Genomic DNA, 68449 nt, shown 5'->3' on the forward strand with positions numbered 1-68449 from the left:
CCATTTTATGGTATACTGGACTAATTTTTAGTGCGTAGACTTGGCTGTTATCCAGTCATTTTTTTTCCATTATGCCTCTTAAGAAAACTTGACATATGCGTACATCAACTTGCTGGCACTCTTTATATTATTACAATAAGGATTTTACTTGAGAAAAATTATGTAGGCAGGAATCTAGAGCAGATAGTGCACTCGAGAGTAAAATTGAGGTTCTCTCTTTATCAGAAACTACAAATTTTAGTCCAAATAATTGTTTCTAGTATAACCCAAGACGCTTGGTATAACCTAATAAATATGTCAAACCATCGGTTGTCGTGTGTTGGACAAACATACTGTAAACTAAAATATGTATGTATGTATGTCACAATGTACAGAATACAATGTAGGCTCCCATCGTGTGACGTCACATCTGTACAATTAATTCATGTGTTATTTGCGTAACTTCTGCTTGAATTTTTGTTGGCATTTGTATTTCACATTTCTCACTCACCAGTGTGACGTCACGCGCCTCTGACAGACACAATCTCGTATTCAATCAAGAATAATAGCAGTAGGGAACATCTAGATGTGTAAGTAACTATGTTTGCTTTTTAACATCCATATTTATGTACGTATGCGGCCGCCGAAGCCGAATGGCAAAACAACGGATGTAAGCGCCAATTATTATATACATATACATACATATATGTATGTATGTTGTAATAAAAATGAAGGCAGATTCACCGCTCAAGCCCGGCATGTTTTGTTAGAAATTTTAAACACAATTTTTCTGCTCTCGGTTTCTCACGTGCTGAACAAACTTTTTTTAGGTTCAATTTGATTTTGATTTCCTGTCTGAACAGCGTAATGATTCTTCTTCTTCTTAATTGGCGCAATAACCGCTTACGCGATTTTGGCCGAGTTTAACAAAACGCGCCAGTTGAGCCAAGTCCTTCTCCATCTGATCTTTCCAACACAGAGGAGGCCTTCCCCTTCCTCTGCTACCACCAGCTGGTACCGCATCGAATACTTTCAGACGTGATAAGGCGACGCATTCCAGGAAAGCTGGTTGTGCGCTAGGTTTGGGGCCCGCCACTTAAAAATCCCTCCCAATGAAACGATGTAAAAATGTGTAATGATTAGAATTGCCATTGTCTCTTTTCCCATGCGTTTAGTAGAAATTTAACAAAAATCATAATTTCGTATTTTGGCAGCAGTTTCAGTACCTGTTGGCTTCCGATGAAAATAAAATATGCCGTACTGAATGGATGGGGTTATTTTTTTGAAGTGAAAACTTCTTTACAATCGTTGGGAGTGATTTGAGTCTCGATGAAACGAAAAAGCGACACTCTTGGCTACGAAGCGTTGTATGTTGATATAAGTATATGTGTGTGGCTGCGTACTGCTGAGCCACGCTAGTATAGTGAGTATTGTAGTATGTATACTACACTGCCTATTACTTGCTTAGACCAAGCGTCCTACGAATGTTTGTGTGTATGTTAGTACGTCTGTGTAATATACGCGTTACGACGCTCATAATAGCAACCGCGTGTGCTGTATTGCGTCCGTATTTTTATATTCGTAAATATTTTCATTTTTAAATATTTACCGCAATTATGCCGAAAAATAATGCAGAAAGTGTCGTGAATATCGACAGAAAAAAAATCAATAAATAGCATCGCGGAATTCATTCACGAAAATTTAATAAAGTATACACCAGAAGTATCGCGGATACTTAGAAAAGATTACGATAAAGTTCCAGTGATTTTAAGTGGCGATTTTAACGTAAATTTTGCATTGGACACAGCGGTTCCTTTAACTGACGTTCTCAATACAACATTCAATTTAAAAATGTGTAACAATCGCACTGAATCGACAACACGATCAAAAACAACAATTGACGCGGTATTTCAAAGATATGTTGACAACATCGAAACCAAAGCATTTGTATCATATTTTAGCTATCATAAGCCACTCGTATCATTTGTTGAAATTTAAAACATTGAGGATGAATAATAATAAAATGAAGAAAATAAAATATGAACTTTATAGCAATATTATTGTATATTATAATGAACCTATAATTATCCCGCTCCTTATGCTGCTTTCGTCTCATTCTCTCTCAGTTTGTTTTACGGAAGGTTTCACTTCTATCGCGTCTAACCGTTAGACTGGTATTTTTTTTATTATGTTTAGATATTTATTAATTTCTGTATTAATTTCTTTCTTTATTTATTTTATCAAAAAAAAATTGGGCTGTGAGACTTTCTAGTCTTTTATAATAAATCAACTCATTGGAAGTTAGAAAATCAAAAATCAGTTATTCTTTGGTATAATGCAAACTTAAGATTAACAATTTAAGAAAAAATTGTTTTCCTTGTTCACTTCTCTCGGGAGCATAGGGCCTCGACAAGACATTTGTCTTGCGTTGGTTACGTTAATCTATTTGATTTATGACAGGGTAGGTGACTAGCCTGCCGCTATCAGTCCGAAAATTAGAAACAACGCTTACTTACTGCTTGGAGCGCCATCTGCGTTTTACATTTTTCTGCCAGAAGGATCGCACGGATGGTTGAGGACTTCGCTGAAATGGTGTGTCTACACTATTACCACGGTTGCCTGCTTCCTCTTGCTGACGCCACTGATGCAATGTGAAACTGTGTGTTTTTCTTTGTTTTTGCTTATTTTACCAGCCACAGCGCAAATAATGCGCTGACTACATATTGCGCGGGAGTGAGGATAGAAAGGATGAATTTGGGTTTGAGGAGTGAGCTGGAAAATATTTTTGGGAAGGAAAATTATTAGATAGAAAAATGGAAAATAGGTAAATTTGGAAAACTGCGTTGACCGTGCTTCACGTGGGATGGATAACCCTCAATAGAGGCGGTTAAGACAGACTACTATTCTAAGACTTACAAATATACTTATAATAAAAGTCAGACACATTAGGAACATACAAGATTGGGATTAATAGTAGAAATGAGAGAGACAGAGAAATCACAACAATTTAGCCATAGCCACATTTATTACATAGAATTAAAGTAATCGTAGTTACTCCTACAGATCACAGCCTTGACAGGTTCAGGAACTGAATTCCAGGGACTAACCGCATGAATGGAGAACAGCCTTGATGAAGATGAATCGGAGGTCATAGACGTAACGCGTAACATTGTTGTTCGAGATCAGAGTATGTGATATGTGCTACAGTAAGTATAAAAGCTAGCTTTCTTCGATTCTCTATTGGCGTAAAGCACTCTGAAATTCTTAAACTACGTAAAACAGGATGTTACTTACAACCAAATTTTTTACCTTGTTATTTAACATAAGGGCTATATTACCAATCAACAATTTTTGAATATCTTTACGTATGACTCGACCCCATTTAGGCTAAGACACATAGCTTATTTCGAAGATTTTGATGTCCCCCTACGTAATGTGTCTTTTATCTGCAAAACAACCAGGGATATAATAGGGGGTCCGGTGATAGTATTAAGAATTAAAAGCTAAGTTAAAAAAGAATTGCGTATGATAAAAATTTATTTCAATAAATTTTTGCAAAGAAGACCAGTGCAAATTTTATTTTTTAAAAATTACTTTCTCTACATGTTGCTCGTTACGTTAGATGTAGGTACTCCTGGAATCTGGCCTCCGTACTCCGTGCCACTCGCTCGAGAAGTGATGTCAGGACACCATCAACCTCGTGAACAATATTTTATTTTAGAGCTGAGAAGATCGCTAGGTTTGTTTCATAGAATTTACTTTTGAGGTAACCCACATAAAAAGCTTCATAGCGGTAAGATCGGCCGGCCTGGGTGGGCAGAATATGTACCGCAACGGCTTATCAGTTTGTTAGGGAGAAACAGTATCGCCATGATCTCTGGCCATGTATGGCGTGGTGCTATCTTGATGAAACCAAGTGCGTATACTGCGACTTTAACGTCAAATATTGTATCGGGAACAAAATCTACGACGAGCAGTTGCGCAGGAATTATTGGCCTTGAAACACGCTTCGATTGCGAACGAAACATCGTGACTAAATAATCCTTTTAATTTAAATCGAATTCCTTAAAAGAGCAACCGTATTGGTCTATGTACAACTTAAATTTGCACAGCAATTGAGACCGGCAATATAATTTTATTGGTCGTTGGCAGGATAAAATCTCTGCCACGAGCGTTGACCAGATCTTGCTAATGGTATTTATGTACATAAAGATGAAAGAATAAAAAATTGGGAACGAGGAGGAAATCGTTGAACCTGACCGCTATACCAACTACATTCAACCCAGATGATAAAAAATTATAATGTAGGGATTGGCGGAATGAATTTTCCCGCCAATGCTGTGACTTTTATGTGTTTACTTTTCAAATTCACCAATCATTATCGGGGGAAAACTTGACTGCTTCATTCATCGTTATTTTAAGAAAAATATTATCTATGAAAAAAGATTACTTATTATCTAATAATTAGAACGGATGAAGAAGACGATTTGAGCGATATTGATGATTCAACAGGATTATTAAAAAATTACACTGATCAACAAAAAAAAATTTTCGGAAAATATCTTGGAAACCAACATTTGTTTTAAGACAAGTAAGACATGCTGATTACAAATATAGAAACCGTTTGTCTCTATCACCCACCGTTGTTGAGATATCTGGCATTGACCATTTATATATGTTTAATATTGTATCAAAGCAAACAACTCGCAGGCAAGTCACAGTAGAGTATATATCGCTGAATAGAGTACTACTTAACATAAATACACATAGTTTAAGATATAATAGCCTTGTAAAATACATAGGTATAACGTAAAGTTCCTTAAATTAAAAGTTCTGCACGAGTTCTTTGTGTCTATGTCGAAATTGTGAAGTTCTTGTACCTGGTGATAGCAAATTAACCTAGCAGTTCAGCTTGACCTTTTGTTAGTGCCAGGTCCCGAACAAGGTCGCAAAGATCATCATTATTAATCAAATGAATTTCATCATCATCAGGATTGTAGTCAGAGTCTGCCATGTTGCTGAAAGACGAACTTTCTTCTTGTGTTGCATCATCGACTCTGTATTCTGTAGGTGATGTTGGTATTGGACAACTGACTGGATCATGTGGAATTGGTTTTGAAACCGAGTGAATATCTGGATACTTCACAGATGAACGAGTCTTGTATGAAAAACCTGTGACATTTGTCAAACAGAAATGACAGTCAGTGATGTGGTTGCTTGACTCACGCCATATCATAGGAACTCCAAATGCCAGATGGTTGTTATTTTTAGCCTTCCTTATCCAACCCCGTAAGTTGCATGCACATGTCAACCAAATGAACTGTGGTCCCCATAACTTGCCGCTGTCAACCTTTGAATCAAAGTATAGTTCATAAGCTTTTCTCAGAAATGGTGTAAATGTCTTTCGGTGTCTTTTGTCTGTGAGATAGCCGCACACATAACAAAACAAGTCTGGTGAATTGATGCAGCCTCTAGACGCCACTGTTTTCACTGAAAAAAAATAGCAAATATGTTATTAACTTAGTAAACTAAACTCTATTTTCTTATTCATTCGTAACAATAAGGGATTAAAAAATGTATGTTTATGTTAATATCTTAAAAACCTGACGTGATAGAGAAAAACGGTTTTCAGATTTGTAATCAGCATGAAAAACTGCTTTAGAAAATGTAATCATCAAACAAGATATTTTTGGGTTGTTATTCAGTGTTATTATCAAAAAAATATATACCGGTAATCAGGAGACAGCATCCTATTGCTGAAATCGCACATAATGGGGCATATGCTGGAAGTCTCTCGATATCATTCCGAAATTCCAAATCAAACGAATCAATTCATAGTGCGTTGAAATCACGCGAACTCAATGTGGTTCAAAATTATTTTGCGTTGAAATTAGCGATTTTATTATTATTATTATTTATTAGAATAATATCAAATATTACACTAACTTAAAAAAAAGAGCACACTAGCTGCTTGGGCCTTCGGTGCTAGCGATTTTATTATTTCTGCTTATATATCCAAAGAACTTGTAAAGCTATTAGAAAGTTGGGCGACACCTTTTGTCCTTTAGATATCCCAGAGCCTATACAAAGCTATCTCCTCACTGAAGAAGGATATCTTTCTGCAGCTTTGTTTCGTACTACTACCATATTGAACTAATAGTCGCGTTGAGATTTTATGATAAACAAGGATTCCAACGATCCATCGGAAAGGATTCAGATATTGAAATATGTAGGTCCATAGTCTCTTACATTTTTAAAGAAATGTTAAATATCTTATAGCAGACGCAATATCCATGTAATTTACATTTCTACAACAAATTTGGGATACCTGGATTGATTGGCTGAATCAACGGGACGCACATCAAATGAGTAAAACCTCGCGACAGTAAACATTAATCCTTACATGGGAAGGATTGTTTTAGGATCAATGCGATGATAAAAGATTAAAATGGCTTTTATATCAGTTATAGTATACCAAATTATGATTGGCATGTTTGCGGAAATGTGACTTTAAAATGGTTATAAAGGCTGTGGACCAAGCCGTGCTTCTTTTGTTTTCAATTTATCCAGTACATCCTAGTTAAGAAATCGGTGACCACAACCCCTCCTTGCTGGACGATTTCTTGTTATGCATTTCAATCATTTTTATTTCCACTTAATCCACGATCCAATTGATGAAAGATGGCAACATATTATTATTTTATACAATATAATAATAAGCCTCATCTTTTCGCCATGAGTTAGGAAGTGGCGAGTAGATGAAGCAACTAGTATAAATGAGCATATATTGGCAGAGTTGCCTAAAATTACATTTGTTTGTAAAATAGTGAGTGATACCAGTGGTGCGATTCACTAACATATTTTATCAATATTCGCTTTGTTATCTTTCCTTAACCACAATTTTTACGATTTTGCTATTCAGTAACCCATTTTATTACGAAAATCGACAAGGCAAAATCAGCTGATTGGTTACGATGTCGATTATCGCAATCTAAACGACAATAATTTTGGTGTTGTTAAATCAAACGATAAAGAAGAATTAGTAATTTTAATCAGAACTGTGAAATTTTATGATCAAAAACTTATTTAAAAAGTGCGAGTATGTCCTTTGAGTATTTGGCTAATGATTGGCGTTAGATTGTTGAATGTTTCCGCGGTAGCGCTTAAACCATTCCCCAATACGGCTATTGCCTCCGCCATCATTTTATTCGCCTGGGCACTTGCAGAGCTGCTTTCGGCTAAGATCTATTAAAAAATTGCAAGAACAATTAATAAAATGCCACTTTTTTGTGTTGAAAATAAATTACCTTTAAAGCATCTGCTTGTTGTTTCGCGACTTCTGCGGTTTCTACACTCGACTGGGCTAGCATCTATTAAAAAACAATCACCAATGGACAAATATAATAAAATTAGTTTACATAAAGTTCAACAGAAATTACCTTTAGTGCATCTGCCTGTTTTTCCGCTATTTCCAAAAATTTCTTCCGAGCATCACCGTCTTCTTCCATGCGCTTTCTTTTCAAGCACGCCCGTGGTGTTCTCCTGTCTGAGATGTGCGAATTACCTGACCTCAGCGTGAAATTTTCTGCAAGTGGCGTCCGTAAAGGCGATGGGGCTTCCGAAATCATGCTTTCATCTTTCACTTCGATACCCATTGAGATTACCTAACAATTTACACACCAGTAAGTTACACTTTAAAACATACACTTTATGCAATTTACCTCCTCTAGTGGAATATTTTCAGCTGTTGAATCGTGCCCATTCATATATTCTTCCCCTATAAGAGCAGACACCCGCCTCTCGAATTCCGTTAGGGGCTCCTCACTGATAGGCCTGTTTTCAGTTAAAGCTTGTTGCCTTCGCCGATTTCGTGCTTTGATGCGGGTGCGGCTTTTTAAGTTCCGCCATACCTTTTTAGGGAAATGATTAACATCTCTCTACTTTTAAGTAATAACACAATATTTTCTTACCGTGTGCCATTGATTGACTGTCTTCACTGCTCCACCCAGACTATTTAACTTTGTTGCTAGCTCGCTCCATTTTTTGTCGCATTCAAACTTACCATGGAGGCTTTAGAACCTAGATCCTGCTGGACCCGGGACTTCCATTAGGTAGTCAAGCATACGATTTAGCTGCTCGGGTGTGGCACGACTTCTTTTAGTAGCTGTCGATGTCATCCTAAAGCAATATACAAAAAGTATTAATAAAACAATAAATTCAAATAAACAGTTATATTATTGTACTTACTTTATGCAAATATAATTGGTAGAAAACACTTAAAATTGAATCTAACAGCTTGGCTAGTATGTTTCTTTGTTCTTTTTTTTTGTGTTAGTCGCTCATTTTGACATTTAATTTGACAAAGATGCCACTCTCTATCAGTTTGAATAAATAGAAGAAAACAGCTGTTCAGTGTTAGTTAACATAAGTTGGTGAATAGCGGTGAATCGACGGTGCAATCGACATATACTGTCGACAAAACAAACAATTTTCGAATCGACAAGAGTTAGTGAATCGCACTACAGTTTTATAAAGTATTACAATACTCGCGAATCGCGAATTGAAAAGGCGCCACCTATAATACTCAATTCGCCTAGGTAAACACTCCAGGCGAACTGAATACTGAAGGTGGCGTCTACCCAACATTTTAGTATAAACAGTTTCCTTATTTTTCGCGATTTTGACAAGTCTGACGTCAGGCTCCATTCCAATACAAAGCAAACAAAAGGAAGATAAATTTCATGTAATTTGTATGATGGTTTTGTATTATTAAGGTGCCTGACTTCATAGTAACAGAAACATGTTCAGCAATTATTTAGGCCTAAGCCATTTAATTTTATCCTATGCTCTGCTTTTTTGGATTTTACAATTAATTACAAATAACCTGGCTCGTTTTTCAGGCACTTGATGAACTGAACTTTTAACTGAAGCAACAAATGAAACAGTTGTTCTTTTTTTCAATGTAATGTTCGCGCACCACAGCACAAACGATGGATATGTTCGCGACCCGCTCGTTGAAAATCAAATTTTTTTATTTTTTTGCGAGCAGAGCACGGGTATGTTCGTCGTCTGTAGCCTACTTAAATATTCCATTCGCCTTATATTGTTGTAATATTTTATGGTATAAACACATTGAAGGCAGCACTTCGGGCATTGCGACAGATAATTTTTTTGTCTGCAAAAGTCCTCGCAAAGCCAGCTTCATAAATATTTCGAAAGCGGTAGCGCCAACGACAAGCAAAACTGCAAACAAGCGTTTTGGCGTACACGTTTTCATTACTGCCACAAAACCACATTTCTCTAAATTAAGATATCTTGTTTCAAGTAAAATGTTTAAATGTAAAAAACGAAATAATAATATTTTACATATATATATTTAGAAATATCGAGCATTATTACATTTAAGTATATATAGCTATTTTCTCCTTTTTTGATTAAATAACGTGAGATAAAAAGTTTTGTAAAATGTAAATTTCCTACACCAACGGCAACACTTCCTTTGAGAATTGAGGCCAGCAAAATTAGAAATAGATATAAATCGCCGACAACTACAATTTGCAGTCTGAAGTTGTGCTCTCACCAAAATAATTGCGTCTTAGGAACCTTCGTATATTAATATTTGACAGTTACTGCCTGTCGTTGTCAATATATTATTCTATATAACTTCGAAACGTTAGAATTGCACAGTGTGCGCTTCGCTTTAAACATCATCTGGCAACGATGATTAGAAGCAACAGCGGTCACCAACTGGCTTTTGTCGAAGTGGACAGCACCAACAATAACATTAGTAAACAGTGGTCTTGAATGGGGACGTCAGCAAAGCGGTATTAGACATCTTTGTTGTTATGGGTGAAATAAAAGTAGTAAAACAAAAAGCGTTAATACTATTATATGGCCATTAAGTATTTGGCGAGGACTGATAATACATTGGCAAAGAAGTGATAAACATAAGCGTACAGCAAGCTGGCTGCGTGAAAACAAAGTATTTGAAGCTGAATAACAAATACAAACGAACATATGGAACCCGACCGCTACAACGCTGACTAATGTCATTACTTGCATTCTCTATCTAAACAAAACTTGAAACATTTGCGTTTAAATTTTTTGAATACCTTCGACAAAAGCCTACCTTTGTCGTGCATTCCATATTTTGAAAACCATTGGCATTTTGCAATGACACAGCCGCGTTATGAACTCCTTAACAGCGGTAGTCAACAGGAAGATGACAGCCCAAACAAGCTTTTAGGACGCACTACTTTCAGTGGACGTTACGATGAAGGGGACGAAGAAAATGAGGAAATCGAATTGGGCACAGAGCATCGCATACGATACGAGAGTGATGATGAAGAAGATTTCTATATAAATGGGAATTTAGCAGTCAGAGCCAGTGGACGGGATAGCATACACAATGAATCGGGAGGAGTATTGAGTTCGCCGACAACAATTGCACAACTGGCGGGTTCACGAATACTGCATATGGCAGTCGGAACAGTAGCCACTATACTACTTTATTTAGCGCTTTCTATAACGTTAACATTCTATCAGCAGAAGTTAATCAAGGTACGTGTATATATTTTGTTGGCTAATTAACACTACGTTGACTTCAAAGAAGTTAAATTATTTTAGAAACTGAAGTTCCCGCTGACCATCGTCACTTATCATTTGGTTCTGAAACTTTTCCTTTCTGCTGTCGTGCGTGCAATTTACAAATCATGCGCGGGCAAGGCACGAGTTAAAATAGACCTACGCACAGCATGGCAAAAAATGGCACCGACAGGTATTGCAAGTGGCATCGACATTGGCTTTTCAAATTGGGGCCTCGAACTGGTGTCTATATCTTTGTATACGATGACTAAATCATCAACCATTGTTTTTATACTAATATTTGCAATTATGCTTGGGCTAGAAAAAAAGGTAAAATTCATAGTACTACGTACTATTGTCTATTTTAACTTCATTGTATTAAAACAAAATTTTATTTACAGAGTTTATTCCTTATTTTTATCGTCGGCCTCATTGCAATAGGACTTTTTATGTTTACTTACGAATCAGCACAATTTAATGCACTCGGTTTCATATTTCTTCTGCTGGCATCGCTCAGCAGCGGCATTCGATGGAGTTTCGCGCAATTTGTTATGCAAAAATCAAAATTAGGATTACACAATCCTATTGATATGATATATTATATGCAACCCTGGATGATAGCATCGCTGTTGCCATTCTTAGTAACTTTCGAAGGTAAATACTAATGCGATGCAAAAAGGAGCGCGTAAAATAAATCCTATATTTAAAACATATTTCCAGGACAACAGCTTTACGATGTCTTAAGTAATTTATCCAATACACCCAACGATGTAATTTCACTTAATATGTTTTATATCACCCTTGGTGCTGTGCTGGCATTTCTAATGGAATGTAGCGAGTTTTTGGTACTTTCAAGAACATCTGGCTTAACACTTTCGATTGCCGGTATTTTTAAGGTAATATACCACATATTGATGTGCTTGTGAAGAAATTTATTACAAGTACTCACTAAACGTGTAACATTTTTGTTTTGTAGGATATTTGTCAACTGTCCCTAGGAGTGGAAATAAATGGAGATCAGCTGAACTTGATTAACGTATTCGGCTTAATTGTTTGCTTAGCTGGAATTTGCATGCATTTATTACACAAATATTTGACTTTTACCAAGATGGAAGCACTAAATATGGATGAAGAAGATGGTGACTTACATTTCAATGAGACTAGCATTAGCCCCGTTATAAATGGGAACAGTCATGAATCTGGTGGTAATTCTATTGCTGGTGGAAATGTAATAACCGCCGTTTTACAAAAGAAGCATAGCTCACAAACAGTACCATTGCTAGAACAAAGCGACTCCGACGATTCCAATAATGACAATGAGCAAAGCGCATCTGATGTTATATTTGATGTACTGAAACGACGTGATATGCAACGATAAAAACCCCTTTTTTATTAATTAGTATTATTACGATTTTTAAACTGGCTGATAGGCTAGAAAATGTAAATGTTGTATAAATCATTCCTTGCATAGCGTAGGAGTAAAGGCTTCTACTCTTTAAACTGTGAAATTAAATGTTAGCAAATAAGTACATTTTATTAATTGAAAAATAATTTTTATTTTTCTCCGAAAAATTAAAGCCGGGTATATAATTTATTATTTTAAATTTGTTTTAACGCCATAAAAAAGTCGTTCTCGGAGTATTTAAGGTTGTTGTTTTGAGTTTTATAGTTATTTCAAAATTAAGTGACACATTTTATTGAAGGCTTATAAAGTTCAAACTTGCTTTACTGATTTCATCTAAATATATACTAAGCCTAAAATTAATTGCATATTCTATCCACCTTTTTTTAAGTATTTGGATATCGTTTATACATAATTACAACTAAATTCCATGGCAAAATAATAACTAAATGCGATCTCCAAAGCTACCATTTTACAATAAAACAAACAAGTTTTGATGTTGAATATATACCACTTTTATTTTTCTAAATGTGTGGTGTTTTTATCTAATAAAACCAAAATCAGCAACTAGTATGCTCTATTTTTTTCCATGCAATAATGCAATTACCTGGATTATTTTCGGTATTATGTACAATTCCTGTATTTTTATTGCAATTGATTTACTGATTCTTATTCACTTTGACGATCAACAAAAAAATAGGTATTTGTGTCTGTTTAACATAACAAGAATATTCAATGTATGAGAAAAAAGGGAACTAAAATTAAATTGGTATATTAGGAAAAACTTTCTATTGAAGACGTAATCCAAAACAGTTTACATCTACATAACACCGCCACTGCTACCCACTATTCTCCTACGTTTTCCTATCAATGAATACTCGGAGCTCGTGCAGGAAGTATTATTTTGTTCTTCGTCACTTTCATCATTGCAGGCCGCCGAATGCGTTCTCTTACCTAACAATACCGGACATGCCGAACAGGAATACTCAACTTCATCATGCTCACTCTCATCCTCCGATGACTCAGATTTCGTATCGCATATAGATACAAAACCAGACTCCGGACTATCGCACAGAGTCGCTCCAGCATTTGATAGTTTAGTCGCTGCATACAACATTGCTTGCACTTTACTTAATTGTAAATTATGCAAAGTAATTATAGCCTCCATACATGGTTCAACCATATCTTGCGTACATTCAGTTATCTTTACAAGGTAAGACGTCCAAGTGGGAGTAATAAAGGAGAAATACCGCACAGCGGCAATACAAGATGCAGCAATTATGGAAGGCCGAGCATTGACGAACTTTATATCTGCAACAGGTGAATGATCGTAATGAAATATGAAATAAAGTGTAGATTGAATAGATCTAAAGAGTGCATACAGTTCAAAGTCTCATCTACAAGAGTAAACAGTAATTTGCTTAAAGCAGTAGCCATTTCTTCATAAGTACGATAAAGTGGTGGTACTATCTCAGGGGTTGACTCGTTCAATATGCCGCCATGCCAGTTTTGCAAGTACATGTGAAAATCGTCCAGAGTTATTATATTATTGGCAAAGTACTCAGCGAAAGTGGCTGCCGTGGGCCGAATTAAATCAAAATTAAATAGCATTAAAATCCTCATTTCGGCTTTGCGGAAATCGTCCAAAGTGTAAACATCACCCACTAACTTATTAAGATCAACAAATTTTGGTGCATTAATGTCGGCTTCCTCAATTTTTGCAGCTATTATTAAGCACGTCAATGCAGTTAGATTTAATTTTTCGGTTCGAATTGTGTAGTTGTCCATGAAACCATCTAGCAAGTAAAGCGCTGAAATTATAAATTATGATGATAAATTTAAATATATAAATTAGCATGTAATCTTTCAGTGGATCATTGTATAGGGCAATTCCAGGGTGATGCAGATTTTTGCATCAATTATTTGTGATATGTGAATTTTGTTTTCAGACAATCATACCACAGTCTTGGACAAACATAGTGCTGGAGCGATGTTGAGCTGAACCACTCCTAAAAGTGACCCAAACGCTTTATGAAAATGGAAGTTCTGGAAGAAATATATTTCGCGCATTATGTGATAAGCGATGAGGCAAATTTTCACCCAAACAGATACATTAACGAGCAAAACTGTCGCATGTGTGTGGTTCGTTCATCTTGGAAAATGATGCCGGTAACGCTCTTATTATGAACGGCGAACGTTATCGTGATAATAATAACAAACTTTTTATGGCCTGAATTAGATGCCTTAGATCGAGTCACTTGCCACACAACGCATGAAACAATGGTTCTATTGCATATTTCATATATAGATATTTTACTTTTCTTTGTTATGATAAAAAAATATACGCAAGTCATACGAAAATGTTAGCACGTTAAATTTCAAAAACTAAATTAAATTTTTTTGCAGTACTGCTGTTTCCGTGGCGCCACAATTTAATGGCGGATTCTTATAGAACTCGACAAAAGAAAACGAAATGAAGGTGCAAAATTTTTTGATATCTCGCTTAGTTTTCGAGATATTAAAAAAAATAATAATAATTTTTTCTTCAGTTTCGATAGAATCCACCATATTTTTGCGTAGAACTCCTTTTCGCGTGGGCGGCCTTCGGCCGCGCTTCAAAAAAATAACCCTCATCAGTCCGACTCCGGCTACGCAGCCTTTTTTTATTCAAAATCTCGAAAACTAAGCGAGATATCAAAAAATTTTACTCATTCATTTCGTTTTCTTTTGTCGTGTTCTATAAGAATCCGCCATAAGATTGCGGCGCCACGGAAACAGTAGAATCCCCAATTTTATTTATGATTCCTGTAGGATGAATTCGTCGTAGTAATATTTCACACAAAAATATACTATAACAAAGTATCTCACCTAAATGAAGCGTTGTTCGCGCAAGTTTATGCACTTCTGTAGCCACTTTCAATAGACGCAGCATTGTTGACCGAAACCCGCATTGCTCTGAGTGGAAACCTAAGGCATATCGACGCAATTCTGTTTCACGCAATGTTTGAAAAATATCGTCAGAATAATCACATGCCCATAATGATTCCTCATTACGCTATATCAAATTTAAAATAAAATCAAAATTAATTGAATACAAGACGAAATGTAGCCATTACCTGGTTTATAAATAACTGAACGGAGTTCAAATATTGTGGATACATTGACACATCGAAAGTCGTCGCTGTAATTGCTGTTTTTGTTCCTGCCCAGTTAACCCCACCGCCAAAGCCCGGAAAAGAAATTTCAGGCGAAAAACAACACAGATTAGCATAGCTACAATCAAGTGCCTGTGGTGTTTTATTGTTATCCATTTCCCGTTCTTAAACTTTCCTCCCGTTTTATCGTTTTATTGTTCTAATTATTGCATTTTTCTGTCCAGTTTATATAAAAACGTGAGAAATATTCGAATTTGTCAAGCGGTTCCATTAACTGTTATCTATAATTCTCTTTAGTACGATTCTTTACTTTTGAAAGTTGCTTTTTGCTTGTTTGAACAGGGTTTCCTTTTTCGTACTATTTACTCTGACTTCAAATAAAATAATACGAGAGAAAGGTACCACAAACGTTGGAATAATTTGTTTTTATTGCGAATGTCAGTTGAAAAATATAAAGTCATTATATTTCCGTTAATATTTTAATTTTCAAAACAATGCAAACAAGGAGTGCATATATATATACAAATACTACTTATTTGGCGTAAGAGTTTTCCTTTCTGAAAATATATGTACCTTTTTATATGTTTCTAATATATTTGCAGGACTGCTTGCGACACGAAACCAAGTAGATATTTCTCACCGAGAGAGTTGTTGGGCATCTCTCGCTTTACTTTTACTTTAATTCATATATTACTATCTTAATCTTTGTGAACTTAATATTTAAAACATTCATAGATAAAAACGGCTGAATATAACTTATTGTCCTGCTTATGCTAGAAGCATTAATGTGAAAATTCTCCAATTTTGCGTTAATGGGTTGAATTTATTAATTGTTGGCTGTTCTATGTTATACCAAAATCCAGAATACCATGCCTACAAGTTAGCCACGTATAATTGCTTGTATCAGAAACCAGGCATTTACTTAATTATCCGAGAACAATTAAACTTTCAAAGTTGTTTGCTTTTCTTATTTACACATTTACGTTTCTGGCAACAAAAAAAATATGTACATCTACGGGCTCGTTCTTTGGACCAGCAAATCGTCATTTTATTCAACTAAATTTAATTAAAAAAATTATATAATATTTAATTTTAACTAAATGTATTTAAATGTGCAAATAAGTTAACTTTAAACTGCGAGTCAACTAATTTTGAGGCTTTCCATATCTCTGTTTTTTATGGAATTTTCTTGGATTAATGCCATACGCTTTGAGACGTTCGTCGCTAATATTTGCACCACCGTTAGTAGATTTAGAGTTTTTATCGAATTTCCTTTGATTCGGCTGACTTTTTCTTTTCTGCACTTTGTTTGCCACAAAATGTTTGTTCTTTTTCTCCGAAATTGCATGAAGAGTGCCCTTTTTGATATTTTTTTGATTCCCTTGGAAAGGATTTGGCTTTAATGGTCTCGATTTGCTAAATTGTGCATCATTTGTTGCGTTTTCAATGGAAGAAGTTGTACTTTTTGTTGAAGATTGGTCATTAGTATTGGTATGTTGATTTGTTCTAAATGGATTTGTTTTATTGTTATTTATGTTGCTTTTCTTCTGGCTACTGGAATTCACTTGTGAACCTGGTGTAGTAGCTGGTGAGCATTTCGACGTAATTTCATCTGAATTAGTCTTAGCTTTACGCTTCTTCCGCTTCCTTTTACTTTTGGTTTCTATGTCTACAGGGGCAGCAACTGATCCGTTACTTTGCGTTGGTGCATTATCCATTAAGTTAGATTTGTTGTCTGCCGTTTCGAAATTTTCGGCGCTTTCAGATGTTTCATTGCTTAATTCTACTGTTTGCATTTTGCGTTTTTTCTTTTTATTTGCCTTTGTGTTGCTTCCATCACCTTCCCCTTGATTTACTATACTTGTAACAACTGTTTCTGATTGCTCATTTAAATTTTGCACATTTTGCTTTCCCTCCTCGCCTTCATCCTCATCGGATCTATGAACATGTATAATTGTTGAAAAACGTATTTAAGTAGTTTGTATGTTATAAGATTGCTTTCTTACCCTTCACCGTATAAACTTTTGAATACTTTGCGTTTCAGTGCTTCATTTTTTGCCTTCAGTTTGTACAATCTTTGATCCTTTTTCTCCAAATGTTCTGGACGGATTTGAATAGTTTTTTTCAAACTCGCCCATTGATTCAGCTCCTTGTTTTTAGCTAAGAGGATCTGAAATACCAACAACATAGATCCTTAATAATAGTGTAAAATCTGCATAATTCATAAATTTATAGCGAATAAATATTTCGTGAGTAAAATGCATAAGCTGCACTGTATCTAAATTGTATTACCTCCTCTATAGTGAGACCAAAATCGTTCGGTGTTGTTTCTACATACTTGAAGCGACATGGAATATCACCAATCATATCTTCACAATCCAACTTGTAGTATTCATCAATATATTCTTCATAGGTTTTCTCATCTTCTGGATCAAATGCTGGCTTTACGGCCTTTATCATTTCCTTGAATTCACTTTTACGACCTTTGCGTCCTTTTCTCTTCTTTGTGTTTTCGATAAGTTCTTTTTGTAGTTGCTCTTTGGATGACTCAGGATCATAATCACAGTCCATGTTAAAATCTTCATCTTCACAATGCGGATCATTAAAATATTCGCCATCTTCCTCATTTGGGTCGAAGTTATCCCAGTCCTCAATCTTTAATTCATCAATATCTGAGGGGCAATCTGGTTTTTCTTCACCTTCATCGACCTCGTAAAATTCATCATTGAATATCTCTTGCATACGCTTATCATGTGCTTCTGGGTCGAAATCATCTTCAAGTTCCTCATCTTTAAATCCGAGTTCCTCATTCCCAGTGACCAGTTTAATCTTACGTATTTTTTCTTCAATCTCTTTTCGTTTCATTTCCTTAACCATATCCAATTCTTTCATTTTTTGTTCTTTTTCATGCTTTTTACGCTCCTTCACTTCTTGCCGCTTTTGCTTTCGTCGATCATCTGATTGCCGCACGGACTGTTCAATGGTTCTCGGGTAGCGTTTTATGAAATCAGCGTCGGGTTCTTCGAAGCGAAAATTGAATTTTTGTTCAAATTCCGCCTGTTTTTCAAGTTCTTTTTCATCTTCCGACAAAGGTTGATTATCCCCTATGATTTCATCATATGTAGGTATATCAGAGGATTTCGTGTCGGCATAACTATAATAAATATTGATGTATTTTTTTTTTAAGTATAACTACTAATGCTATTTACCCTTTGTTTAAAATGAAGTCTCTCAAAAAACGTTCACTCTGAGGTAATTTATTATTACTCCAATAGTTTTTAAGGGGTTCAAGCGTTTCTTTAATTGTGTCTTCAATGTCATCTTTTTTACCAGCCAACCATTTCAAATAATCTGCATCCTCTTTTTCTTGTTCCTCTGTGGTTTTGTTGCGTTTTTTGAAAATTCCCCCAAAGGCATCTTCTTCCTCATTTTCATCTAAATCACTTGTATTAATCACTTTTTTAAATTCTTCCTTCAGATTGCGCTCCTCTTCTGCAAATGTGGGTGACGTAGCTCTTTTCGGGACTTCTTCATCAGAATCTGTACCGGAAATTAGGTTTCTATTACAAAAATATCACACAAAATATGAACATTTTTACTTGCCGTCTTCAAATTTTCCGCCTTTTTCTAATATTATTTGACGCTCATAATCCTTTAATGTTACTGGTTTACTTCGTTTATCTATTTGTATATTATTTTCAGTTCCTCCATCACTTTCCGTGTCCCTATTTAATGCCTGAAAGAAGGTCGTATTTTTATCGTAGATCGCTGGGTCTTTGCTCTTCAATGATGCCAAAGTTTTCAAGAATTCTTTATCGAAGTTCTGATCAACCACTTCATTTTCATCTGACGAAGTTTCGCTGTCACTACTTGATTCCGAGTCAACATCATAACCACGATCCTTGACTGCAAATGGGACAATAAATTAATCAAACATAAGTAATTTCAAGTGGTATGGTACGAACATTTCTTCAGCAGTTCCTTTTTTCGAAAATCGTTGTAAGATTTTGCGTATTCCTTATTGGTACTTAATTGCAGCTCCTCGCCATCGCTTTCATCTGATCCGTCAAATAGATTTTTACTCATTCTCGCTTGCAAATTCTGATTTATTTCACAAAATTTATTACCAACGATGAGCGTAATCAAAACATTAGTCCTTCACACGTGTTACAGCTAGTGTCAAATATTTCTTAAACCTGCATTACCATCCAGTTTATAAAGGTCTGTTCGCTTACAGTTGAAATTGAGGATTGAATTCGTATAAATTATTATTTTTTTTTTGCTAATGTGCTTACAAATATTTGGCAAACACTACTACTACAATACTTTCTGTATTTAATAGTCACAAACTTTACAAAATTAAATTTATGCGACGCAAATGGTTAGTACAGGGTGGCTGATGAAAGCCGCTACCAAAAAAAAATTGAATAACTTTTTTTCTTTTTAAGTTATCTGTTCCATTTTTGTTTTAATTTGCAGATTGATCTTTAAAATTTATTAAAATGGATAACTGGGACACGCAAACAAGAATTTGGATAGTCCGCCGCTATCACGCACTGGAGTCCGTAGTTTTGGTACAGAGAGAGTACAGGCGGATGTTTGGCGGCGATCCCCCGAGCAGATGGACCATAATGAGACTGGTGAATAATTTTGCTGAGCAAGGAACAGTCGCAAGAAGGCCTTATCATCGAAACCTACCAGTTCGGACGGAGGAAACGATCGCTGCTGTAGCTGCAGCTATACAAAGCAATCCAAGGGTTTCAACAAGAAGCTTATCTGCTCAACTTGGTGTCAGCCGACAGTCTTTGCAAACAATAATGCACAAAGATTTAGACTTATTTCCCTACAAAATTCAAATGGTTAACAAACTGAATGCAGCAGACTTGCCGATTCGCTTGGAATTTTGCCAGAAGATCCTGCAAATGGTGGAAGAAGACCAAAACATGTTAAACTGCCTTTTCATGTCTGATGAGGCCCATTTCGATTTAAACGGCAATGTGAACAAACAAAATTGTCGAATATGGAGTACTTCTAACCCACAGATACTCCACGAGACGGAATTGCATCCTCTTCGCGTGACAGTGTGGTGTGCGGTTTCTTCACGCTGTATTGTCGGGCCTTATTTTTTTGAAGAAAATGGTCACACCGTTACGGTTACTGGAGACCGTTATTTGAAAATGCTGAAAGAATTTTTCTATCCAGAACTACGCCGAAAGAGAATTCCTTTCAACTCTGTGTGGTTTCAACAAGATGGGGCAACGTCTCACATAGCCCAGACTGTTATGACAGAGTTGCGACGAAAATTTCCCAATAAACTGATTTCAAGAAACTCCGAATTTCGTTGGCCCCCCAGTTCGCCTGACCTTACTGCACCTGACTTTTTCTTGTGGGGTTTATGTAAACAAGAAGTTTATAAAACAAAGCCAACAAATTTGGATGAACTAAAACAATCCATTCGGGCAACAATTGCGGCTATTCCTGTCGCAACTCTCAAAGCAGCAATGAACCACTTTTTACTAAGATGCCGCACTTGTGTCAACGAGCATGGGGGGCATTTAAATTCAATTATTTTTGAAACTAGTTAAGCTACATTTAATAAAATTTAATTACCTTCAACTTGAAAAAAAAATAAATGAATTCCATACACTAAAAAAAAAGTTATTTGAGTTTCTTAATGTAGCAAAATTCATCAGCCACCCTGTATAATTACATATATGTATAAATGATTAGTTCAACCTATTTGTAGTTTTTTTTTATACTTGTTCACTAAAATGCTCAAATAATGCAAGTACAGTCGGACCCCTATATAGTGAACTCCCCTATAGCGAAGACATCTTTGTAACGAAATTTGTATACGACACCACAATTTTTTAATTTTTCCATATACATATTTGGACCATATTTCTGGCGTTTAAAGTTTTGTAGAGATGATGACAATACATTTCAACTTTTTACTAGTGCATTCAAGATTCTTGCATTGTCTTCATCGCTGTCTATGATTTTTCGAAGGCAGTAAATTGGCTAATGATTTGACGTAACTGGCCAATTCGGCGACATTTCGTTGTACTGCGCTAAAGAATTATAAAAGGGTGTGCAATTTGGAGAAATCTATTTTAATTTGGAGATTTTGGGAAGTGCTATTAAAATATTACAATCTACGCCTCACTCAAATGTACATTTAAATTGTCTTCAGAGCATTGTCTTGTGTAAACCCCAGGTAAAGAACTCTTTCCGTAGCGAAGTCAATTTCGAAGCAGTTTTTCCCGTTCAGGACTTACCCCTATAATGAATTCATTCAAATACAACGAACACATTTTTTTTTCAATAACATTTAGAAGATGTGAACATTAGATCGTTACTCTCACACTTTTGCTTCCGGTGGCCAAACTTTGTAAGTAGATTATCTACTTTTTCACGCTTAACTCAAAATCCGTAATTTAAATCGCGCTTCCCATACAAAATTTCTCTCCCACAATCTGAGATTATAAAATAATTCTAGATAATAACCATAATTTTTGACATACAGTCCTGCGTTTTCTGTGTAATAGATTAATATTTTTACGCGTGTAAAGAAAAACGTCAAAGTAAAAACTAAATGAAATGGTTGCCCGTAAAGTCCATAAACGTGTGTCCTCTTAATACTTATTATAAAAAGTATAATCGAATTTCTAAAGCGTATTGCTGTCATAATTTTTTGCAACCTTAGTAGACATCGTTTACGGATTTCCACCAACTGTTTATTACTAGCAGCCAGTTGCTCAATTAAATTTGTGATTCCTTCTCCTTGACTTTTCTTCATATCGTTAATAATAATTAAACAAACCAAAAACACCGAAATATTCCATTTAAATTATTTTTATAAAGAAGAACCTTTCACAACAGTATTGACATCTGATTGTCAATTTCGCAGGTAATCTGCCAAATGTGAACGGGTAGATTAATTTTGTGGATTTATTGATAATTAATTAATTGCTTATGTGAACGTACTTTTATTCATATAAATTTGGTCATTTGGTTAGGTATCTTTAAACAAATCTGTAAACTTTTTTTTACTTGTATGTAGTTTTTCTATTAGGGCGACCGCCGTAGCTGAATGGGTTGGTGCAGAACTACGACTCGGAAATGTACAGATTCTAAACCTTGGACACGACCAATTGATAAGAAAGGTTTTTTCTAATGGTGGTCGCCCCTCGGGGGACAATGGCAAACCTCTGAGTGTATTTCTGCCATGCAAACGCTCCTTATAAAAAACCATCTGCCGTGTTATAACTAAGTCACTAAAAATCTCTGCCTAGTAGAAGATTAATACTGTTTGCATTCCATCTTTGATATACTACGTATTTTTATTGATTGCCCCGTGCGTCTTAAGAGGATTTTCTTTAATTTTTCGATCAAATCCTTGTTGCTTAGAGATTTTCTTAGGTCTCTGTATGCTCGAAATCCTCATGGATTCTTTAAATCTTTTTTATAAGTGGTTTAGTTTAAATTTTTTTCTGATCCTACTTACATGTAAAACGTCTGCATCCTAGCTTATACGAGTTTTTGAAGTGAAAACTTCTTTAGAATCGTTGGGAGTGATTTGAGAAAAAGTGAAACGAAAAAAGCGACACTCTTGGCTACGAAGCGTTATATTATATGTTGATATAAACGTAGCGACGAACTAAATAACTTTTAGGCCAGCGCCGACAGCATGGCGCGGTAGCCGAGCGACTAGCAATGGGAACTTCCGATCCAAAATCCTTGGTTCGAATCACAAGAAAAAAATTTTTTTTATACAGTTATTTTATTTTATTTTATGATTTGTTTATGAGGAGCTTTTTTTCATGGCAGAAATACACTCGGTGTTTTGCCATTGCCTGCTGAGGGGTGAGCGCTATTAGAAAAATAGTTTTCCTTAATTTTGGTGCTTTCGCCGAGATTCGACCTGACTTTCTCTCTGTGAATTCTGAATAGTAGTCACGCACCAACCCATTCGGCTACGGCGTTTGTTTAATTTTACTGATGCAAAAATGAGGAAAAATATATGAATAAAGTTTGCTTACTGTTTACACATTTTCCAAAGGTGACGGAGAACCAAAAAAAAAAAGTCGATTTTCAAACAAATACGAGTGCATATGTGTAATTGTGTTAGAGTTTCGGTCACGCCCCAGCAAAACCTGCGTGCATATGTGTTTGTAACATTCAAAAAAATGTAATTGTGTTAGAGTTTCGGTCACGCAGGTTTTGCTGGGGACGCTCATAATAGCAACCGCGTGTGTATTTTTATATTCGTAAATATTTTCATTTTTAAATATTTACCGCAATTATGCCGAAAAATAATGCAGAAAAGTGTCGTGAATATCGACAGAAAAAAAATCATTAAATAGCATCACGGAATTCATTCACGAAAATTTAATAAAGTATACACCAGAAGTATCGCGGATACTTAGAAAAGATTACAATAAAGTTCCAATGATTTTAAGTGGCGATTTTAACGTAAATTTTGCATTGGACACAGCGGTTCCTTCAATTGACTTTCTCAATACAACATTCAATTTAAAAATGTGTAACAATCGCACTGAATCGACAAAGGTGATTCAAAGATATGTTGACAACATCGAAACCAAAGCATTTGTATCATATTTTAGCTATCATAAGCCACTCGTATCATTTGTTGAAATTGAAAACATTGAGGATGAATAATAATAAAATGAAGAAAATAAAATATGAACTTTATAGCAATATTATAATGAACCTATAATTATCCCGCCCCTAATCCTGTTTTCGTCTCATTCTCTCTCAGTTTGTTTTACGGAAGGTTTCACTTCTATCGCGTCTAACCGTTAGACTGGTATTTTTTTATATATAATTCAGTATACTTATATAAATAAAGAGTACTACTCGTATTTGACTCCACAAACCGGGTTTAGTATTTTATTTGAATTGTTTAAGGTGCAAAATTCAAAATAAAAATACTGTAAGAAATATGATCTATTATCAACTTGTATTGTTTTGCAATACAATTTTTCACTGATGTTTAATTTTGTTATTGCAAGATAAATTTTAGGTATCATATTAAAGGGCTTCCTTTAACTGAATCACAGCCTTATCGGCGAAAAAATTTATTTGACAAACAGCTGTTTATTGGCATTTTGTTTGGATATATGAAATATAATATATTTTTATTGTTTTTAAAGCAAATGGGAAACATTATTCACTTGGTAACAACATTCAATAAATAATGGCAGATACTGAGGAGATACCTATAACTGAGAAGGAAAATTCAAAGAGTATGTAAATATAATTCTTACATTGGCATTATTATTAATACGTTTCCGATATCAGTTTGTATTCTCTTGAACGCTACTGGGAATGTTCCAATAATTAAGAAACGCAAATGGACCGTAGATCCTAACAAAACAGTGAGCTGGATACAGAAGTTTATACACCAGTATCTAAAACTAGATGCCAGCGAACAAATTGTAATTATCAATGTATTTTTATTTCTTCCTCTTAATAATGTGTATTGTTCTTGCAGTTTCTTTATGTGAATCAGACTTTTGCGCCTGCACCTGACCAAATTATCAAAAATCTTTACGAATGTCATGGAACTAATGGCCAACTTGTCCTTTATTATTGCAAAAATCAAGCCTGGGGTTGAAAAATCAATCAAATACAGTTAGGCCGTAAGGGTTAGAGTTAAGTTAGCACACATACATATTCTATTCACGATAATAAGTTTACAAATTTATATAAATTTCTATTAAATGCATAAATACTTTTAAAACGTTTGAATAAAACAATTTCATTTTAGTTCAATACTATGTATTTATTCAAACTATAATTTTTATACAGAACACTGCTTGAAAAATTGTTTCGTTATTATTTGCCCCTTATCGATTCCAATTCATCGGCAGCCTCTTTCGAAATTCTATGGTACTTGGCGATGGCAGGGCGGTAGTAGTATGCTTTGTAGTCATTGCGCTCAGCCATCTTGGCCTTTACTTCTTTCTCAAGAGATCTAAAAAAAGTCAAAGAATAATAAAAAATTAAAACGACTAGACCCATTTCTCATACCTCAAAAGAGCCTTTTCATTTTCCTCATAAATATGGTGTAAGGACTTCTCGTATTCCTGCTGTGGGGAAGGATAAATATAACGGGAGATGAAGCGGGAAATCGGGTGCTGAAAATACATTAATGTACATTTGAATCAGTTCAAATTCTAAATTTGAAAGAACGTAAGAAAATTAATATCTGGTTGTAATATCGCATTCATATAAAGATTTTGATTGCGTTTTCTTATTTTTGGATCCATTAAATTTTGTAAACATACCTTGTGATATTCCCAATGTTTTGGTTCGTAATCTTCTGGAATTTCCGCTAATTGGGCCGGACCAATGAAAATGTTAGTGTATAACACAATTCCTGTAATAGGAATAAGGCCTAGCATTACATAGAAGTGCAGTAAATCCTTGAATTTATTCCACTGGAAACGGGAAGGTTGCACTGTAAAGTGATGGTGTTCATGCCCGGCATTGCGTACCTGAATCTGCAAGGCTGGAATAAAGTTTTTTTAAGAATTCGTACAACTTTTGAGTAAAATTATCCAGTATTGCGTAATGTGGCCGCTAGTAGACATCGAGATTCCAGACGTCCTTTCCATAATTACTCACCATTCTTGCACACTGGTGATTGTAAAATATTTCGATATTGTGCTAATGCCGTTAACGGGCGTGCGAAGCTGCTCCAAGACACCATTTTTCGGTGGAAGTAAAAACTCGAGCAACTTTGGAGACAAAAATCACAATGTGCAAAATAAAAATATTAAGGTTTCTAATGGGAGAATGAGGTGAGAGAAACGTCAATGTCAAGAAATGACAGTAGCGAAGTCGATAATGCCGTGCTAAAGAAAAACGAACAAGTTTTTCGCATGACAATATATCTTTTTCGTGGCAGAGATTTTTGCGTGCGTGCTTCTCGTTTCTAGTGCGGCATTAAATATAAGAATAAATTCTAATAAAATAAAGAAATTAAATAAACTTAAAACATGTTCAGTGGTGAAGATTATGGAAATGCTGTAAGAGAAAAAGAATTAAAATATAGCCTATAAACAACTTCAAATTCAATAATGTTGACATAACCAAACTTTCTGACTGCAGGGACAACTTTGCAAGAAATTGATTTAATATGCCTTCTTTGTGTGTTGCAGGATTACTACGATGATTATGCTCATACAGGGGATCCGCAATTGGATTTGGAATATGAGCGTAGTTACTACGCCAGCCGAATGCCTGATAACGTGAAGTACTTTTTACAAAATTTTTGTCAAGCCATTAAAGAAGGCGTACTGTTCGACATACAAAATATGTATGAGAACACCTTTCCACAAATCAGTGATCATCATTTTGACAAGAGTGCTTGGCCTGACGAGCAAGAAGTAGCATCGATTGTTGATAATGACAAAGTTTTCCTGATTTTGTATAAAGAATTGTACTATCGCCATATACATGCACGTATCCCTGGTGGACCGAAATTGGAACAACGCATCAATTCGTTTTTTAACTATTGTGATTTCTTTAATCTAATTATTTCATCGCAAAATCCAGTCTCATTAGAATTGCCCGACATCTGGTTATGGGAACTGGTTGATGAGTTTGTTTATCAATTCCAAAATTTTGCTCAGTACAGGTAAGTAACTACAAAATTTGGGCTATTGATGAATGGTGAATAATGAGTAATAAAATATTTTGCACAGAGCCCGGCTTACCGACAAAACTCAAGAAGAAATTCAACAGCTTTGCATTAATCACAGCAATGTCTGGAGTATACTTTGTATTTTGAATGTCCTTCACTCTCTTGTGGACATTTCCAACATCAAGAAGCAACTGGAAGCAATATCCCAGAGTAATGATCCTCAAGCCGTAGCCGGTGAATTTGGAGAGCTTTCCTTTTACAAAATGCTGGGTTATTTCTCATTGGTTGGCCTACTACGTGTACACTCTCTATTGGGAGATTATTATCAAGCCATTAAAGTGTTGGAACCAATTGAAATTCACAAAAAGTCGCAGTACTCGCATATACCCGCCTGCCAAATTTCAACATCGTATTACGTAGGATTCGCCTATATGATGATGCGTCGTTATGCTGATGCTATTCGCACCTTTTCTGAAATCCTGCTTTACATTCAACGCACTAAGCAGTTATACAGCACCCGCTCTTACCAGAACGATCAAATCAACAAGCAAGCTGAACAGATGTATCACTTGCTGGCAATCTGCCTAGTATTGCACCCGCAGTGCATTGATGAATCTATTCAACAAGTTTTGCGTGAGAAAAACTATCATGATGCTATGTTCAAAATGCAGTGTGGCGATTTGGAAGTATTCAAGTCATTCTTTATTTTCGCATGCCCACGATTTGTTAGTCCATGTCCACCCGCCGCCGATGCACCAACCGAGGATTACGTAAAAGACCCAATGGAACACCAACTGATGGTGTTTATGGATGAAGTACGTCAGCAAAAGGACTTGCCTACAACTCGTTCATATCTCAAGTTGTACACAACATTACCATTGATCAAATTAGCTTCATTTATCGATGCAAACGCAAGTGAAGACGACGTTTCAAAACTACTTATACGGCTGCTTTGTTTTAAGCATAAGATGCGTAACTTAGTTTGGACTAAAGGATCGAGTGGAATAGAGGGCACTTTCAAATCTGGCTCAGAAGTGAGTTCAATTAATTTAAATTTGTTAAACGTTAACTAAATTTTTTGTGTATATATTTTCAGTTGGACTTCTATATTGATGATGACATGATTCATATTGCCGATACAAAAGTTTCTCACCGTTATGGCGATTTCTTTGTGCGGAAAATAATGAAATTCAATGATCTTAACCGCAAATTAAAGAATATCCACATTTGAGCAGAGCATGACCAACACATTTTTAGTAATTCTATTATCGGCTTATTTACACAAAATGCGCATAAATAAACATAATTTTGTAATTCCAAATGTTTTAACTGGAACTTCGAAAGTACAATAAATAGGTGCGAAGCCCTTAGATGAGCCGATTTATTACTGTTTTATATTTATCTAGATACGATATGATATGAATAGGTTCTCGTAAGACAGAAAATTGTTGAAAACTAAAATGCACATTTAGATTTTTAACGCAAACAAATCATCTTTTACCACATCCTTAAAAGAAGTCAGTAAAAGAAATGGCATGGCAATTTCGGAAAATAGTATGAAATATATGAATAGGATTTTTTAGATTTTTATTGAAATATTTACATACTAGTAAAGTTTTTAAACTTACATTCAACACAAAAATCTTCACTTCCGGGTCTTCAATTTAAGTAATTTCCGTATAAAACATTGGTAAAATATTCTGTTGTAAAGATCCGGCGAAACTTAAGTTCCACGGACGACCAAGTATTTATAACCTGTATGTATGTACAAGTAACTACATAGGTATCAGGTTCTCATTAACTTACGAATAACCAATCTATTTTGTGCATGTTAACTTCTATGTTTGGGTTTTTCATACAAAATTGTGATTTTGTTAAAAAATGTTTAATAAGGCAAATGAATTGCATGAAGCATATGAAAGTTATGTAGAGTTTATAGAAATATCAGCATCCTTTGGCGCTACACCTCCTTGTGTGCATTTATCTGCAAGACGACTTTTCGCCTTTTTTACGGTCACATGAATAGAAATATTCGGGCAGGTTCTGTAACTCACTTCTGAGTCAATTTCATTAAACTTTTCTGGCAATTGCATTGTGAACCTACTCACTTACTACTGCCATGGAAATCCCATAAGTTTTTTTTTTTTATTTACGTGGTTTTTTGGTACGTTAATATGCTCTCTAAATTTAGACAATGACGGTCGCCGTAGCCGAATGCGTTGGTACGTGACAACCATTCGGTAGTGCCCGGGAATGAAACATCAAAGAATACATTTAAAAAGTTTTTTCTGAAAGCGGACACCCGAGTGTATTTCTACCATGAAAAAGTTCCTCATAAAAATCCTCTGTTATTCGGAGGCGGCTTAAAACTGTAGGTCCCTCCATTTGTAAAAAAATCAAGACGTACACCACAAATCGGAAGAGGAGTTCGTTCAAAACACCCAACGGCGTAAGCACCAATTATATATATATATATATGCGTATATGTATATAAATTCAGGCAGTAAACTATATAGATAGTAAGCTAGTAAGTATAAAGTAGTTAAATCTGCTTTGCATGAATATCTTTGGTTAAAATGATATAAAATAACAATGTATTTGAAGAGATAAAGGTACATAAATATAGTTGCGTCCGAAATTCTTCTTCTCGCTCTGCGTATTAATGCCGGATATTCGCGATTACATGCAATCGTTATTTTGACCTTAGTCACACGCTTGCCAATATTATTAACGATGTCAGTAATTTTGTGTCCGTTTCTCGTAGTCTCTGTTAGTTTGCCAATTACTTTGAAACCTGACACTCTCGTTAATGTCGTTAGAAATTATTGCGAACGCTACGATATGCAGATACTCGCTTGTAGAGGGGCGATAGTTGTGATGCTAGGTGTGTTCGATAACAAAATTAACCATCATTAGCCGTCAATCCGTAATAAAAAATTCTCTCCCCAAGAGAAGAAAAAGCAAAAAACGTACGAAAAATTTGTAATCACTTGCAAAAATCGGTAGAAGCAGAGATATCAGCTGATATGGTTTGTAAATTTTCGTTGTAATAAAAAAATTATCATAAATATGCTTTATACCCTCACTTTTTGTTGTTAAATTTATCGTTACTGAACGCAAAGGCAGAAGGCAGAAGTGTATAAAATACCAGATTCACCAAAAAATTAATTTCTTTAGAAAAAGTACAATATTAGCTAATAAAGTTATATATTTTTGTGATGGATAATTTTTGCTGACTAAAATTTCTTCAGCCAAAATGAGCGTCTGTCTTGCAGCGAACTCTTACTTTTCTCTCTCAATTCTTATGGGATGGATAATTTTTTGGCGTTATCAAACTCTTACTTCAAACATTAGGAATGACTATTACAAATTTTTATGTTATCGAACGCAGCTAACTTTGACATCAGAAATGTTCGATTTTTGGAAATACTTTTACCTTCAAATAAATTTTAATTTCTAAATTTCCTTTTTTTCGCTAGTTACCGCTGCATCTTGAAAATGTACTTGGGTTTGAAACAATCTTTAAAAGTGCACGTACATATTAAATATCTAAGCATATAATGCCTAAACACATTTTTTAGTTATCTTAATTTCTTTCTATGTTAAAAACTAAATATGACGAAATCTTATTTCATGTTCTACTAAATAATACAAATAGTTGCACCGACAAACTCGAAGCCTGGCGCCATTTCTTAAACCTACATTAAAATGCACAGTTTAATGATTTTTTGTGCGTCGTGCACGATCTCATTTCTTAGCTCAATCGATGGATGTATGGCGTTGGTTGACATCGATCAGATAAATGTTTTTGTGGTTTTGCAGCACAAAGTCAATGAACGCATTTATAGGTCGGATATCCTCCAGGGTGGTGTTATTCCTGTTCGACCACAGAAAGTTTGGACCAAATACAATAGCCAAATTCGAAGATGTCATTTTGTTTAGGTCCTCACATTCCATAACCTGTAAAAACAATGAAAACAGTAAAAAAAAAAACCATGTACATAATTAGATTCAATTTGTTTTTGTAATGATGTACATACATAATAATACACATAATTTTAGACTTACGCGGACTAGAAACTCTACTAAGTACTTGAAAAGCTCATAGTTTTCTTCAGGTAACTTTTCTCTAATTAGCTGCGTCACATTACGTGATCGCTCCTCTTTTGGCCAATCTGAAATTATAAAATCGAAATCAAGTAAACGTCTTCAGCACTTTCCTAATACGCACAAACCCGCCTACCTAAGAAACTCGTAATGTCATCGTATAGCTCGAAAGTGAGTAAAGGTTCGCTGAGATCGCGTAGAAAACTTTTTAACAAGCCGGCAATTACGTGCACATTGGTTTTTGACAAATCCAAGTCTTCGCCACGATTCACACGTTCCTTTAATGCAATTATTTCGGTATGATTGCCTGACCGACGAAATATGCCCTCTGTGTCGATCATACCGGTCATAGAAAGCGAGTCCACACATTTGCGTACTATTGGTGGTATGGAGTTTAAACATGGACTATTGGTTACAATAAATTTAAGTGGTGCGCCAAATTGTGTTGTATTGGCCATTTGTCTTCCTGCGCTGCTGCTTCCACTGCCGTGGCCGTAGCCAAAGCTGCCCGAATAGCTTCTACCACGAAGGTTTAACTGTTCATCAAAATCACAGACACTATCTGGTACTTTTATCTTTGATAGACCCAATGCTTGGCGTAATTCATCCAAACTAGATATATATACAAGTTTTTGACGAAACTTGTCGCTGATGAATGGACTAAAAAATTTCCATACAAAGCGTATAAATAATGTGGGATGCACAACGTATAAATTTTTGAGATTCTTGCGAAAATTGCGATTCAATTCTGTATATGAATTCCACAGCAATTGCGCAGAAGGTTTGCTATCCTTCCTTAGGCCTTGATGAAAGTAGACGAGAATGTAATCATTTTCCACAAATGGTTCAATTTCTTTTATAACATCACTGGAATTAGGGGCATATTACTGAGAGCATATAAAAAATATCAAATTAACAAACCAGATGAATTTTTCCATTTGTGATTTCTCTGGAAATCGTGAAGCATAAATTGCAAAAATATGTCTGCCCTGCTTGTCAGTTCCAAGAAAATCGCATATATTTTTAACGTTTACAATACTTTCCGACAGTTCCTAAAGATTAGAGAGACATGTATACGTTTCTAATTTATATTGAAACTCAAATATTTTGTTTTAAGCAACGAACCTCTCTCAACTGATCTTCAAAATCGTCTTCCAATGGATTTACTATTTCTGCTGGCTCGATCTCCTCCCCTGAAAATTTTATATATGCATTTTGTATATACATTTTATTTAGTTATGTAGAATCAACTGATACCGACCCACCTTCAGTCAACACAAAATCATCAACCATAACATCCTCTAAAAATATATAAGTAGACATTTTTTTCAGCAATTGTATTCATATTTTGAGCTTTTGTTTATGCTGGTTGTGAACTTACTCTGTAACGGTGCTGGTGATAGTAATTCTGTATCATCAAACTCTAACTTAGGCTCAAAATCATGCAAATCCGACAAACTGGGTTGAGGCTCATCTGAATTTTCGACAACTGTATTTATCGCCGGTCCTACATGGGCATACAAAAACGTATTTTCATAAAAAAGTATATATAGCTATATAAAATACTAATCTTACAATTAATTTTTAGCCTTTAAGCGGCAAGAAATTTTTATATTGGTGATTAATAATCAATGAAGAGAAAGTTGTTAATATAATATAAATAACAAATAGGCAATTATCTTTGTCAATATGTTTGTGATAGAAAAGAAAACATATAAATATGTATTTTGTTGAAAGACTTTTTAGGGTTCTGTAAATAAAAACAGTCAAATTCATGTGCATGCATATATGTATGTATGTACATGATAAGATTATTCACAAACATTGCAAGTACGTACATTTTTAACATCTAGCCATGTACAATACAAGTACCTAATTATTATTTTTACAATGTATGAAAGGGATGCAGAAACTTGCACATTACACACATAAGATTATATCTATTTAGTCCTACAAAGAATGAATCAACTCTTTAGTGTTTTCAAAGCAATACAAGCTAAATATTGAGATAAGCTTTTGATTAGCTGTTTGTTATGAGTACAGATCGGATTTTTATGCAAATTGAATATTTTATTATGATGAGTTTCTACCTAGGTGCGAATTTCATGTGATGTTAAACAAAATATGCACTTGCATAAGAATCCGATCTCTAGTTATGAGTAATTTTATCTTGTGGGATGCAGTTTTTGTTTTAAGCCAAAAAATTCAAAAGCAAAATAGTACAAACACATAGCTGTGAAATGACTGAGTATACGAATCACTTTTCATGCTTCTTAATTAGTATTTCTAAGGCCACCTTACTTACCAGGAAGACGAGAAGTATGGATATTTCCTATCGCGGGATCCATTGCCTTTGGCTTTGGTATCGGCGTTTAGCCTATAGCTTTCTGTATAATTTTTAACGAGGCTTAAATGGTATTTGGTTATGTTCCTTATTGACGTACTGTAAATAAAAAATACAAATGAATGAAGCATACGCAAGTAAATTGTGCAAATGCGATAAGAATTAGTCGGAGGACAGATATTGGCGATGACCCTGTTCGTACCAAAGTACATTTTCAAGCATATGTGTTATATGAATGTAAATATATATCACTATATCTATGTAAATACTATTTGCAAGACAGCTAATAGGTAATTTGTAATTATTACTTGTATTTACAGGCTTACAACCGTAGGAGGGGCAATTATGGTATGCACTGAGTCAGAGCTACATATATTGCCAATACGAATCTGCTTCTGTCTGTATTTAATAGATAACGATAGATATAGCCATATAGGTAAAAGTTTGTTATTCCAAGTTATTCAAACATTTCTTTAAATCGATGACGTCATGTTACTTAACGTTCCCCCCGTTAGCCAACGATCTAGTGTTATATCTATATACATATGTGATTTTTCTATTCAAAAATAGTGTAGGCTCGAATATACACTTTGATGCAGTTCATTAAACATTGTTTGGCCTTGCAATTTGTGGTCCAGGTGACCTTTATGCCATTATTGCGGTTTAATGCGCAGTTTCATGACTGTGTTTTTAAGTTCTTATAAATCACTTTGCTTATCAAGTTTTGTTGCATACGTATTTTGCGTTGCCGTGGTTTTTATGGAGTTGGGTGTTTATATTTGCATTGGTTTTCGATCTAATGCACCAAAGACTGATATTAAGGCAGGTGTATTAGTAAAACTTTATATATTTATGAGAGAGTATGAAACTTAGTTGAAACACTACACTATTTGCGTCGATTTGTTGAAACAGCAGTTAATTTTACCTTTAGCTTTGCTTGTTTTCCCTTTTTCACGATTTGACTTTTTAACTTTATCTACGCCTTTGCTTGGTAAATTGGGATTTAACAGAATACAGTGTTGTTTACTTCCAAATTTTGGGCTTGAAATGAGGGATAAATTGTATACACTTTTCCCTACTACATATGTATGTGTATGTAAGGTACTTGGGTTGTAAATATTTATTTAATTGTATTCATTCACACATATACAGGTACATATATTGTTATTTAAAAATGCAGTAGAGTTTAATAAATCTCTAATTTATATAATAGGAGATTTGTCGTGGTATGATTTTTTTCAATTTTAGGTAACTGAAAAAGGTAAGAGACACATAAAAAATGATCAAGGGGGTACAATCGACTCCAATACTAATAATCTGAAGTAGCGAAACAATTATTTTCTCCCTTCAAAAGTTACTGAACAAAAACAAATTTATAACGTTGCTCCATGGAAAAACTAAACACATGAAAGTAAACAAACTTAGGGGTTAAACTTCGCGAGCCTTGAATTTTTTTGATCAATTTTTCTATATGCCCAATTTTATTACACTCGTAACTAGATGATGGTTGTGACAGATATCGTGCAATAAATTTTTGATTTTGTTTGTGTTTTTTTGAAGATTTAACCCCTTTATGTTAGTGATTTACTTATCAATCTTCCTCTTCACATGCATCATCCTCTCCCCTGATTTTGGGAATCTGAAAGTATAACTATTGACTAATATATCCTGCCAGGTTCTTCAAGCCGCCGTGTTTTAAGCATTACCTTGGATTTACACAATTTGAAGAATTTCAATTACGTCAAATGATTTACCAAATTAGTAAATTAGTCTTTGAAAAAATTTAGACAATGACGAATGCACTGAGATAATTCTGAATGTGTTATTAAAAAAATGTGAATGCGTCTCTTGTGTGTTAGCATCAAATTACAATTCAGACAGTTATAACAGATTAATCATCTGGAACAAGAAATGCATTACATTGAAGGTCACACCCCAAATTTTCGTGGGGAACGTTAGAGATGCCTCGCAGTGAAAAAGCGAAAAAGGCGAAATAAATGTTCACTTTGGAACACAAGTCATTTATGTCATTGCCCGACGCCATTATCGAACAATCATCAGTATAGGAGACCATTGACCATGAGACCCATGGGAGCCGGTTCTACGATATCGAAATGACTTGTATCTTGGCTGCCGCCCCAGTAAACTAGCCCTTTCTAGTGAACCGTTTATCACCTCTGATACTTTTTCTGGTGGTTGGGAGATCAACGAGATGTAGAAGTTGAAAAGCAAGGATTGAAAGCAAAGGGCGACTCCACCCTGCGGTATACCTTGTTTTATCCTGCTCTGTTTTGAGCTTTGATCTCGAGAAATGATAATGGTTATTTAAAACTTACAAGATAAACCAGAACATAATAATTAGTTTAATTATATCCATAATCAATTAGTGTAATTATTGACAGCGGCAACTCTGTTTTGAGTTGAATTCGCTCTGACATTTGTCAAGTCCGAGCACCGGAGGATGACCAGAGCAAACAGCAGGTGAACAGATTTGGCTATTTTTTACTTTTTGTAAAAATGGTAAAATATATATTTTGCTTAAAACCTATATTGAATTGAAAATTGATTATCTTTTTATGGATTTTATTACTGTTGCTAATATAAATTAATTAATGGTTTTCTTACAGCTTCGGTAATACAAATAAAACAACAAGAGCGAAGAACCATCATTTGGAAGTATAATTGAACTTTGACACATTGATTCGCTTACATAGGCAAGTGACTTCACTTTCACCATTAATTTGGAAGCTTGACGAACGTATAATTATTGTTGGATTTTGCAATACAAAATAATGGCTACAAAACGTCGGCCATTGCGTGCGAACATGCCCGGTCCGAGCTCCACCAATATGAATTTCAGACCGGGCGGTCCAGATGTTAAAAGATCGGACGCTAAAGGTACCCGACCTACAGCCCCACCAAGCAGCGTTAGGGAGATACTTATTATGATGATTATGCACGCATGCAAAAAGACAATTTTCTTTGATACAAATCTAAAGGTGGCGCTATATCTGGGTAGTTTGTTCCTGGTGTCGCTGATTGGCGATTTTATACCATTTCCGAAAACGTATTTCGCACGTTCGGATAATTTATTCAACGTTTATTTTGTGAAAGTTGGTTGGGGTTGGACTTTAATGCTAACCGTGCCATTTCTTGCCATGACATCGTACACATTGTGCTGTGGTGATATGAAAAAGATGCTGCGACACCACGTTCCTCGAATAGCTATCGCTACTTTCTTTTGGCTATTCTGGACTAAAATGTTCAATGTAATTGAGACTTCATATGGCCGTTGCACAGTTAAAGGTAAATTATTGCATTACTCAAAATTTAAGTAAAAATAATAGTTTAATTGTATTTCCTTTTAAGGGTTTGGAACGAAATCAACTTGTCTGAAAGCGGGCCATCTATGGAACGGCTTTGATATCTCAGGTCATGCATTTATTTTAATACACTCGAGCCTAGTTTTAATAGAGGAAGCTCGCCCTATCATTAAGTGGGAGTCTATTAAAGATTATCTTCGCAATGAAATGCATGATCGTAGTGTGTCGGAACATTCAAGCACAAACCCATTGAGAAATCTCTCTGAAGAGCAAATCCGCAACCTTAACTTTCTTTACGAACGATTAACACCTGTCATACGGACTTTGTTTATTGGCATGGCAACGCTGCAGTTATTATGGGACGTAATGCTAGTTGGTACCATGCTTTATTATCATCACATGGTAGAAAAAGTAATCAGCGGTATAATTGCCATACTTACCTGGTACTTTACCTATCGCTTTTGGTATCGTACGGATTTGTTACCAGATCCCGCTGGTAGTGGATCATTTTTTTACCAACGAGAAAACAGAGATTCTTTTATTTATGTGCGACGTCCGACGATGATGACAACGGCTGGACCTTCCACCAGCAGCGGTAGCCGAGGTAATACGACTGGTGGGACCACCGGACTGGCAGCACAACCTACATTTATGGGTATGCCATTATATACTAATACGCGGACATCAAATGCAGCTAGCACCAATAGCCAAGTCGGTGCAAACAACCAAAGCGTGGACATAAACATTTAGCGACGCACTTAGATTGTTAAAAGTTAGATTTGTTTGTAAAATAATTATTTTTGTTCGTCTTTGTTGTTTAGGATTAAGATAAAAAATGTGCGGTAAAAATGGTGAACATGGAGGCTTACTAGAAAGGTAACGGCGAAGCTGTTGTACTCATTAGTGCTAAATTATATATGTATATTTTTAAATTGAATGTAGTGAAACCTATCCTACATTACAAACAAGAAATTACTTCTATTTTTCTACGCTTAAATTGGTTACCAATATAAACTTACAACACTGTGTGTTTTTATTTGAGCTTGGTTAAAGTAATATGTAAATACCCCATTTAAATTTTTATTTTTTAAATAACAAGGGTAATAACATATTTTTATTGAATTATGTCTTTACATTTAGATTTACACATATTTAAAATAATTATGTTTTTTTTAAATATTCAAATTGTTTTAATTTTATTAGACCTGATAGTTAATACATTTTCGCAGCGGTTAATACATTTTGTGGAGCGGTCTCACTTCCTGTTGCGAATAATCGAAATGTTTCTCCTTTTGGTGTCTTCGGAGTTTACCTTTATTATTTAAAAATAAGAGTAATTGATATATGACTGATTCGGCTGTTATTATCTTAATGGATTCCACGTTGGTCGAATACTGATGATCTTAAATTGCAGATAACCCTCACATCTACTTGTAAAACTCTATTCAATTATTTGTGTGCAAGAGCAGCAAACATAGCCATACCTAGAAATCCGGCACCGGCTCCAATCTTGTAATTGGCCGGCGTGTTCTGCCAAATGTCTTTCAGTATTTTAAAATTGCTAGGCATTAGTTTCTGATAGGTAGGACGTTTTCTGAATCGCAAAAAATAACTCTCTACGTATGGCATTTTACCATATGACCAGTAATAGTTTTCGAAACCCAACTGATACAGCCGATGCAGTAGTAAACCAAAGCTCACGTCGGCTAAAGAATATTCGTTTGAAACCAGCCATTCACGTCCACTATTCTCCTTAAAATCATTATCGATGTAACGCAAAACATTATGAACAGCATCAAGTATTTTCTGAAATTCAACACGAGATTGAACCATCCGCTTGCGCTTATCTTGGATATCCAGTTTGCGTAATAGACTCGCTTTATTGGTTTCGGCTTCATCAATCGATTGTTTTAGTAATTCATAGACTTTCTCATTATTCTCTGCAAACAAGAAACAGGTATAAGATGTAGCAAATTAATAAAATTTATTAAACTCACTCAAGCACGATTTACGTATTGGACCAATAAAGGGTGGTTTCGGTACCAACTTCAGGTCCTCATGGATGAAAGAGCCCAAACTAAGCGCACCCACCGGCAATTGACTGATTATGCTCTCGAAGAACTCCATTTTCTTGAATTCATCCGCATTGTTGCCACGCGGCTTCAGAGCGCTATGTATACCTGTGAAGAATCAAAAATCCCTATTGTCGAGATTAAAGTACTCTCATTGAATTGATTTACTTACTTCCTCTAAATTTATTTTCCACATAACCGATAATGTGACTCGAATCTGGTATAACAAAAGCACCATCCTGTAAGACAGGCACATCTCCCTTTGGATTGAGGTTGAGGAACCATGCTGAGTACTGTTCGCCATTTGCTAAGTCGATGGCGTATGGCACAAAGTCGATATTCTTTTCGTAAAGTATTAGAATAACCTTAAAATGCGGAAATGTTTATTTTTAGTAGACTTAAAATGCGTCAAACCGATAATACCATGGATATATGAGTAGAGTGATGGATATTTGTATGTATGTGTGTACCTGCTAGCTAATAACTTAAGGGGTTAGGGGTAGTCAGAATTTTCAAAAAATTGGATTGTTTTTTTTTTTTGTATTTTCTTAAAGTATAATATCTTAAAAATATTGTGTGAAAATTTTAAGTGAATCCGGTCGCGAAATCTCGCGAAATCCTTCTGGCCACGTGTGGACCGGAGGCGCTCGGGCGAGCTTCTGAGGCTGACAAAATATCAGCTCTCTAACCTCGTGGGCTCTCTTACAGGACACAATGCGCGAGGAATGCACGCTGTGAGACTTGGAATCGCCTCGAGTCCTTTCTGCGCTGGATGTATGGAGGATGAGGTGGAATCATCTCAGCACCTCCTCCTTAGCTGCCCTGCTCTGGCGGGGCTAAGATCTAGGCATCTTGGCTCCTACTTTTTTGCCACGCCTGCTGATATAGCTGGCGCTGACATTAAAAATCTGATAAATTTCATCAGCAGCATTAAGCGGTCGACGCAAATATAGTCATCGTTCGTAATCCACACGCTCCTAACCATCCCAGCACCATCTCTCCCCGCCTCCTCCCTGTATCCCAGCGGTCTTTCTCTCCCGCCTCATCCCTCCATAATGGCATCACAAAGGACGAATCCTTCTTCGTCCAAGTGTGCCCATTCCCCTGGGCAACCATATCTACCTAACCTAACCTAAGTGAATCCGACAAATACTAGTTATTCAGCAATTAACAAAGGGCGCTCCGGAGCATTCGAGAGCAAGTAGACGGATGCTGCACGTATGAAACTGGCAGATAAGCGCGCTTACGATAACACTCGAGAAGGTAGAATGCTACGTAGGCAACAGCAAATCGATATTTTGGAAGCTTCTATGACGGTTTAAGAACTATTGTATGGCCCAGGAATAGATGGCCCAGTGTAAGTAATTAAATAATTCGTATAACTCTACGAGTACATAAATTGATAGCAAATCTTTAAATGTGTGTGTTTCTCATAACTATGTTTTTTGAACTGGTGATCACTGTAACTTAAGGGGGTCTTCTGGTCTCCAGCGAAAAAAAAATCGATTTTTTTTGTTTTGCATAGTTTTGTTGTATGTGTATGCGAGAATACGCCACAGAAAGGATTTTTTGAAAATCGCATTTTTTCACATTTTTCTGGGCACCGAAGTGTACCCTCCTCCGGCCGTTTTATCATAAACTTTATCTTTAAACGCGTTTCCCCGAAAATCGTGTTTTTTAAGCATTTTGGTCACACTTTTCATAGTAGTTATACTCCGATTTCAATGGTTTTGGTCTTAAAAGGTTCGGAAAACTTACCGCTAAGTTTCCCCGTGTACGATTTTTGAAATTTTTTTTCATTCCATTTTTATAACCTTTTAAAGTTCAAAAAATGAGCAAAAAAAAATTTTTTTTGCAAATTGTTGCATAACTTTTGAAAAAAATTAAAAAAAAAAAAAATCTGTCACGGGAAAACTTAACCAGGGCAACTCTGAAGGCAACGCATATCTAATTTTTGCTTTCTGATTACCCAGGTGGAAAAACCGTGACCAAAATGGAGACCTGTTTCGTTTGGAGGTGGACGTCTTCAGCGCCATTTCAAGGTCGCGGGTGTTAATTTTTTTCAAAGTCAAAACCATTTTTTAAAAGCCAAAATATTCACAGGATTTGTCACAATCAATCCCCAAAAAACCCCTTCATTTCAGGGCCTCGAGACCAGAAGACCCCCTTAATAACTGCCTACCAAGCAGTTTTCAATAAAATTTATACTTCTTCTTCTTCTTAATTGGCGCGATAACCGCTTACGCGATTTTGGCCGAGCTTAACAAAGCGCGCCAGTCGTTTCTTTCTCGTGCTAACCGGCGCCAGTTGGACACACCAAGTGAAGCCAAGTCCTTCTCCACCTGATCTTTCCAACGCAGAGGAGGCCTTCCTCTTCCACTGCTACCACCAGCTGGTACCGCATCAAATACTTTCAAAGCCGGAGCGTTTGTATCTATTCGGACGACATGACCCAGCCAACGTAGCCGCTGGATCTTTATTCGCTGCGCTATGTCTATGTCGTCGTAAAGCTCATACAGCTCATCGTTCCATCGCCTGCGATATTCGCCGTTGCCAACGTGCAACGGTCCAAAAATCTTACGCAGAATCTTTCTCTCGAACACTCCAGGCGTCGCTTCATCGGATGTTGTCATCGTCCAAGCTTCTGCGCCATAGGTTTGGACGGGCATGATGAGAGTCTTGTAGAGTGTTAGTTTTGTTCGTCGAGAGAGGACTTTACTACTCATTTGCCTACTTAGTCCAAAGTAGCACTTGTTGGCAAGAGAGATTCTACGTTGGATTTCAAGGCTGATATTGTTATCGGTGTTAATGCTGGTTCCTAAATAAACGAAGTCTTTTACAACCTCGAAATTATAACTGTCTACAGTGACATGGGTGCCGATACGCGAGTGCGCCGACTGTTTGTTTGAAGACAGGAGGTACTTCGTTTTGTCCTCGTTCCCCACCAAAATTTATACTGCTTTTGAAAAATATAAAAAACTTGTGCCTGATCGAAGGATTTTTTTAATTTCGATTTTTTTTAACATAAATTGTCGGTTTTTTTCGTGAAAATCTGAAAAATATTTCCTAAGGCCGCCATATTGTTAATTTTGAAAAAAAAGCTTCGATCAGGCAGAAGATTATCTCTTAATAAAACTAAATTCTCTTGTACGATTGATTTTAGATGAATCTCCAAGGACTTGTGATGATCACCGCAAAGGACTTCTGGAGAAACGGGCTCCACACAAACAGTGATAACTTTTAAAATTATTAATTTTTTTTGCAATTTTGCTAAAGCCAAGTCGAAACCTGATGTATTAATGCTATGTTTTTATTGTTTTTGTAAAATAAAGTAAATGACTAACAAAAAAAAAAAATTACTGAAAAGCGTAATTTTTTCGGGACTCTGACTATCCCTAACCCCTTAAAATATCCTCTCAGAGAACATCTTTTTTTGTTTGACCGGATATTCATGCCTTATAAAGTACAATCCTTTCTTATAATGTCCAATCCTATCTAACCTTAAACAGGGTGCATATGGTATTTGAGGACATGCATATATATGACTATAACTTCCCGAATCCTTTATTTTTCTTTTTGCTCTTTTTTGAGACAAGACGTTGAGGTCTAGAACTTAACTCAAGAAATCAAGAGACATGAAGTTGTCATCGCATTATGTGAAAATCACACCGATATAGAAACCTCTATTTTTCGAAAAGCGCTCTCACATGCGTTTATAAGGTTCGCCGTGAACTGGAAGCAGGTTTCGATGCAAAACACACGAGGAACGTTCTGTAGAGTTTATTCAACAAATGCAAGCGATCATTGACGAGGATCCTTCAAAATCTAAGAGGGCCCTTGCGAGGGAGCTGAATATTTCTGAGCGTTTCATAATTCGAGTTATCCCTGAAGATCCCGGTATAAATTCTGCGTTATGCGTAGAAGACAGTTTATGTCGGAGCAAATACGAGATCAAAACTCTTCTAAACAATATTAAACACCCTGAAGCGCCTGAGATGTTGACGAAAAAAATTTGATTAAGACCAAAAAACCAAACGCAGAAATTACTAAAAATACTTATGGTTATGTTCTAATCCTACAGAGGTTCTGTTATCATGCACACGAAGTTTGCTGACAGTTTTATGGTTTTAGGCGTTGTAAGCAATAACTCCAGGATTTTGAGCCAATTTTGCTGCATATATCTAGGTTCTAGAGACAGTAGTAAAACCCTGTATTGATAGTGTACACGGCGACAGACCATACATCTTTCAGCAAGATTTTAGCCAGATTATCATCCTTCATACACAACGATGGCGACACAAGATTGGATGGCTGAAAATTTCCATGGCCACATAACACCGAACTTATGGCCGCCTACCTCCCCAAATCTTAATACCTGGACTACTACGTATGGAAACCAATAATCACTTTCAAAACACCATTTCCTCTCTGAGGGCTGTTATTAATACCGTTATGGTCAATATGAATAAGGAGTATTTGATTTGGGCATCCAATCGTTTTCGGACCCGAATCGAGAAGGTTATTGCAGTAAGCGAAAATTTGATTGAATGATTTTATAAGTATATAATAAGTTCACTTTGTGGAAAAAATCATGAAGTTTCATTAAATTTGGTTCAAAAAATATTTAATTAGATTTACTCCCAAGTTGCCCTCAAATACCGTACGCCCCAGTATATATTTTGTCCATTTAGTTATAGTTTGATATAAGATTACATTTTGGGTACCTGTATCCGAAGCTCTGTCGACCACTCCCACAAGCCTAAATAACTTTTATTAAATCTTTCTCTAATTGAAGCCATTAGAGTTTTTCAAAATTTTGTAAACAATTTCTGCAAACTTGTGTAAGTTGAATTGCGCCATTTAGGCTTTCTATTTTATAACGAAGTTTTCCACAAAAATTTCTTCGAAAAGCTTCCTAGAATAGTTTTAAAAGAGTATCTCTATCAGTGCCCCGCTCTGGCACTTCTATCTCTATAAATGTACTATAGTTCACAGCATCTGGTTTCACAATATTCTAAAATGGGGATGGAAACTCTTTTAAGAACAAGGACAAAGAATAATCTTCTCACAAAATATCCTTCTGAGATTATCCTCTAAATTTTTTTATTTGGTGAAATATGGAAAAGTTGGTTCGATTGTATAGGAAAATGTTTTATTAATTGAATCGGAATATCTTGAATTAGTACTGTCATAACGGTGACATTTCTAAAAGATGCTTAGGAAAGTAGTCCGGTTTTACAACAACAAAAGTAGCTGTTTAATAAAAACTGAGTAATGAGCAAAAATTAACACCAGTTGCCCGATAAATCTCCTTTTCCCAGTAGTGACGACACATGAGACCTTCCTGCTCCCTAGTACTCTTTATGAAGCACTGGATTTATTGAAGGCATTCGGTACAATTAGCCACGCCATGCAACTAGATCATATTAAACAGTCGACCCTCCCACCTGGACTGAAGAGGTGGGCCGGAAAGTATGTGTGGGGTCGACACTCGTCAGTAATATTCTGAGCTCTAAATACGAGAAGGATAAAGCAAGGAGTGCCTGTTGGACGAAGGAGATCAAACTGCAGGTGAAGGTTAAAGATGACGAAACACCAACACCGAATGTAAATAACCCCAAACTACCTTCGATAGTTTGCTCTCCTTCTCGGCGCGTACAAACACAATTGTCACTATGGCCCCAAACCGCAACCAGCTACTTAAATCGCTAGCCGATTTCACTGGTGATATGCACAAATAAATGATGCTGGCGACATTTAAGGGGTAACACCACTCTACACGCGTAAAATAAACACGATTTTTAAAGAATTTTTTTGTATAGAAAGAAAGGGAAAACAATCACTCTGATTTGGGAAGTTATTACTTATATACTAAAATACAAAACTACAAAGTTTGATCGAAAAATTTTACAAAATGGCGGCATTGGAGACATTTTTGTAATGTGGTTTCTCTTGAAGGAGCTCCGGGGCACGCAGCACAGAGGGTGCAAATTTTAATCTGGAACAAAGAAACATTTTTTTTCTTAATCTAGATAAGAATAGCTAGAGAAACACGTAGGGGATTTAAAAAATATTTATTTTTGTGGAATTAGCAAACATTTGAAAAAAAAACTCTATTTTGGACTAAAAAAACGGCACTTAAATAATTATAACAATCGTTTAAATTAATCTATCGAAAATCCCCTACGCTCTTCTCTTAAGAAGGTTATTATACAGACGTAGTGAAAAACCTGATTAAAAATATTTAAAATTGTTTGAGTTATGCTGCGTGCCAATTTCAGAAAACGTGTTTTGAGGAAAACGCGTTTAAAGTTTGGAAATTTGGAGTAGTCGTTAGGTAGCAGTCACTAACGCTTGGTTAAAAGCTGAAAATATTTATGAAGTAAACTTCGGTAACGTATAAAACTTTTTGTTCTGTATTTTAAAAGGTTCAAAGAATTTTTTAAGCTTATAAAAAAAAATCAATTTTTTGAAATTTCTACAGTGGTGTTACCCCTTAAATCAATTGGCCGACCTGTTCTGAATTATGCAGTGCTAGTGACGCGGAGTGCAGGAAGTATCAAACCTGCCAAAATACTGCCATCAGGACAGTCATGGGATGCCTCCCTTACAACATCTTCACAGCGAGACTCCGATGCTCCAAATTAAGGAGCGCTCGGCAAGAAATCCCTGGCGAGGAACCACACTGTAGACACTTAATGGAGGCTGAGAAACATTCCATTCATGCAAGGTGTCATTTCTTTGACTACACTGATGAGACCAGAACCAAATACACCTACTGGACCAAAAAGTTTATGGACAAATCTTAAACGGCATTCATCGGGAATCTATCATTACAGATAAAGAGCTTCAGCGGCCTTGTGAGATACACAAGAGACTCCGATGCTCCAAATTAAGGAGCGCTCGGCAAGAAATTCCTGGCGAGGAATTACACTGTAGACACTTAATGGAGGCTGAGAAGCATTCCATTCATCCAAGGAGCCATTTCTTTGACTACACTGACGAGACCAAAACTAAATACACCTACTGGACCAAAAAGTTTATGGACAAATCTTAAACGGCATTCATCGGGAATCTAGCGGGTCATCCAGTCCGACCACCATTCATTACAGATAAAGGGCTTCAGCGGCCTTGTGAGATACACAAGGACGTCATAATAGCACATCTAGGTTAACCTCCTACCTATCCAGAGTCCACCCAGACATACTCAGGCCCGACGAGAGGGAGGAGGGGGGGATCGGGTACTTTTTCCCCCGGGCCCGGAGTTCTCAGAGGGGCCCGGACTCGAGATTATACGTATTTATATGAATTAGACATTATTGGAAAGGGCCCGCATTTGCAATTTTCCCCCGGGGCCCGGATATGCTCTCTACGGCCCTGGACATACTCAACATATGTCGCGCATGTGAAGCTACCCCACACGACACTAACCACCTATTCAGGTGCCCTCTTAAACCCACTAACTTAAAACTCCTCTATCTTTAGACCCACTCATCAAACAGCATGTTTCTTGGGACTACCGTTAGGAGATAGACGATGACAATCAGCGACTACATCGTGACTGTGAACAACAACAGCAACTCCAGTTGCTAACACAAAACATTCTTGGCTATGGGGCAAAATTTGTTTGAATTTTATTCACTACTGTATTCTATTCTATGCATTGACAATAAAGCTGGTTTTGTACGAGTAATCATGCGTATTTTAAACAGTTAAAATCATAACATCGAAAAACGTATGTAATTAAATTAATGGGAAGGCAATTATTTCTTATTTGTTGAACTTTGAGCAATCAGATATTTTAAAATTGGTGTGAGAAGATAGCAATGACAAATTATTTAACAAAACACAACTGAAAATATTTTATTTGGTTATTTATTATTTTCTCACTGAGCATAATAAAAATAGAAGAGTGAGGCGCATTATCATCTGGCCTGTTGTTGTCGTTTAAGTGGTTGAGTATTTTTACTATCCTAACTAGCGACCAGCACCGTTTTATTTACTGGCACTGTTCTCGTGTGATGATTTCTTGTTTTTTTTTTTTTGGTTTCTAAGTCAGAGCCATTTTGTGAGATCCAAGTATAGCACCAAATACTTTATCTCGATATCTCCATATCTGAGATCTCATTAATTTGCTGTAAGAAGGGCTTACTGAAAGAGCGAAGTCGTGCCCTAGCTTGAATTGGGACACGATTTTATCCTGATTTTATGCTTGAATCTTGATTTTTCCTTGATTTTTTTTTAAATGAAAAGTGAATTTCTAACAGCAGATATACATAAATGACTAATATTTGCTTAAAACCTGCATAAAAAGCTTGCAATTAAGTGCTTGACAGGCGGAAAGTACTAAGTCGTGTTAAATATTTTCCTCAAAAGTCCACAAATATGTACATATATATAATATGTACACAGTAGATACATTAAACTTATTACAAATTGTTTGCTTTTGTGCTAGATATGATGATGTGAGTAGTAAACGTCTACTCACAAGTTAAACGAAAACTCACACATTCAGTACAATTCCGAATTCTATATTCTAATTAATTTATTTGGTCTCTAAGCCATTTTTCCCACTACTAGCTAGGTAGGTGTGTAATTATATTAGTTTACGGTTAATTTGATTATTTTCAATTGCTAACAGCGGCTTGTGTTTAAGTGCGAAAATATGAATGAATCACATGATCTGAAATTGTACCTACTTTTTGCGAGTGGAAATTATATGGATGAAAGTAAAGTATCAAGCTGTCATCTTTAAATTGTGGCGCCTTAAACTTCTTCGGTGTTGTGGTTGCAGATGGTGTCAATAATGTCTGGGATGTTACAGTTGTTTCATTAGTTAATGCATTCATTTTTGAGTATTTTCGTTCCCAGAAATGCTAAATATACCAACAGTTAGGTATATTAAGTTTGAAACGCTTACGTATTTTGGTTGTTCGTTAAATAAAACTTTAAAAATCACAAAAACGATTTATTTAAATTTTGTCACATGCTCGGCTTTACAAATTTTCGGGTGCACGATATCTATAATGTTAATGTATGTATGTATTCGAATACATACATGTGAAATGCATGCATCAACAGATTTAGACGACAATAGCAAAATGAACTGAGCGCGTTTGAAATCGGTAGTCGACTGCCGCGGGCGGTATCCAAATTGGCTTACATACAAATTATACAGAGAAGTTAAAAACGTTAGCTAGTACCTTTATGTTTTCGTAGTTGTGTTAATATGCATACAAACACCTAATTCGTATACACGTACATACATGCGGTTGAATAGCTTGCGTGCTAAAGGGTTGTGGAATTGGGTATACCTATGTATGTATGTAAATAGCTCGATTCTCTCGTTAGTAAACAATTATTAGACAAGGTTAAGAGTTAAAATAACACAGAGATTTTGAATGCGTTAAAAGAGGATTTCAAAATTAATGGCAAACAAATTATTAGCCTCTCTACGTTCTTACTTCATAGAACTTTGTAAACAGACTTTACAGAGATACTAGAAAGTAGTAATATTCCAAAATAGAGGTAATAATTAATATTAAGAGGAAAGAAACAACTGACGCAATTTCTTTGCCTTAGCCAAGGCATATTAAGTAGTAGAGCAAAAGCAATAAGTGCAATTATTTTTTTCACTTTTGGTCACTAAAATGTCAAAAAACTCTATAAACAGAGTATGACAGTTTAGGGTAATTAAATACAATTGGCACTTTCGAGACAAACAAATAGGAAAGGATCACTATTGCAACCTTGCTGCTGTTCCCTATTGAATGTGCATTGATCTTAACCGAATGGAAAAGCGATTTTATATTTGTGGAGAAATTATATTGACCAAAAAAGCTAGAATAATGAATCTGCAAATAATCAAATAATGTAATTATTTTTGTAACCTGTTGAACACATAATTGATGATGTTGTAGTTGTAGCATAAACAACTCCAAATACATTGCTCATCAGTATAGAATGACCGAACTTTTGTTTCGACTTCCGCCATGTTCGGCAACAAAAGTTCAGCTCGGTTTCGGTTCAACTTCGACAGAAAAGGTGAAATTTAGCCGAACATTCCTTAACATTTTTTTTTTTGTTAAAAAAGTGTATACACTTTTAGTTTTGTAACATTTTTTCACATTTTCTGTTAAAAAGTGTGGTCCCTGCTGCAACCTGCACCGCTAGCAAGGAGAAAATGCCGATAAGCTACCATTTAAAATTATCCAAAGATGAGTATTAAATTATTACTACATGTAAAAAAGTTCTGTTTCTCTTAGTTTTCCATCAAAACGGCGCTTCAACCATTTCACCGTAGCTTTCCAAACATATGTAAGCATGTATGTACATACAAACATATATATATACTATGAGCTGAAATTAATGTGATTGAAACTTATGTACCTTTTTTACTTTATTGTATGTAAAAATACAGCATTTTAAAATTCATTGCTTGTTTATTACTGGAACCCCTTGAAAATTTATTCAACAGGCTTCGGCCGAAGCTTGGTCTTTCTCTACTCAACAGAATTTGTAGAAGGACCCTCATCTTACCAGTTAATTTTATGGTTATATAATTTTAAAGTTATAAAAATAATCAGATGAAGTCCTTTTAAATGGCATGCCCTTTTCGTATTAAATAAAACGCTATCGCTGAAATAGCAATAGACAAACCTCTTGATGATGGTATACCCAAAATAAAAAAGTTGATTGTTGAAGTTATGTTGTTCTCTAACCGCATAAAACGTTCGCCATAAATTTCTAAGGGAATGCTGGTGAAGTGACCGCACTTAGTCGTATGTAAGTCTAGGTTGTGGAAGCGTGAATTTACTCTCTATTTCTTTATATGTAACTTTCAATAAATTTACAAAAAATAACCAAAGAGTTGTAAAAATAGTAATAGAAAAATCCCAGGTGTGTTTTTTAACTACTGGAAATAACAAATTCGTATTTACCAAATTTTATTCATACACTTACTTCATTATGCACATACAACTAAAACCATATAAAATAATAATATTCACAAAATAAAGGTTTTTTACAAACTAAAAATAATGCTGCATTGAAAAGGTTAAGGTTCTAACACAAGATAATAAGCGCAATAAATTGAAAATATGTATTATAAAAAATTTACATAATTTTTGCGTTAATGCTAATGACTATTCATTCTACTCTTTTGCTTATTAAAACGATTTTTCACTTTCTTTAATTGTTGTCGCAGAATATTTATAAAATCGTCAAATGATCTGCCCTCTCCATACGTGGCTTCTATAACACAGAAAAGTTTTGTTTAAAAATTGAATATACATATGCACACATTATGTGAGCAATTTTAAGTAATCAACTACCATAAAGAGCATCCAGGCAATTGTTGAATGATTTTAAAGACTTTTTGCCCTTTTCTCCATTGTAATTATACTCCATTATTATTTGCTTTCCAAAAATAGCGTCAATACCTTTTATCTGTCCCCCCGTTAATCTTCTTAGAATACCTATCTGTAAAAGAAAAGCTTTAAATAGGAATATGATTTCGTAATACATACGTAGGAGTTGATTTGAGCTTTTGAACTTACCATTTCTGCTTTGTTTTCTCCCATTAATCGTGTTTCTAGCTCTTGTAACTTATCTTCTGCTTCTAATGGAAATTTTATAGGGGATGATACACTTGACATTTCACAATTATGTCGTAATAGAAAATTATTCTCGGCAACAATTTTTACTATTTCTGTTTGTCGCTTTAATAATTCATCCATTTTATTTTCGAGTGTTCTTTGAATAGCTCCATCCTTGCCAATTTTTGAATACGTGTTTTTCCTTTCTTTATTCTATTATTGGATACTAAATTATTAATAGGAATGTGCATAAGCTGCAACTACTTACTTCTTCCTCGTCAAACGTTTCGAGATGAAGCGGTTGAAGCAAACCGTCATTATCACTGTATTCTATCGAACATTGCGTCCCGGCATTGGTATCTTCTATTGATTCTTGAGGTAGACTTATCACCGAAACGTAAAGATCGTTTTGCTATTTTCAACTCACCCAATTGCACATCAGACTCGAATGTGTCATCATCACTCAGCAACTCATTTTTGACTTGCGTAACCGTAGTATCAAAAGTAGTGTTATTGTCCGACCCTAAATATATTTGGCAAAACTGCTGCATTGACTCTACACATAAACTTTGAAATTGGTAAAATTCATTGACTTTAACAAAGCAACTGTGGCATAGATTTTTAGGATACTTATCCGTCTGCTCGATTTTAAGAGATGTGCAGGCGGTTAATTTCTTCGCTAAATTTGTTGTTTGAAATATTGGATAATACGAATTAGTTATGGAACTGCTCGCTATGTCTTTATCAAATTTTTGTAAGCACGTTCGGCAAACCGTGTCAACATTTACATGACCCTCCAATGGAAGCTCTATTTCTTGCTTACATTTTGTTGTATATGCAGGATTTGAGGCGTCAACGTTGGTATATGTTAAAATAGTTGAAAGCGGGTATTTTTCTTCTTCTTGAATTTGGTTATGAGACCGTTTTTTAGCGTTTCGAATTTCTTGAGTGTATGTTTCCGGTTCCTGTGATGGAAGGCCTTTCACATCTTAATAAAAAAGGAAATAAAAAGAGGTGTGTGTGTCAGCTCCGACACGCGACTGGAGTTTACTCCTTAAGTACGATTACCGTGATATTTAAAAATAAAGGTTTCAAAGAGCTTAAAATACGTTCACATATGCATTAATTACCAATAAATCAACAAAATTAATATACCCGTTCACATATGGCAGATACCTGCAAAATTGACAATCAGCTATCAATACTGTTGTGAAAGGGTTTTCTTCATAGAAATTATTTTGGTGGAATATTTCGGTGTTTTTGCTTTGTTTAATTATTTTCATCTTAACGATATGATGAAAAGACAAGGTGAAGGATTAGCTAATTTAATTGCGCAATTCGCTGCTAATAAATAAATTTATATTTTTCCAGTAATATAGAAAAGGTCTTCATTTACTCCTTTTGCATATTAAATATATTTTTAAATATCACGGTAATCGTTCTTAAGGAGTAAACTCCAGTCGCGTGTCGGAGCTGACACACAAACCTCTTTTTTTGTTGTGTAGATAGTAATTCTACAGTTTCAATTACCGCTTTGTGCTGAATAATTACATGACCTGCATCAGGACTTAATTGCATCGATGATGCTGTAACTACAGGTGCTGGATGCTCAGAAGGCCCCGCTTCTTGCCTCAGAATAATTTCAGCAAAATCAGTATTTATCTGTGCTGCCAGCTTTTTCTTCAACCTATATTGCCGTCGGTATTCAGCTCTAGCCTTTTTGGCGGACTCATCACCGTTATCGTTTTTTTGTTGTTTACGAAGTTTGTATTGACGCTGCCGTTCTGCACCAGATTTTGGAGCTGGACGTGGCGGCCTGATGACATTGCTGCTAATAGGCAAATGTAATTACTATCAAATTCAGAATAAAAATTATCAAATCGCATCAGTACAATCTATGTCGTATAAAAACATAAATTACATACCCTACCTACAAACCGCATCCACGAGTTTTTGAGATTGGTTTTTATCATCATTTGAATGTTTATTTTCCATATCTCAAAATACGACGTTGTGTTCACTTCACTATTTGTGATATTTAATATCAAACCACTAGAAATAAACAGCACAATTTACAAAAGGCACAAATAGTGTTATTATGAATATCACAAAATGCATAAATGTTGAATTAATTCTTGTTTCGTCCACACCGTACGCTATAGTCGATTACATCCAAGGCGAATTTATTACCTTATTTATTATTATAATTATAATAAATTCACCTTGATTACATCGCACCGGGCCAATATCAAGCGCTTGATACTGAAAAATGATGGGTGTTGTACATCGATGTTCCGATCATCGATTATTTTCCAGCTGTGCAATTTTGCTATTAGCAAAATTGGTGAATAACTTTGTAAGCCACACATTTATGATGATGAGCCACAGTTTGATGTCAAATGTAGCAGCGAAACCAAGGCGAATTTATTATAGGTGACAGCAACCACCTATAAGTAAAACCCTACATGTATTTGTTGTTGCGTTTGGTCCAAGCACCACGTCAACGTACAATCGCAGATGTAAACATACGAATGTAAACATACCAATACATACAAACAAAGCATATCATTTTGACGTAAGCCATACCTACGGCGAAAAATTCAGCTGGGTGAATGCTGTCACCTATAATAAATCCACCTTGAGCGAAACACTCTGAGTAGTTTCTCCATTGTAACAAAACATTCGCAGGCACAATTACACATGCACAGTTTGAGGTGAAATGTAGTAGCAAAAACACTGAGTAGCTGCTGTATGGTTGTTGTTGCACTATTGCGCTGCGCAGATAATATTCAAAGTGGTGGTTTGTGTCTTCGTTGGAAAAATTTAAAATAAACACTTACCAACTAAATAAACCAACAAAAACACAAACCAAAAGAGAAAAGGGGCATAGAGAAAGAGCAACGCGCCACTTCCGTCAGCGTACACTTCCGGTGATTCACACGATTTTACTACCCATATTTTTTTCATACCGTGGGCCTTATATATCGTTTCTTAAGGAGTAAACTCCAAAAAGACAAACATTTAAAAAACAATTAACTATTTTTTCATTTACCTGATTCAAACATTTTATTTTAATACCAAATAGTTCCGAATATTTATAAAATTAGCGGATATGAGTGCTAGTCAAATGAACTTATCCAGACGTTCAAATCATATGTTTCGTTAGTGATGTGTAAATTTATTTGTAAATTCTGCACATCGACGTTACTAAGAGTTATACAATACAATACAAGGCGTATTTATTAGAGGTGGTGGCACTAGACCAACAACATTGTTTTGTATGTTTGATTGTCACAGCAAAGTATTGGAAAAGTAGAAAATAAAAAATTAATTAGCCTTGTTTTATTCTGTGCTGACAGCCCCATGGACACAGCGAAAGAAAAAAAAAACAAATCAGCTGATTTACCAACGCCACCTTTAATAGATTCGTCTTGATACAATATTGCGCCTTCCTAATTTGCCCTGCCGCATATGACGATAGTGCGACTTATGGTATGCAGAATACCGACGGTGGCGCCTTCCGAAAATCGCTACTTTTTTTTAGCGATTTCGGCAACAGGATGAAATCTTCTCTGTCGATAAACAAACAAAAAGAAAAAAGGTAGTTGATTATAAATAATCAGTGAATGGTTTGGTAATATTCTGAATTTAAGATTTGTGTTTTTTAAATAAAATAAAATAATAAAAATAAAGTACCGCTTGTCAATTTGTGAAAGCACAAATTATAAAAATACCTCCATATGCGGATGCGATGATACCGTGGCAAATAGATATGTTTATGTGTAATTTCTTGTGTTTAGCAATTTTCATAGCTTCTGTTTATTCTTTTTTTCACAAACAAGTAAATTTTCTTCATTTTGTTTGTTTATCTGCAGAGACGTCATCACAGCGAATCATTCTTGTTTTATCAATATTGGCGCAAATTTCGCAAAAGTTAATATAAATTTTATTTAAGGGGGGGGGGGGGGGGGGGGGGGGGTGTAGGGTCACAAAATCGAAATTTTTTTTCTTCACTCATCTTATAGTAAATCATTTCAAGAATGTTCTGTCAAAATTTTAAGTGGATCGGAGCAGAACTCTCAAAGTTATAGCCTTTGTAGGCACTCTACCTCGAATGCGGAGCATCGATAATTTCTCAGAGTCATTTTTTCAAACGCGTTTTTCCCGAAACGATTTCTTAAAAGTCGGTGCCAATCACAACTCCGAAACTATTCAACCGATTCTTTTCAAACTTGGCACACGTTTTCTAAATCAAAAATACCTCCCCCCTACACTGTTTTTTTTATTTTTTTTATTTTTTTTTTTAAGGTTGTTTTTCACTTACAAATATGGCGAAATTTTTCGCCAAAAATGCTCGTTTTACGTTTTTTTGCCACCAAAACTACAAAAATGAAAAAAAAAAAATTTATTAATGTAGGGGGGAGCATTACGTCATACTTTAACTGAAAAATTCGACTTTTTTAGTTTCAGATGATTCTACGACGAATGCCGATTGGCACCGCAGAGCACCTCTCGAAAAACATATCTCCAAAAAAACTCTGTCATGGGCTTATTTGTCAATATATTATTATTAATATTTTTTAAAACCTTATTGAAAAGATGTACAATAACATGCAACTGATTTTATTAAAGTATCTTAAGCCATATTTCTGTAAAAAATTAAAAAAAAAAAGTGTTTTTTTTTTAGCGCTAAACCCTACCCCCCTCTTAAATTCGTCTCGCTTTGACAAGAGGATATAGCGATATTAGATTTGGAAAAACTTTTTAAATTATACAGGTTGCTGGCAAAACACCCATAGAATGAGGACGCAAAATTATCTAAATATAAAGCAAACATGAAGAGGGGAAAATTATAAAAAATTCTCTCTGATACTGCAATCAAGAATTGGTTGTATTTGAAATCATATGTTAAATTAAAGCATACAAATCCATTGAACAGTGTTGCCTTTAAAACCAGCTGATTTCGACTGCTATTGACTCTGTGTTGTTGTATTTTGGCCTTTAATCGGGAATAAGAGAAAGCGACTAAAAATTTGCAAAATTGTCGGCTTTTAGAGATTTAATAATATATGTGAGTATTGATTATTTTAAGTACAGCTCTCTGATTTGCATTAGATATTGGCTGTTGGATGCGAAATTGCCATTGGTTGTTCGGTAATTATTTTATATTAACGCCTTCATGTTTGTTTCGCTGTATATACGATTTTTTTGGCTTTTAAGAATGCTTTGCTCTACGTTTACTCTTATTTTAAAAAATCAGAATAATCGATAAGCCTGCAATCGGTTATAGCAAATCGTTTTTTATGTTTTTTCAGCCACCCTGCTTTTCCTTGACGTTCAATGCTGTACTGGCTTACAGCTGTTTTTATTTATATTCTGTGTGTTTGATGACAAACATTTTGCTAATTTCATTAAATATATATTTACGTTTTTGCTTTTGTTGTGATTAAAATAATGTATTGACTGTGACCTCAAATTAAAAAAAATGAATCCGTTTCGTGATAGTTTAGCCAGCATTCCTGGAGCGTTGACTAATTTGATTAGTGAAAGTGCTTCCAGTTTGTTGCAGCATAGTAGCGCTAGTAATAGTGCAGCTTTGGCTCCCGATGACGACGTTAGCTCTACTGCGTCTCAAAGTGACAGATCGTATCCTATACCAGCATCCTTAGTGAAGGAACAATGGCGTTTAATTTTTACTTCTGACGCTAACGTACAAGATTTGGAAGCAGCGATTGCACATTGCCGGGATTTGGTAATGGTTACCGATGAGTGTAGTGAAGAAAGACGTTGGTTGGTTCGCCATTTAGTTGATTTGCGTTACTCACTAAAAGAGCTAGAGTCAGCACAGACAGATCCGTTAGAAGTACCTCCTCAGGTAAAAACAGTTGTGGGCCATCATTTTCATGTGCAACGGAGCGGACACATTGGTACCCGTCAATACTGTGATCATTGTAGTAGTATCATATGGCGTATGATACAAGCATGTTATGTGTGCAGCGATTGCAATTTTCTAGCCCATCAAAAATGTGTTGACAGTGTAGTGCGGATATGTGCACATGTGATAGCATCCGAACGCTGTTACCCTATTAATGAAATTTGTCCTGAGATCGGTTTGGCTGCGCAGCGATACAAATGTGTAGAATGTGGAACTCTACTCAACTTTAGTAAGTGTTAAATCACTTTTACGGAGTAACAGAGAAATATGTTTTGCTAACCTAAAATAATTATATGTAAAATACATAAACACAAATTTAAAAAAATGATAATAATTTAAGTCAGCATTATGTTCGTAGTAGATTTATTTCGTTAATTTCTGTTTTTTTTTTATTTAGCACAACCAAACTCGATTAGCTGTTTTGGCTCGAACAAACAAGAGGGTAAACATATTTTTATTAGTTATAACTTGCTTTATGCGCACTCGAATTTTGTATTAAAAATAATTCCCAGTTTTTTAAAACTAACCGCGTTTTTTTTCTCGTAATAATATTACATTTATTCTTCCTTGCGCTAGGACTGTCAGGCAAATGCGCATCGTTTTGTACAAAAGTTTGCGAAAATTACAAAAAAAAAAAAAAAAAAATCCAGTAACTCATTAAATTTTATTGTATTCAATATAAAATATATACATATGTGGGTGGAAGTTTTCTTGTTCTATTCTCATAAGAAATACACAACATTTTCGCACGACTTTGGCAATATTTTCATGATATTATTTTCGTAATATTGCCATGTGATGAGATAACATTTTTTTCCAGGAAAGAAATATAATCAACCTAGTTGTTGTTGTTTTTATTGTAGCAGCATAAATATTCGCCATATTTACATACGAGGAATGCTGCTGGAGTGACAGTCCTTGGCCGGATATAAATCCAGGTCGTTTCGGTAACGTAGAACCGACTGTCGTGGAAACGACATGAACTTCACTTTCTTCGGGATAATTCGATTTCCGTTTCCGCTTGATATGCATTTTTCGCGGAAATTTTTCAATTTCGAATATAAATTCCCTTATCGGCAACACCAATTTCGGTAGAAAATAGTGCCCATTGAACAATAAAATATAATAAGAATAAAAATTACAACTGTGTCCAATTACTGTTGTTTAAGTTCAAAACGTCATTTTGTAGAGTAAGTTGGAATGTTACGTTTCGTGCAAAAAGTAAGTCTTGAAGAATTCTAAGCTGTTCTTTCAAAGCTATTCATTGCGACCATAAAGTAGCCCCAAATATTGCTAAAACTTCGTTTCCACGACAGTCGGTTCTGCGTTACCGAAATGACCCGGATTTATATCCGGCCAAGGACTGTCACTCCAGCAGCATTCCCCTTATGTAAGTATGGGGAATGTTTATGCTGCTACAACAACATTGCTAAAACTTCATAACGTATACTAACCGCAAAATATCTGCAGAGCTCTTTTCGTATCCACGCAAAAAAATAAAAACTAAAAAAAAGCGCCAACGCTTGATGGCGTAGCAAATTTTTTTATTGAGTGGGGGATATGTAACAAAAGCTTCTTTGTTTAGCCTCTAATATTGCATAATTATGAAAATCAGTTTGTTTTCTAAATACACAAACAATAAATTGCACTATGCTTATAAAGTTTCAGGCAGCTCCAAGCGATTATAAATAATTGTCTCTCAAATATCTCATAATCGCTTGATGCTCTACATTTGCTTCTCCCTCAAACAAAGTTCGCAATGCATTTTTATTAAAATTGTCAGTTACATAAATTTATACTTAATGGTTTCCAATTTTTCATATGGCTAACAGAGTTGATATTCTTATATTCGAACAATTCGAAGTGAGATTTATTTCGTGAAAAATTCGCTCTACATATTCTTCTTTCGGGCGTTCGGAAACACTCCCGGTGAATTTTTTCCGGTGAAACTGATGAAAATCCTCTAATACGTAAGACAGAAGGTGTTTTTTTTTTAATATTATATGTAGAAATAAAAATTTACTTTCGTTTTATATTTTGTAAATTATTATCGTATACATATTAATATTTATGCTTATCTATTGATTTCTTCTATCAATTATTATTTTTAAATTGACACTCCTACAAACAATAAATATTCTTCTAACTATCACATTCACAATGTACACTCCAAAAAGCTTTTTGAAAAAATCGTAATTTTTTGTTTTTCTTTTTAATTTTAAATAGAAAACTCTTGGATCGAACCACGTTTGTGTGACTACAGTGGCCTGTATTATTGTCCAAATTGCCATTGGAATGATAATAGTATCATACCTGCTCGAGTAGTGCACAATTGGGATTTCACACAACATAAAGTATCACGTGCTGCGCTTCAAGAAATATCCCTCTTCTGCGATAAACCACTAATTAAGCTAGAGGAGGCGAATCCAAAGCTGTTTGTATTCTTGGAGAAATTGGGTAACATTAAGAAGGTGCGTCAAAATTTATTTTATATGAGGAAATATTTACTGGAATGCCGAACAGCAGCCGAGGAAAAATTTTTAGATAAGCAAATAAGTGCCCAACTTACCAACGACAACACTGGCGTGTGTGATTCACGTTGTCACCTCATACAATCCACCGAATTTTATTCAATAAATGATTTAGAGCTTATTGAAAAAAGCATTTTAATAGAATATTTGCAGAAATTGTTCAACGCATTCGACCAGCACATACGCAATTGCGAGATATGTCGTGCCAAAGCTTACATATGCGAGATTTGCGGCAATGATGAAGTGATATTCCCCTTCGACGATGGCTGTATCATGTGCGATAAGTGCAATTCTATTTACCATCGCGTTTGCATGACGCGAAAGAATATGATTTGTCCGAAATGTGTGCGATTGCAAGAACGAAAAAATCAATTAGAAAACAATAATGGCGATGACACAAGCGATGCTGATGAGATTTAGTAGTTTAGACCATGTTATTCGATATTTTTATAGATACGATTATATACTTATGTAGCATTAAATCCTAGAAATTGAATTATGTCAAGAAAGTGTATTATGTACATACATTTATTTGCTTTATAAAATAAGTTTTTACCTTATATTGACTTTTTGTACTAATAAAAATATTAATGCTACATAAAACTTTATAAATATTTACACTATGGAGCAAAAGCGAATGCAAAAATATTGAGGGTTAGTTCCCATGAAGGGTGCGTTCCTACGACAGTCGGTTTTACGTAACTGGACTGTCTGGATTTATATCCGGCCAAGGGCTGTCACTTCTGCAGCATTACCCGTATATGTGTGGGAATGTGGCAATATTGATTTGCAACAGTATATATATGGATATATAAATCGTATATATGCTTGCACTTTCGAAATAGTTTCACATATAACTAGATTATCTACTTTTTCGATCTTAACTCTCGATCCGTAATTAAAAAGCGAGATCACCCATAAAAATTTCGCCCCCGAAATCCGAGATTATAAATAAATAAATTGGATGGCGGTAAAGAAAAGAGGTTTGTAGACATAATTCTAGTGAAATTTTTGTTAGATATTATTAATTATGCATTCAGATTACAGAAAAAAGCGTGCGCCCATAGTCACTTTGGCCTGTTGTGCTTATTATAAAATAAAACCTTTTCTAATAACAGATGTTATCTATCGCTATCGAGAGATAATTAACGATTTTTTATGGCGGGAATTGGATGGTATTGATCTAGACAACGTTTATTCTCAACAAAACGGCGCTACGTGCCACACAAGCAACAAAACCATTGATCTTTTACGGGAAAGGTGTACGGACCGTGTTTTCTCTCGAAGAGGTGATCACAATTGGCCACCGAGATTTTGTGATTTAACACCTTATGACTTTTTTCTTTGGGTCGATTCAATACTTCAAAAATGGAATTCGTGAGGCTATCGAGGGCATAGGGCAGCCACTTTGCAATTCGGTTATGGAAAATTTCATGAAAAGGATATTGTCCTGTGAGCGTGGTCGTGGTGGTCATTTGCTTGATGTTATTTTTCACTATTAACGGCATACCTTCCTCTTTATAATGAAATAAACATCCGATCATTTATGTTAAAAACTAACATTTTTCCTTTATAATATCGCATTTCGTATGCGTATTGCTGCCATCATTTTTTGCAACCTCAGTAGACTTTTTATGGGTCTCTCCCAACTGTCTATTACTAGTAGCGAAATGCGCAATTAAATTAAAACTATTACTTCTATTTGTCTTTTCTTCAGATCGTTAATAATAATTAAACAAACAAAAAACTCCAAAATATTCCACCAAACTAGTTTCTATGAAGAAAAACCTTTCAAAACAGTTTTGACTGCTGATTGTGAATTTTACAGCAAATCCGTCAGATGTGAACGGGTAGATTAATTTTTGAGTATTTACTGCTAACTACTGTATATGTGAACGTAATTTTAGTGTTTAACTGTCGAGGGTAAAATAACCAAGTAAGGAAGGCTAAACTAGGTCCGGACCAAAGCACATTAACAGGTAGAAGTAACTAGTAGAGCAAAATCAACAAGTGCAATGTTTTGTTTTTTTTTTGTTTTGGTTCTCGTTCCTAAAATGTCAAAATCTATAATCAAAGAACTGTTAATCTGTCAGAATAGTTTAAATAAAATTCTAAAATTTAGAGATCGTAAATATAGAAAGAAAAAAATTAGGTAAACTGTTCTACTGATACTACCCGCTGTTCAATTTGCGTTGGTCCTTTCCAAACTTTATGTACCCGCGTAAATTTTAATAGAATTAATTTTGGTTTGGCTATTAATTTTTGGAATCAAAAAAACATAGACAATGAGAGTTATGGGTCGTAACATCAGAGGGCGGACGGATTTAGTCTTAATATATTAAAAGAGGGTATAGTTTTTGTTCGACCTCGGTAATATTTATACGGTAGTGCCCAGACTCGAAACTAAGGGAAATGAAACACTGCCATGAAAAAGCTCCTACCCTTGGGAAGCGGCAGAAAACAGTAGGTGCCTCCATTTGTGGAAAAATATCAAGACTTATGCTACGAATAAGAGCAGGAGCTCGGCCAAACACCCTATAAAGGGTGTATGCGCCAATTAAATAAATTTACCTGGTATATACCTATGAAATGAGACTTTCAGCTATTAGTCCATAGATATCGCTAAAAGTATTTTTAAACCGTCCCAAATGTCTTTTTTCGTCTGTCATCTGTTGACGATACTCAGTTCATTGTTTGTTACGTTTCATACAACAATACATTTTTGTTGCGCTTAAAAATGTCGAGTTCGTGCCTTCAATCTACGATTTGCGGACATCGAAAAACTACTTGTGAAATGCTGCTCTCCCGGTTCAAAAGGAAGTCTTTTTTGCATCGAATCGTTACGGGTGATGAAAAATGGGAGTATTTCTCCAATCCCAAGCGTAAACTATCGTATGGTGCGCCCGGCCACAAGCCAAAAACAACGGCCAAACCAAATCTCTTCGGCCGCATGGCAATGCTGTGTGTTTTCTGGGATCTGCGTGTGATGATTTGGTACGAGCTATTAAAACCAGGGTACGAGCTATTAAAACCAGGTGAAACAGTTGACGGTGCGCGCTACCAATAACAATTGGCCGATTTGAACAGCGCTATATGTACACCGAAAACGCCAAGAATATGTCGATCGGCGTCACAAAGTAATTTTTCTTGATGACAATGCACCGCCACATCGAACAAGAGCGACCCGGGAATTTTTGGAGACGTACCAGGGAATACACCTGTACATATACACCTGGTATATACCTGTACATATTACAGTGCACTCGCGGTAACTCGAATAGCCGCTAAGTCGAACGACGTGCTAACTCGAACACATTTTTTTCCCTATTGACTACTTTGTAACTCGAACAATAATAAAAAGCGCTATAACTCGAACAAAAAAACAAATTTATTTGTACACACATTCTTTTCAAACATGTACATTTTGTACATACATACATATGTAATAGTATAGGTTGAAGTTTTTAACATTAAAAGAGAGGGCTGAAGTCCTTAACAAAATTAAACGTGGACGTAGTGTTACTTCTCTAGCGAAGGAATATGGGGTAGCCCAGTCCACCATAAGTCTTATAAAAAAGAAAGATAAGGCAATTTTAAAAGCAGTAAACAACACGTTTTTGGGTCCTGGGAAGAGGAGAACTTTAAAAGCTTCTGAGTTTCCTAAAATGGAAGCCGCTTTATACAAATGGTTTCTGTCTCAAAGAAAAAAGAATTACCCAATAAGTGGACTCATCTTGAAAGAAAAAGCGAAAGCTTTTCATACCCAGTTGTGTGGAGAAAATTCTACATTTTTTGCCAGTGACGGGTGGCTTCAAAACTTTAAGAAACGTTATGGAGTACGTTTGTTAAAAATTTCTGGAGAAAAACTGTCATCACAGCCAGAGCTGGTAGACCCTTTCAAAATGGCTTTACAAGAAAAAATAAAGGAAATGGAGATATGTGCCGACCAAATATATAACGCCGACGAGTCCGGATTGTACTGGAAACTTCTTCCTGAGAAAACTTATGTTTCGTTGTCGGAAAAACAAGCACCGTGAAGAAAGTCTGAAAAGCAGCGTTTTACATTTATGGCATACACTAACGCTACCGGCAACCATAAGCTTAAACTTCTCGTTATTGGCAAAGCAATAAATGCTCGGGTTTTCAAAAATTTTAACTGTCCGGTGGAGTACAAAAAATCCAAATCAGCCTGGATGACTTCGGCGATTTTCAAAGACTGGTTTCATAATTTGTTCGTGCCGCAGGTAAAATCCAGATTCATTAAAAAAATTTTTTTACATTACAACTAACTTTTCTGTTAAAGCTGACTTTTTTGTGTAACTGACACAAAGACTGCCAAATATTTGATGAAAAATATTGAAACGAATTAATTATTTTAAACATATTCATGTTCATATCCATATGTAAATAAATAAATAAATTTAATTGAAAAAAATCGATATCGATGACTGTTTTTTTAACATAGCACACTCAATTGATAAGTCGAACAAATTCGATAAATCGAGCAGTGCCTGTTTTAATTAGTTCGAGTTATCGCGAGTGCACTGTATTTACTGATTTCTCCCATTTACAAGTTTCATTGAAATATTTATTCATTTTTGTTCGAATTACGTGTGCATGGACACGCAGGCAGTTATCCACGGCTAAATCGACTACTCTCATCATTCTGAGCATTTTGGTATATGCATATGTATGTATATATGTAGATGTCTATATGTATCTACATATCCCGGTTTTTTAATGCTGTTACATACAACCGTTATGTGAACAAAATTATAATCCAATTGTTTACAAGCGCGCGGTTATAAAAGAAGAAATTCCGATGACATTTAATTTTGAAAATCATATTATATAAGTGTATGTGTATGTGCAACCGGTTAGATGATAAGGCAGTGCACATATTCCCTTTATTTAACTGATATCGTAATTTTCCAAGTCACAAACCATTGCTAACCTTATGGAGAGTTGGAAATGAATTGCAGTTTTTGCATTTTATTTTACTGGAACGGAATCGTTATTTTTCCCAGTTTCGCTGAATCGTTAGCTAGAGGCTTCGTAAACATTTTTGGTGTCAAAATACGATGAAAAATTCATTTTGCTTGTCATGCCCTTGCACATAAATACCTGCATAAATAACGAAGTTTTAACCCTTTGGCGACGGAGCCGCTCGACGGGCGAGCGTCGCTGAGGACGAAAGGTATTGGAGTGCGCAGTAAAGAAAATAAATACGCTGAACATTAGAAAAACTAAGGCTTCATTTAAAACAAGAAACAATTTTCATAAAATCAAAAAATAATTATTAAAAAACTGCTATCACTGCTAATGCTGAAATGCCTGAAATGTCTTTATTGCACGGATTTCACTTCCACTTGACGAAGTAACGCCGTCATTTTCCGTCTTATCAGATTCAAAGTAATATTCGTTAGAACTGTCACTATCTAAAGTATCATCTCTAAATCGCTTAGCCGTCGTGCGTAGGATAAAATATATAAAAAGAATGCTGGCTCCTCTGGCAGTCGTAAATCGTATCCCTACCATTTATTTTCATATACACCCAACTGCAAAGTTATGAAACCTCTACATTGTTTTTTATAAAAATATGGTTCATACTATAACTAAAACCATATAACGAAAAGTTCCGAATTTCGCCCAAAATTTTAATTATATTAGCTTTTCAAAACTTTAACAAAATATAAAATTTTTGACGTGATAACGTCTTATAATTCGATTTAACAGGCTGCACGCACGAACAAATGTGTCGTTACCTTGCTCATTAGTGTTACCTTGCTCATTTGTCGTTACCTTGAATGAACTGCAAGCGAAAGCGCGGAACGAACGACAAAGCAAACAAAGCAAACGAACGGCAACGTTCGACATCTTGCTTCCTCCTACTTAAGTGAGCGTATATATGTATGTATATGCCCATATGTACATATATAAATTCACGTATTTGTATTTGCATATGCCTTCTTATTGATTATTATTAATTTGATTTACTTGAAGAATTTAAAATAAAACCAAGTTTGTTAATAATACCTGTTGTTTTAATGTTATTATTATTAATTTTTTTATTATATATGAAGGAAAAAATGTATGGTAATATTTACCATATATCTTATATATATGTTGTATACTAATATATGTATATAAACATGCATATACATATACAATTTCGCGCAATTTTCAAAAAGAACAAATCTATATGTAAAGATGCATACAAGTCATATGGACATATCAAATATACGAATCTATTCCGTACGCAAGCAAATGTAAGCTAATGTGCTTGAACTGCAAGCGAGAGCGCGGAACGAACGACAAAGAGCACAATCGGTCCCCGCGTTCGGCAACGTTCGACATCTCTCCTACTTGAGTGAGCATATATATGTATGTGTATGTATGTATATGCGCATTTGTATATAAATTCATATATTTGTATTTGCATATGCCTTCTTCCTGTGTGCATGGTAATGAACCATTTCTCTGTTGAGAATAGGACGATGATAGGAAAAGTAGGAAATGAAAGGGAGTGTCTCGAGTGTAATGTATCTTGAAAAAGGCAAATCGATGATGTTGCCTCTCAGTGTTTTTGACTTATTAAGGGGGTAGTATGGTATTTTTTGTTTCATTTTTTTTTTTTTTTTTTTAAATTATTCTATAACATCTTAAGATTATTGTGTGAAAGTTTGAAGTGCATTGGAGTAAAATTGACAGAGACACAAAGGATTAAGTATCTACCTCTCCAACCGGATTTCACGCTGCCGAAAATCTTTAAACGCGTTTTTCTCACACTTGCCTTTTTACGGTCGGTGTCCACTGTAGATTCATATCTACTGCACCGATTCTTTTCAAATTTGGTTTTTTTGTTTCTTTACTTTATTCACGAGGTAATGACGTCGAGTTTTTTTTTTTTTTTTAATTTTGTCATATTTTAAAACAACAAAGTTTTCAGGTTTTTTTTATGAAAAATCGGTGTTTTGACTTCAAAGCGCTTTAAAAAATTAAAAAAAAAAAAAAAAAAAATCCGACGTTGTTACCTGCGAAACTTTATTAGGTGATGAAATCAATTTGGTTTTTTGATTTTAGTTGATCCAGTAATGAGTTCTGAGGGACACCGCAATAAAACTTTTTTATGAGACGTCCGCGAAGATTCGCTGCCACCAACTCATTTCTTCATAAAAATCAATGAAAATTTCACACAATATTCTTTAAATATGACGTTATAATGAAGTAATTTTAAAATTTTGAATAAATCAACTGTGTCGACAAAAAAAATTTCGAAAAATATGCTTGTTTTACACCGAATTAACCATACTACCCCCTTAACGTCTGATGCACAATCGAAATTGAAGATATCTTTCATGAATTTGATAAATGTTTCGTCATTTTGCACGTTTGTGTAAATGTAACTTGACCTATTCCATTGCAATTCCATTTACCTCTTCCTCTATATCCATACAAAATATCTATCAAACAAATAAAATTAAAATTTTGTTTTGAAAATTGCAACCATTCCATCAATATTTTCTTATGACGTTGTCACGTTAAACTATCGTCAGTAAACCGACTTTACAGACAACCTCTTTTTTTTTAACTAGAATTTTTAGAGCTTTTCTGGGTATGCAGTTTTATAGTCCATTTAATTTTAGTGCAACGGGGTGTAAGTTACAAGGGGTCATAAAATCCCGTTGACTTTTGACAATTTGTTCCACTGAGCTGTCAAGTCTCTTCTGTTATGAAAAACAGGCTGGCTCTATGCCAAGATATCATTGAAAATGTTACAAACGTTCATCGTGAACATTTCAAATAAATACTGTTTCCTTTCTTATCTCAAAATAGGTGCCCCAAATTTCACAGTTTGAATGTTCTCCTTACCGAATGCCTCGTCAAGGTTGACTTTTTTTACTTTACTCACTTCATTGTTTTATAAAAGCGATTTTCGCAAATTTTAATTCAGTCTTCGACGGTTACTACATTTGATTTCTACTCAATTTCTAACTAACTCAGTTTTTTAATGTATGCACATTGTGAAAAGTTGTATTGTTTATCAGTGTGCGAGCATCGATAATCAATCCAATTATTGATCCAATTATTAATCATTATGTAATTTCAATTTGAGTGATAACATTTCTAGAACATCTTAATTTGCACAACAAAGCCATTATGCAACTAAACTTCGGAATATTGCGAGTCAATCCGCTGCAGATGAACAAGCAATCGGACCGGGCATAGCATCGCTTTAGTATGGTCCGTATCTATATGGAGGCATGCTGACGAAACCTTGTCCAAAGCAACAAAGGCTCTCGTGATCTAGCAGGAAGATCTTGGGGCTGTAGTCCAAGAATCCTGAGATGGGTGTACATCATGATAATAACGACAAACGGTGGCATGTGGAGTGATCATTTGGGCAACGAAAGTCACTCTTTCGACGGTGCGGGCAGCGCTAACTAAGCTTGCGCTTAGCATGCGTATGTATTAAGTGAGCGATGCCGACTTGCCCCACAACTTCGATGGAGGTGATGCTTGAGCTGATACCGCTTCATATATGTAGTTATCCAGCAATCAGCCAAGCGTACCCTGCTAAATATTACCAGGGAAGGCTTCGAGAGAGGAAAAGTGATGTCATCTAAAAACATGAAAGTGCTAAGGCTGCAGCTCCCACTTACACAGCTACCCAGAGATGATATCACTAAGATAATCAAATTCGAAGAGAAGTTCAGAATTTAAATGAACAATAAGCTAAACTGGAGTAGAACTGCATTTGGAAAAAAACTCCAGGAGTGTACCCTGCACTGGTACACAGATGGCTCGAACACCTTAGAAGGCATAGTTGATAGAATTTACGGCCTCAGAACCAAGCGGTCTGTGCCGATGGGCAGTTTCCCAAGCATCTTCCAAGCGGAGGTGTATGTCATTTGTCTATGTGCAGAAATAAACTTAGAAATTTCCGGAATGAGTGAATTGCTATTCTGAGTGACAGTTAGGCGGCACTCATGGCCCTATCGTCCTGTGAGATCAAATGTTCACTGGTCGTTGATTGTATCGAGAAACTTAATCTACTAGTAACACACAATTGCATCCGGCTAATTTGGGCCTCAAAATACAGGGGTATAACTGGGAACGCAATATTGGACGTATTCTCGAGAGAGGTTGCGGCCTCGTCTTTGATTGGAGTCGAGTCCTTCTTTGCTATGGGAAAACACACCATCAAGGAGAAGCTCAGGAGTGAAGAGCTAGGACTAAGGGAGGTTTGCTGGCCCCAAACTATGAGGCTACGCCAGTCGAAATCCGTACTGGGAGGGCACAACCAAAAGAAGTTTAAAAAACTCATAACCCTTCCCAAGGATAAACTGAGAATGCTCACGAGTATTCTCACAGCTCACTGGAGACTGCGAAGTCATCTGCGTATGATCGGAATTTGGTCTACGGACTCTTGTCGTTTTCGCAACCAATCTCACGAGACTCCAATACACCTTCTCCTGGAATGCAGAGTTATAGCGCGGTCAAGGTTGAGACAACTTGGGCAATTGCGGCCAGAAGAAAGGCACTTACGCTCAATCCAACCCAGCTCTATTCTGAGTTTAATAAGGAAACTGGGCTCTGATGAGTAGAGGACACAAAAGACCATGAGGTCGAAGTGCAAGTGGTCATAAAGAATCTACTCTAATCTAATGGTCCGACTGCAAGCTTGTCAAACACAAAAGGAAAGAGCTGCCTCTCTACGTCAAAATCCTCTGTTGGTAATGAGG

General features: G+C 35.5%; 11 protein-coding genes across 21 annotated transcripts; 5 read left to right on the plus strand and 6 right to left on the minus strand.

Annotated features, from left to right (window-relative positions):
* The first annotated feature begins 9671 nt into the window (after positions 1-9671).
* On the plus strand, positions 9672-12202 carry LOC129240169 (solute carrier family 35 member C2). The gene is made up of 5 exons (XM_054875764.1): positions 9672-10539; positions 10606-10893; positions 10965-11217; positions 11284-11459; positions 11540-12202. Exons 1-5 carry the CDS (start codon positions 10153-10155, stop codon positions 11939-11941), a joined length of 1506 nt encoding a protein of 501 aa, XP_054731739.1. The 5' UTR covers positions 9672-10152; the 3' UTR covers positions 11942-12202.
* Positions 12203-12456: 254 nt separating this feature from the next.
* On the minus strand, positions 12457-15419 carry LOC129240172 (cyclin-J). Its single transcript, XM_054875769.1, has 4 exons — positions 15082-15419; positions 14834-15020; positions 13348-13776; positions 12457-13276 (listed from the first exon to the last, which is right to left on the minus strand). Exons 1-4 carry the CDS (start codon positions 15274-15276, stop codon positions 12786-12788), a joined length of 1302 nt encoding a protein of 433 aa, XP_054731744.1. The 5' UTR covers positions 15277-15419; the 3' UTR covers positions 12457-12785.
* Positions 15420-15530: 111 nt separating this feature from the next.
* On the minus strand, positions 15531-19282 carry LOC129240167 (protein KRI1 homolog). The gene is made up of 6 exons (XM_054875762.1): positions 19086-19282; positions 18724-19026; positions 18330-18660; positions 17413-18274; positions 17127-17290; positions 15531-17058 (listed from the first exon to the last, which is right to left on the minus strand). Exons 1-6 carry the CDS (start codon positions 19204-19206, stop codon positions 16266-16268), a joined length of 2574 nt encoding a protein of 857 aa, XP_054731737.1. The 5' UTR covers positions 19207-19282; the 3' UTR covers positions 15531-16265.
* Positions 19283-24237: 4955 nt separating this feature from the next.
* On the plus strand, positions 24238-24918 carry LOC129240176 (autophagy protein 12-like). The gene is made up of 3 exons (XM_054875776.1): positions 24238-24389; positions 24445-24581; positions 24638-24918. The coding sequence occupies exons 1-3, from the start codon at positions 24341-24343 to the stop codon at positions 24758-24760; spliced, it is 309 nt and encodes a 102-aa protein (XP_054731751.1). The 5' UTR covers positions 24238-24340; the 3' UTR covers positions 24761-24918.
* Positions 24703-25949, minus strand: LOC129240175 (NADH dehydrogenase [ubiquinone] 1 beta subcomplex subunit 5, mitochondrial). The gene is made up of 4 exons (XM_054875775.1): positions 25774-25949; positions 25434-25657; positions 25177-25283; positions 24703-25120 (listed from the first exon to the last, which is right to left on the minus strand). The coding sequence occupies exons 1-4, from the start codon at positions 25856-25858 to the stop codon at positions 24982-24984; spliced, it is 555 nt and encodes a 184-aa protein (XP_054731750.1). The 5' UTR covers positions 25859-25949; the 3' UTR covers positions 24703-24981.
* Positions 25950-26026: 77 nt separating this feature from the next.
* Positions 26027-28174, plus strand: LOC129240168 (eukaryotic translation initiation factor 3 subunit L). Its single transcript, XM_054875763.1, has 4 exons — positions 26027-26177; positions 26310-26788; positions 26856-27828; positions 27891-28174. The coding sequence occupies exons 1-4, from the start codon at positions 26148-26150 to the stop codon at positions 28023-28025; spliced, it is 1617 nt and encodes a 538-aa protein (XP_054731738.1). The 5' UTR covers positions 26027-26147; the 3' UTR covers positions 28026-28174.
* Positions 28175-29982: 1808 nt separating this feature from the next.
* Positions 29983-34238, minus strand: LOC129240170 (rho GTPase-activating protein 68F). Of its 4 annotated transcripts, none has more exons than XM_054875766.1 (9): positions 34171-34238; positions 33207-33344; positions 32283-32408; positions 32167-32202; positions 32027-32094; positions 31823-31953; positions 31038-31768; positions 30863-30969; positions 29983-30754 (listed from the first exon to the last, which is right to left on the minus strand). In XM_054875766.1, the coding sequence occupies exons 2-9, from the start codon at positions 33247-33249 to the stop codon at positions 30554-30556; spliced, it is 1443 nt and encodes a 480-aa protein (XP_054731741.1). In that variant the 5' UTR covers positions 33250-33344; positions 34171-34238; the 3' UTR covers positions 29983-30553. The 4 variants fall into 4 exon arrangements, with proteins under 4 accessions (XP_054731741.1, XP_054731740.1, XP_054731742.1 ...); XM_054875765.1 differs by lacking the exon at positions 34171-34238 and adding an exon at positions 33981-34144; XM_054875767.1 differs by lacking the exon at positions 34171-34238 and adding an exon at positions 33554-33678.
* Positions 34239-35654: 1416 nt separating this feature from the next.
* Positions 35655-37589, plus strand: LOC129240173 (acyl-coenzyme A diphosphatase FITM2). 2 transcript variants are annotated; one of them, XM_054875771.1, is made up of 3 exons: positions 35655-35726; positions 35873-36551; positions 36615-37589. In XM_054875771.1, exons 2-3 carry the CDS (start codon positions 36038-36040, stop codon positions 37316-37318), a joined length of 1218 nt encoding a protein of 405 aa, XP_054731746.1. In that variant the 5' UTR covers positions 35655-35726; positions 35873-36037; the 3' UTR covers positions 37319-37589. The 2 variants fall into 2 exon arrangements, with proteins under 2 accessions (XP_054731746.1, XP_054731745.1); XM_054875770.1 differs by having other exon boundaries at positions 35682-35765.
* A 60-nt stretch (positions 37590-37649) lies between these two features.
* On the minus strand, positions 37650-47769 carry LOC129240174 (ganglioside-induced differentiation-associated protein 1). Of its 2 annotated transcripts, XM_054875772.1 has the most exons (5): positions 47340-47769; positions 38813-39005; positions 38566-38748; positions 38053-38508; positions 37650-37995 (listed from the first exon to the last, which is right to left on the minus strand). In XM_054875772.1, the coding sequence occupies exons 1-5, from the start codon at positions 47487-47489 to the stop codon at positions 37937-37939; spliced, it is 1041 nt and encodes a 346-aa protein (XP_054731747.1). In that variant the 5' UTR covers positions 47490-47769; the 3' UTR covers positions 37650-37936. The 2 variants fall into 2 exon arrangements, with proteins under 2 accessions (XP_054731747.1, XP_054731749.1); XM_054875774.1 differs by having other exon boundaries at positions 37650-38508.
* A 1833-nt stretch (positions 47770-49602) lies between these two features.
* On the minus strand, positions 49603-52512 carry LOC129242444 (uncharacterized). 6 transcript variants are annotated; one of them, XM_054879079.1, is made up of 8 exons: positions 52460-52512; positions 52168-52289; positions 51768-52068; positions 50665-51202; positions 50506-50609; positions 50199-50450; positions 49974-50121; positions 49603-49893 (listed from the first exon to the last, which is right to left on the minus strand). In XM_054879079.1, the coding sequence occupies exons 2-8, from the start codon at positions 52230-52232 to the stop codon at positions 49778-49780; spliced, it is 1524 nt and encodes a 507-aa protein (XP_054735054.1). In that variant the 5' UTR covers positions 52233-52289; positions 52460-52512; the 3' UTR covers positions 49603-49777. The 6 variants fall into 6 exon arrangements, with proteins under 6 accessions (XP_054735054.1, XP_054735053.1, XP_054735055.1 ...); XM_054879078.1 differs by having other exon boundaries at positions 52428-52497; XM_054879080.1 differs by lacking the exon at positions 52460-52512 and having other exon boundaries at positions 51768-52065; positions 52168-52415.
* A 3100-nt stretch (positions 52513-55612) lies between these two features.
* On the plus strand, positions 55613-59224 carry LOC129242635 (differentially expressed in FDCP 8 homolog). Its single transcript, XM_054879393.1, has 2 exons — positions 55613-56401; positions 58399-59224. Exons 1-2 carry the CDS (start codon positions 55723-55725, stop codon positions 59121-59123), a joined length of 1404 nt encoding a protein of 467 aa, XP_054735368.1. The 5' UTR covers positions 55613-55722; the 3' UTR covers positions 59124-59224.
* The last annotated feature ends 9225 nt before the right edge of the window (positions 59225-68449 follow it).

This window comes from Anastrepha obliqua, chromosome 3 (assembly GCF_027943255.1).
Source record: "Anastrepha obliqua isolate idAnaObli1 chromosome 3, idAnaObli1_1.0, whole genome shotgun sequence".
NCBI classification, from domain to species: Eukaryota; Metazoa; Arthropoda; class Insecta; order Diptera; family Tephritidae; genus Anastrepha; species Anastrepha obliqua.

Coding starts and splice junctions, on each gene's coding strand:
- LOC129240176 (XM_054875776.1), top strand. CDS start 24,341: ATGGCAGATACTGAGGAGATACCTATAACTGAGAAGGAAAATTCAAAG. Junction 24,390..24,444: donor TGAGAAGGAAAATTCAAAGA/GTATGTAAATAT, acceptor TTCCGATATCAG/TTTGTATTCTCTTGAACGCT. Junction 24,582..24,637: donor TAGATGCCAGCGAACAAATT/GTAATTATCAAT, acceptor TTGTTCTTGCAG/TTTCTTTATGTGAATCAGAC.
- LOC129240169 (XM_054875764.1), top strand. CDS start 10,153: ATGACACAGCCGCGTTATGAACTCCTTAACAGCGGTAGTCAACAGGAA. Junction 10,894..10,964: donor TGCTTGGGCTAGAAAAAAAG/GTAAAATTCATA, acceptor TTTTATTTACAG/AGTTTATTCCTTATTTTTAT. Junction 11,218..11,283: donor ATTCTTAGTAACTTTCGAAG/GTAAATACTAAT, acceptor ACATATTTCCAG/GACAACAGCTTTACGATGTC.
- LOC129240173 (XM_054875771.1), top strand. CDS start 36,038: ATGGCTACAAAACGTCGGCCATTGCGTGCGAACATGCCCGGTCCGAGC. Junction 36,552..36,614: donor TGGCCGTTGCACAGTTAAAG/GTAAATTATTGC, acceptor TTTCCTTTTAAG/GGTTTGGAACGAAATCAACT.
- LOC129242635 (XM_054879393.1), top strand. CDS start 55,723: ATGAATCCGTTTCGTGATAGTTTAGCCAGCATTCCTGGAGCGTTGACT. Junction 56,402..58,398: donor TGGAACTCTACTCAACTTTA/GTAAGTGTTAAA, acceptor AATTTTAAATAG/AAAACTCTTGGATCGAACCA.
- LOC129240174 (XM_054875772.1), bottom strand. CDS start 47,489: ATGAATGCATTAACTAATGAAACAACTGTAACATCCCAGACATTATTG. Junction 38,749..38,812: donor GGAAAATAAATTTAGAGGAA/GTAAGTAAATCA, acceptor GATTCTTCACAG/GTATACATAGCGCTCTGAAG. Junction 37,996..38,052: donor AGCCGGTGCCGGATTTCTAG/GTATGGCTATGT, acceptor TTTTACAAGTAG/ATGTGAGGGTTATCTGCAAT.
- LOC129240170 (XM_054875766.1), bottom strand. CDS start 33,249: ATGGATCCCGCGATAGGAAATATCCATACTTCTCGTCTTCCTG. Junction 32,095..32,166: donor TGATTTTGTGTTGACTGAAG/GTGGGTCGGTAT, acceptor TAAAATTTTCAG/GGGAGGAGATCGAGCCAGCA. Junction 30,755..30,862: donor TAGTAGAGTTTCTAGTCCGC/GTAAGTCTAAAA, acceptor TTGTTTTTACAG/GTTATGGAATGTGAGGACCT.
- LOC129240175 (XM_054875775.1), bottom strand. CDS start 25,858: ATGGTGTCTTGGAGCAGCTTCGCACGCCCGTTAACGGCATTAGCACAA. Junction 25,658..25,773: donor ATCACCAGTGTGCAAGAATG/GTGAGTAATTAT, acceptor ACTTTATTCCAG/CCTTGCAGATTCAGGTACGC. Junction 25,121..25,176: donor AATGAAAAGGCTCTTTTGAG/GTATGAGAAATG, acceptor GACTTTTTTTAG/ATCTCTTGAGAAAGAAGTAA.
- LOC129240167 (XM_054875762.1), bottom strand. CDS start 19,206: ATGAGTAAAAATCTATTTGACGGATCAGATGAAAGCGATGGCGAGGAG. Junction 19,027..19,085: donor AAAGGAACTGCTGAAGAAAT/GTTCGTACCATA, acceptor TCCCATTTGCAG/TCAAGGATCGTGGTTATGAT. Junction 17,291..17,412: donor TTGGTCTCACTATAGAGGAG/GTAATACAATTT, acceptor TTGGTATTTCAG/ATCCTCTTAGCTAAAAACAA.
- LOC129242444 (XM_054879079.1), bottom strand. CDS start 52,232: ATGGAAAATAAACATTCAAATGATGATAAAAACCAATCTCAAAAACTC. Junction 51,203..51,767: donor TAATTATTCAGCACAAAGCG/GTAATTGAAACT, acceptor CTTCCATCACAG/GAACCGGAAACATACACTCA. Junction 50,451..50,505: donor AAACGTTTGACGAGGAAGAA/GTAAGTAGTTGC, acceptor ATCCAATAATAG/AATAAAGAAAGGAAAAACAC.
- LOC129240168 (XM_054875763.1), top strand. CDS start 26,148: ATGTTCAGTGGTGAAGATTATGGAAATGCT. Junction 26,178..26,309: donor GTGAAGATTATGGAAATGCT/GTAAGAGAAAAA, acceptor TGTGTGTTGCAG/GATTACTACGATGATTATGC. Junction 26,789..26,855: donor CAAAATTTTGCTCAGTACAG/GTAAGTAACTAC, acceptor TATTTTGCACAG/AGCCCGGCTTACCGACAAAA.
- LOC129240172 (XM_054875769.1), bottom strand. CDS start 15,276: ATGGATAACAATAAAACACCACAGGCACTTGATTGTAGCTATGCTAAT. Junction 15,021..15,081: donor TTCAGTTATTTATAAACCAG/GTAATGGCTACA, acceptor AATTTGATATAG/CGTAATGAGGAATCATTATG. Junction 13,277..13,347: donor TGTAGATGAGACTTTGAACT/GTATGCACTCTT, acceptor CACCTGTTGCAG/ATATAAAGTTCGTCAATGCT.